The 72,089-nt window shown below is 46.2% G+C and overlaps 3 protein-coding genes across 8 annotated transcripts in view; all 3 read right to left on the bottom strand.

Annotated features, from left to right (window-relative positions):
- The window catches only part of stxbp6 (syntaxin binding protein 6 (amisyn)), a 44,748-nt gene extending 35,067 nt beyond the window's left edge, over window positions 1–9,681 (bottom strand). For both annotated transcript variants that reach the window (XM_076978259.1, XM_076978258.1), the window contains exons 1-2: window positions 9,422–9,681; window positions 3,185–3,380 (exon numbers count right to left, since the gene is read on the bottom strand). In XM_076978259.1, coding sequence (XP_076834374.1) covers window positions 3,185–3,338 — 154 coding nt within the window. In that variant the 5' untranslated portion in view covers window positions 3,339–3,380; window positions 9,422–9,681. The remainder of the gene's footprint in view (window positions 1–3,184; window positions 3,381–9,421) is intronic.
- A 5,413-nt stretch (window positions 9,682–15,094) lies between these two features.
- fermt2 (FERM domain containing kindlin 2) lies at window positions 15,095–45,300 on the bottom strand. Of its 5 annotated transcripts, XM_076977633.1 has the most exons (18): window positions 45,097–45,300; window positions 43,353–43,510; window positions 33,807–34,040; window positions 28,540–28,708; window positions 28,135–28,457; window positions 26,041–26,073; window positions 23,690–23,915; window positions 23,510–23,612; window positions 22,932–23,039; window positions 21,325–21,459; window positions 21,101–21,150; window positions 20,534–20,658; window positions 20,345–20,451; window positions 19,511–19,729; window positions 17,078–17,098; window positions 16,391–16,515; window positions 16,093–16,234; window positions 15,095–15,795 (listed from the first exon to the last, which is right to left on the bottom strand). In XM_076977633.1, exons 2-18 carry the CDS (start codon window positions 43,507–43,509, stop codon window positions 15,622–15,624), a joined length of 2,451 nt encoding a protein of 816 aa, XP_076833748.1. In that variant the 5' UTR covers window position 43,510; window positions 45,097–45,300; the 3' UTR covers window positions 15,095–15,621. The 5 variants fall into 5 exon arrangements, with proteins under 5 accessions (XP_076833748.1, XP_076833749.1, XP_076833750.1 ...); XM_076977634.1 differs by lacking the exon at window positions 26,041–26,073 and having other exon boundaries at window positions 45,097–45,299; XM_076977635.1 differs by lacking the exon at window positions 28,135–28,457 and having other exon boundaries at window positions 28,580–28,708; window positions 45,097–45,297.
- A 2,848-nt stretch (window positions 45,301–48,148) lies between these two features.
- Window positions 48,149–69,728, bottom strand: ddhd1a (DDHD domain containing 1a). The gene is made up of 13 exons (XM_076977803.1): window positions 68,486–69,728; window positions 67,678–67,854; window positions 57,742–57,870; window positions 57,260–57,407; window positions 55,286–55,395; window positions 55,085–55,191; window positions 54,602–54,861; window positions 54,395–54,470; window positions 53,914–54,063; window positions 53,765–53,829; window positions 53,446–53,618; window positions 52,449–52,625; window positions 48,149–52,333 (listed from the first exon to the last, which is right to left on the bottom strand). The coding sequence occupies exons 1-13, from the start codon at window positions 69,258–69,260 to the stop codon at window positions 52,149–52,151; spliced, it is 2,532 nt and encodes an 843-aa protein (XP_076833918.1). The 5' UTR covers window positions 69,261–69,728; the 3' UTR covers window positions 48,149–52,148.
- Between the last annotated feature and the right edge of the window lie 2,361 nt (window positions 69,729–72,089).

The raw sequence follows: 72,089 nt of genomic DNA, 5'->3' as shown, positions 1-72,089 counted from the left end.
AGCAGACCGACGTGAGAGCAGAGGCCGTGATCCTCCAGCGTGTCTTGCACAGAGGCGCACAGCCTGCAGGAAGCCTTCGGTCCTCAACCCTTCGGCGTGCCTTTAAGGAAAATCACTTTACCTGATGATTTCACGCTCATCCCCCCGGCTGGCATGCTCCAGCATAACAAGTGAGCGTCTCTGAATTCTAAACAGATGCACTGAAACACAAACTGCACTTACAGGAACAGGCCGTCTCCATGCGTTACCGTGACAAATGCACTACCCATCACCCAGCACACAAGCCTCGCTGTAGACAAGATCACAGTGGCCTCCAGCACAGCTATGGTAGGCTTATTGGAACAAATGATGGAAAAAGTGAGCTCTACAGGCAGTGGAAACAATTGGGCACTGCCAGCACTGTATCCGTGTTCGAGCACACCCAGGACACCGGGGCTGTCCAGCAGATGGGTCGCACAACGCACACCCTTTATCATCTCCACAGGGGTGGAGGCCGAGCTGGTAAACACCACCCAGAGAGGGTCGTGGGGCTGCTTCAAAACTACACCAGCAAGCCCCGGGAACTCTTCACATGCTCATTGGGCCCTGCCAACTTCAGCCAGAGGGTGGCGCAACGCTCCTCATCCGAGTCACTGGGCAGAGCTCATCCCAGCCCTCAGCCAATAGTGGGTCTCGTTTTGGACAATGAGCCATAGCAAAGTACTCAGAGCCTCCAGACACTCCATCAACCACAGCACTGGGAGAAACAAGTCTGCAGCTGTAGCATTCTTGTGGCTTTGAAAGTGTAGCTACTCACTTTAGGAGTTGTCCATTAAACCAGAAGGTCAAGGTAATCCAGCACTGATACAATGGAGCCTGAAGTGTAGCGTGTGCAGACTGCACTGCTCCAGCTGCATTTCTCCACAGATATGGTCATGGTTACCTTTGAAGTATCTCAGAAGTGCCTGCTTTTAATTAGTGGCATTTTACATTGGTGTGCATGGGCTGGGCCAGTGTAGCAGCTCATTATGACCAGGGGATTATAAAGGTGGTCATTAGGACCCAGGGGATTATAAAGATGTACATTAGGACCCAGGGGATTATAAAGGTGGTCATTAGGACCCAGGGGATTATAAAGATGGACACTCATCACGTCTAGCAGAATGCAGCTGTACCAATGACCACACTTATGAACCAATGAACACACAATATGGTACAATGTTTTTCTAGAATACTAATATCTTATTTATTTTTTTATTTGCCAATTGATTTGTTCATGACATAGATGGCAAAAAGTGTCTTCCTCCCTTCTAGGTAACCATCAATGAGCAAGTCATTTTCAGACCTTGTGTTACAGCAACTGAGGTGTATTTCTTCTGTAGCAATGCTGGGGTGAATAAAGAAGTCTCCGCCGACACTGGCTTAATTGTCAATATTAAGTTTATTGCAAAAAGAACAGCATCTAATCAAGCACCGGGTCTTGAGAGAGGTGAAGCTTCCTCTCTCGAACCCCACCTCTCCACACCTTTATATGAGAGTTGTTCATGAAGATTACCGCCCCCATATATTTGCAATGTGTCATACATACTGATAAAGAAAGATGTGTAAGAGAGAAAGGGAGCCTCAATATTTAGTCTAAACAGAGACAGGAAAAGGGCCCGCCAGACCTTTGACCCCTGGACTAGGGCTCATTTAAATCAGAACCATATGAAACCCACATAATTCACACCTCTTTGTCTAGCTCACTCATAAGGAAAGCACTACATGGGCTTAGACACTGCACAACATTTGTTAAGGACAGCCTTTACATAAGTTCTCCACATGAATCATCAACATTATTTCATTCCAATAAGGCAAAGATCACACCAGATTAAACACTACCCTGGCACACAGAGCTGTCAGCCAGGACTCTCTGATCACACCTTTGTACTGCTGCTGGTCCCCACACACCACCCAGTGCTGAAATGGGGGGAAAACTGTCATAAAACCCATGGGTGTGGCCAGAAGGGGGCGGTAGAGGGGGCGGTGAGTGGAGCATGTGTAAGGACCGTGCCTCTCACTCTCTGCTAGACAGGAAAGCACTGCAGTGAGTGGTGAAGACTTGCCAGAACATTACTGAGTCAGGTTTTCCCCATCAAGGACATTTCCACGGAACAGTGCTTAAGGAATGTCGGACCCATCAGGAAGAACCTTAAACTGTCCGTTTAGGACACTCCCAGCAGGACACGTGCTACATGTATGCCAGGTCCTCTAGCGTTACAGTTTCCTCTCCAGATCTGCGGACACTCACATGCTCAAACTACAATTCCCTCTTCAGACGTGTACTCATGTCTCTGTGCATGACCCAATACACACCAGTCACGCTACACTTGAAAATGTGACTTTACTCTGTACATACTGTCTGCTCTGTATAATGTATGTAAAATAGAAATGCACCCACTTCATTACCTGATGCCTACTGTGTAGATTACTGTCCTGTCCTATGTCTACTGTTTGTGTAATCTACTGTATAAAGACCTGTATGCTGCAACAGAACAGGCTATGTATTTATTGTATTTACACTGTAGCTCTACTGTTGCCTGCATTTATCATATTTGCACACTCCGGCCGTTGTCTGCTACTGTTTCCAGGGGAAATGTAGCAGAGACAATATTTACTTCCTCACTTCATATGTCTGTTATGAAAAGGAATGGCAAGAAAGTTGACTTGCACTTTATAAACAGCTTCACTGTTTCCCTTAAATTCAGCACCTGATCAATGGCTAGTGGGCTGGAAAGACAGACACGTTAAATCATTATGAGCACTGGGTGGAGTTGTGTAGCACACACACACACACACACACACACACACACACACACACACACACACACACACACACACAGAGGCCAAGCCCGTGTTTCAACAAGCCCCCAGAACATTGAAAAGATATAAAATGCATCACAGGCTATTGCACAACAGCCCAGCTGACAAACATCCTCACTTTCACTCTATCCCCACTTATAGACAGGCAATACTGGATCACATTCAGGTTCAGATGTGATGAGCACCCTTCACCCATGCGTTGAGGACGTATTGTGCAGCATTCATTCAAGGCCACCATGAGCAGTGCCGTGCCGAATTCTGCGCCATTTTGTTCACTGAAGGCCCCCAGCTAGTCCAGTCAGAGCACTGGCTGATGCTTCAGCAGCTCGGAGACGCAGGTTACCTGATAGGCAGATGAAGGTGGAGTATTCGCCCTGGCCTCCTGTCGCCAGGAAGGGGAGCTTCTTCTTCGTCCTCCTCTTCACCTGCACGGCCGCCAGCATCCTCTCATCTTGCGGGGTGAAGATCTCTTTGTTGATGGCCGCTTTGGCGTTCATCGTGGCCTGTGGGACTGAGGATGAAGTTTCGAACTCTTCGCCCTGGCAGGAGAGAGTAAACGAGTTGATGTTTACCCAAGCCCTGGTGTTACAGGTCAAGGGGACATGCAGAAATCTCCATTGGCTTGTGGCAGCCTGGGGGGGGGGGGGGGGGGGGGGGGGCCTCTGGGAGAGGATCTGACTGACAGAGAGACTGTTGCCAGGTGTTTGGGGCAGATTCCTGCACTCATTAACATCGTCTCTACCAACCCGTACCAGTGAGTAAACATCAACATTACAGACTGTGTGTGTGTAGAGGGTATGAGTGTCAGTTATGGAGAGGACATGTCCCCCCCCACTTCCTGAAAGGGCTGATCGTGTCCCCACCACTTTGTGAAAATTATATTTAAGAAATCAAGTCCAGGAATCAGCACTAAGACAAAGGTAGATGTTCACAAAATGGTTTTATGGCTGCATCTGTAAAACATGTTGGTGTTTTTGATTAAAAAAAATTCCACAAAATACAGTTGTTGTAAGTTTATTATCTTGGAATATGATCAAAGTTAAGCATTAATATTTTCAGATTCTGTCATTTTCACAGACTGTTTGAATAAGTGTCTGCACCAAGCTGTTAAAGAGAACGTGATTTGAACGTGTGCTGGTCCACATTCTTCTCCACAACACTTCTCAAAGCAGAAGTTACACCCACTGTGGAGGCCACTGCTGAAAGAACATCCCCAGTTTTATCATCACTCTCCATTACATTATAATCAAACACTAGTAAACAAACTGAAAACTGTAATTAATCATGTTTGTCCAAAGATTCATAAACAGACATTAAGGGTGTCATTTTTCATCCACGCAGAAATTATAATGACTAACATGAACTTTGACTGATTTACATATTTATCATTAACATTTTAAGGCCAGACAATATAATCAAAGTCCTACAAAATACAAAAACCTTCAAATAATTCTACTGTGATACAACATGCCTTAATTATATTAACCTTTCAACAGGTTGTAATATTTTAACAACAAAAAAGTCTATATGACGTGAATACCATAATTCCTAAAAACCCTGAGAATCTTCATATGGAACATTTTAGAATAATCTTTGCAAAGACAACTTTAATATATAAAGCCTTCAATATACATACTGCAATATTATTGGTTCTAACACTGAACTATTAATACCAAGGGACCAACGCAGCCCACAGACCAACATACAGCATCGGTTCATGCACTCTGTTCAAGTCTACATCACCAAGCATTGCTGCTTGTACTGAGCCAGTGCTGTTACATCAACCTGTCTCTTTAAAATGATTAGACGCTGTTCTCCTCACTCAGACCCCAGCAGGCCTTCCTGGTGTTGGGAGGGAGTAGGAGTTCTGGATGGCACCGTTCTAATCCCACAGACAGAAGCACACCACGGCCAGCTGAGCTGAGGAAGACGATGCTGTGGATGAAGGACGCTGTGTCTCATGTTGCACTGCTTACTACAAGTTCTTGAGAGGCATTAGGGAACAGCTCCAACAAAGGCAGCGGTCCAGATAACATGCTGTAATCAGCTATGAGACGACCACCAGTGAAGTCCACTGGACTCACAGAACCACTCCATCAGTTACATGGAACAGATCATTCGTTTAAGACGCAGCTGCACAGACCACAGTGGTTCCACTGGCTATGCTCTCATTGTCCAGGGGCAGATACTGTCAATCAACAACATTAATCTCAGTCAGAAAAGGCACAGGTGATCGCACAGCTCTCACACACACACACACACGAGCATGTTCTGTAATTATTGCAGACTGACAATGCTCAAACACGTCTGAACCATTAACAAGCTGCAGCATCTTTAGACGGCACTATCAGGTGGACAATGACCAACCAGAGAAAGACAAATGTGCTTTGTTAAACAGCACAATACGTCCAGCATAAGAAAACCCAGCGGTGTTTCTCATACTTCATGCTCACACATCTCTTCTCACTCTGAAAGCCAGAAACTTTTCTTACTCCTCAATCCAGAATATTTTATTCGGAATGACGAGCAGAATGCCTGAATCCCGCTCTAATGGAAAGGAGACCAAAGGGCCTTGCTTGGGGGGGGGCTAGCTTACGGCATCAAAGGTCATGTGGCGGGAGCCGTGCCGGGAGAGAGGGATGAGCGGCAGGGTCCCGCGGCAGGGTCCCGCGGCAGGGTCCCGCTCCGACTGCGTTAAGCCGGGGTACTTCCCTTCTCCCTCTGCCGTGCTCCAGTCGTGCGGGACGGCCCCTGCGTCTTTCCCCAAGCTGGTGGCGGAAGGCAGGGAGATGAGCCTGAGTGGGCGGAGCACTGAAGCATGATGTCACTCCCTGAGGAGGCGGGGTCTGTATTAGCCTGTCACGAGCCTTTCTTTGCCCTCTCCCTGTAACACCACACGAAACATGAAATGTGGAACCTCTTCAGAAAGCACTGGTATATGATTGGATGACAGAAGAGGATTACAACTCTTACAACTGCTGTATACTCCTCACTGTACTCTTCTAACCAACAAACTTCCCAGCCCAGTGACAAACGCAGCCTTTATAGAGTCAGGTACAAAGGGTCAAGAGGTTACTGTTCTATCCTCTCGGTAGCAGTGAAGTCCCCCGCCCCCGCTTACAGAGCAGATTCAAAGAGTTTCTCCTTCTCATTTTAAAATGCTCGTGAAGGTGTGAACTTGGTTCACATATTAAACACATGGTGTGAGTCTCTGGAGCAGGAGCAGGGAGGGAGAGGAAGGCTCCGGGCTAGCGCTCTGCTCCACACGTCACAGGAGACACAGGAGGCGGCAGAGGGAGGGAGGCCCCCACAGGCTGGGAGAGGAGGCGGTGAACCTCCCCTTCTCACACTCTTGAAGGTCACCTGCCATTCCCACGAGAACTCACTTCACACGCAGTCAAAGTCCGAGTCAGTCTCAAAAAGGGGGCGGGGCGCAACACCGTTTACGCTAGTTCATAATCCTAACATAAAGCTCAAAATGTCTACAAGGCTGTATTACAAATGGCATGCTTCAAAAATTGCCACTGGTGTGTACTGAACATACACGACTTCCAGACTCGAAATGTCAAAACCTTTTCCAGTCAGCCACTGCAAATCGTTGGACAAAACAAATTTGGGGAAAGATAAATGTTAAAAGAAAAATAATTGATAGAGGTGGACGCATTGTAAATGGCTTTGAGAGCAGAAGGATAAAACAGATTAAGAATGACAGTGAGCTAGAATACATGTGGAGGAACTCCAGGAACAGGGATGTGTAGGTTTACGTCCAGTTGCATGCATTCACTGCCAATACAGACAGCCTGGAGTGACTGCACTGCCAGTGAGGCCAGCCTGCAGTGACAGTGACCACTTGGGATCCGACTAGAAGCTCTTCTCCTGTTGTCCTGGTCTCAGCACAAGCTTCCCAGCCATCCACGATGGCACATCTCCTCAGATGCTCCGTTACGGTCAGACGGATATCGCAGAACACCAAACACCACAAGATCCATGCCTGGGAAAGAGGCCTCGTGAATGTCAAACTTCAGGTGTGCTCAGCGCCGCTGAAGACGCAAGCGGGTTTTCGAGTAGCATCAGACACCCTGCTGAATCCTGAACAGTCCTCGTACACCACCCACAGATGGGCACTGGTGCACCTCATGAGTAACAAACTCTGTGCAGCCAATGGCAAATGACGCCTCTTCATTATTGACGTGCAATTGTGCATAGCTGTGTAAACTCCACAGGCATCCGGTATAGTATTATGACCAGGCCCCACCCCTCAGGAGACTTTGTTGAAGAGACTGCAGGAAAAGACTCCTTGACTTGGATTCCAAGTTGCGCAATGAACGACGGCAGGCCGAAGACGACGGGCCGCGGCCCTCGGAGGAGCGCATGGAGATGAAGTGACACGCAGTGTTCGTACCTCTACCGCAACCTTTCGTAAGGGCTGCCGTGCACACCGCATTGGCAGCTTGCAGTGGGAACCTGACAAAAGTGGCCGTTTGTTTGACCAGGTGAGTCAGCGGGGGGCAGAGAGCTTCAGCAGCCACTCGTAGATCAAGCAGCATGACGTGCCCAAATTATTTTGCTTTCTGTCAGAATCCAGATCCTCGAGTACCTATGTAACCTATGTTAAAGGGACAGGGAAGAATTTCTATATGGGAAGAGAGCAAAAAGAAAGAATAGCTTTGGGGAAAGAGGAGGGATCACCTGTGCCTCACTCTGGGTTTACACGGCTGTGCTGTTCACAGTGAGCACGCATGTTCTGTTTATGTACATACACCCTAGTGGAATGACATCATTTGCACAATTCGAGCCCAGTGGAATGGACACAGTGTTTCCAAATAATAAAACATCCTTGCAAGACTGTTCCTTCTTTTCCCTTCAATTTCCTTCTTGCTTAAATTTTCCAATGTTATGAGCGACAGCGCGGACCTCAAAGCGGACCTCAGGAACAGTTTTGTTCGTCACCATAACATTACATAAAATGCCAACGGTGGCCATCAAAGGAGACCACCTCAACATAATGAGCTACCATTTTTGGCTCCACACACTTGGAGTTTGCACTGCGAGTGCTAAATAATTCAACTCTCTCTCTGTGAGAATTAGCCTAATAAAGCCAGTCCCATCTAAAAGAACCTGTCTGGGAGATAACACACCAGAGGACATTTCAGATAACACAAGTCCTAACAAAGTAGGCCATGCTTTTAGTTAAAGGAATGTTTTCTTGTCCAGTTTGTTCACCACCTAAAGTAATTCTTTTAATGAGCTCACATTGGACAGAAAAACGTCTGATGTTTATTACAAAGATGGAAAGAAATGTGGACAGACACACAAATAGTCTTGTCTGTTATCTGGTAGCAAGTACACAGTGTTCTGAGAAGTCTGTGTAACCCAGCAGGGGACAAACATGTGGTTGGCACTGTAGCTATCTCAGCAATACACAGAGGACATACACAGAAAGAAATGCAGCTTATAAAATAAGGTATAACAAACAAACCTTCTGTGATCGTCATACAAGATATGATGAAAACAGAAATAATTTCAAAATCAATAATAAAATACATATAATAAAAATGGATTCTCTTACACATACTGTTCTAATTGAAGGAGGCAGTTGGCATTTGGAACGGTTACATTCCATGACTGATTAAAACATGTTGCTATACAGGCAATCAAATAAATACAAAAGGCAATACCCTGAAATAAACTATAAAATCAGGCATAACCTTACAGTCCAAACAAGAATGAGCATAACAGAGAGCATATTAATTGATCAAAGATGAAACAGATGTGTTTGAGAGGAAGTCATGAAGACCAACATGTGATAAATCCAGCCTGTTGAGAAAATATTTTGTGCACAGCATCCCGGAGTGTTCCAAGAGTAAATGTTTTATTTGCAGGAACCTCATGTTCACAAACTGAACTGGAAATGTGGATGTGGATAAATGCACTGAAGTGGGAGCTCAGTTCAGTCCCTCATAAAGAAAGAAGCTATAACCTACATGGTCCACCCTCCTCAAACACACACAGCTAACACCACTGCAATAAACCTGAGATATTGCGGCTTTAGTTGAACACGGCCAGCTGTAACCACAGACCTGAAGGTGGTTAAAAGGTGGATATTTGGAGATACAGAGAAAAAGTTATTCTAACAGAGATTCATTATATCCAGTAACATTAGATGGAGATTCTGCTTGCAGCAGAAATGTGAAAGGCTCCTGAATAAAGCTGTTTTATAGGGAAACTAACAAAATTCATTGTCTGCTCCCTGAAAACGCACGTAGGTACACAAATTAAAATGTCTATTCCTCTGCAATATAAATTAACCCAGATCTGACAATCAAATGGTGATTGTTCTAAAAATATGAAACCACATTAGTGCAAGAGACATTCATAAAATGACCAATACACCGTAAATATTTTGCATTACTGTGTGTACACCCACCAGTTTCCTCAAAACTGTTGTGTGTACTGTCGAAGAATAAAAACAAACAAACCACCGACACTTGACAAACAAGGAAGGAAAGTGTCACACACCACGTTAACAACACGCCATTAAACTGTTACTTAGGGAGTCTCAAATAAAGACCTCACTCACCTGTTTTACTGTTCCGCCCCCACGTGTGTAGACTTCTCGTTCACAATCAGGACTTCCAGTCCGCCAACTTCCAGTATGGTGATGTTATCTCGCCGAATTAAAGACCGGCATTTCGATTCTGCGGTTCGAGTGAAGTCGCGTGAGCGCCGTGCGCGCGCCGCTGGTCTCGAGGCAAAGCCCGCAGCCTCCGCGCGCCGCTCGCGGTCTGAACAGCCTCGCGCTTCCCGCCTCGAGAGCGAAAGCGGCGAAGGGGCTCGCGAACAGTTTTGACTTCGTGGAACGGTGGTCACGTGCACTTCACGCGGCGACTACTGGAAATCTTATTGGATTCGCAAAACAACACCTATAAAACTGGAGTGCTGTGTGTGTGTGTGAGCGCGAGAAAACCCAAACACACCCTAAATGAGTGATTTCATTTTGCAATTACGTTTAAATAGATACAAATCGCCCCTATACTGTTAACAAAATAGTAGACATTGCCAATAGGTACTGTGAGTTGCTTTAGCAGCTTTGAGTTCAGTAAGTCCGAAATTTTAAAAATCGTCCATTTCCACCTCATGTAATTAAGTTTAGCGAAAGGTGTCTGGCATACTTTTAAAATGTAGCTTTAAAACTTAACTTACCCAACTCCACGTTACAGGACACGGATGTCAGCTGTATTTCAACCTCTGTGGTAGCGTTTTGAGATTTCTCTCAGACAGCTCTCCGCGGACAGGTAGACCTACAAAACCAAAACCAGGAACAGGTCTTCTCGGAGCGGCACACAATCATAGACTTACGACAGAAACACAGTTGCCATTTGGGAAATTTAGACTGTACAGACTGTGTATATAATGTATATATTAGCCTTTGTATAGACTGTATAGCCTACAGTCTTGTGCATAGACTACATGCAGTGTATAGGCTGTATACAGTCTATGTATAGACTACGCAGTATGTATAGTCTATACAGTCTATAGACTATGTAGTATGTATAGGCTGTATGTGTTTTGTATAGACGGTATACAATGTATGGATCAAACTCACATCCTGCTGCTTATGGTCACAGCAAACCAGCTAGCCTGACATTTTATCCAGAAAAAAAACAAATAAAACGAATTGTATTCATTGAATTAAACTTTGGCCTTTTTGCTATCAAAGAGCTGATCAGGCTTTAACTCCTACCCATATCACATTCCACACATTCACTGACTCATGTCATGTAAACCAAAACAATTCTTCCATATGTCCTTCAATGGGAGAAAAACATTCTTTTACTATCACCAGTCTCTGGTTCCTCATTGGAAACTAAATCTGTAGCACAGTCACCTTTCGAAATGTCTGTACTATCATTCTCTTTGAGGTGAGTACATTTGTCCCCCACAGGCAGTAGCCCACTCCATTTCATTCCTTTATTGTGTTTCTGTCACACACCCTTCACAGCTTGCTAATTTAGCCAATCAATGGTCTGTCGCCCTTGGTTATTAGTGACAATGAAGGGTCCAATTCTGTTTTCCAAAGTTCAATTGAGGCTTTATTGCAGTAAAGACCTGAAACTCATGTTTTCATTAATTTCATTCATTATTCTTAGTGAATTATCATCGTCACAGATAGAAAACATTGAGAGTGACAAAGCAAATGTGATTAGCACATCTATCTGAATGCTTCTTTCTAAAATATCACAACAAGTTATTTTTGAAGTTGTAGAAACATTGCTGGTGAATAACACAGTTAACGGACTAGATTTGCAGAAAAATCACATAAATACCACTTAGACTGAGCCTGTGCATTTACAGCACAGCCTTTACACAATTGCTTGGTAAAACGAGATTGCCGGAATTTCTCAGCTTCAGTTCCCATACTTGGTTTATGCTGATTTTTCTTATTCATTCAGTGAGTTCTTTTGTCTGCCAGCCTCAAGTAGTCAGCAGTGCCCTATGTCTAGAAGAGCCTGTGGAGAAACAGGCTCCTGGTATCAGTGACACAGTACTTCTATTTATAACATAGTCTTCATTAAAATATAAAACATCAGAAAAAAAAGTCTTCACAGCTTTTAGGGGCAATATAGACTGCAATGCAAATGCAAGCATAATCAAAAATCCCATCCAGCCTGAAACAGCTATAATTTTTCCCCCATTAAAGCTGCATAAATAAGAGGTTCATCTGAAATTTAGATTTTAGGTTACTTTCTTTGCTGTTTGTGCCTTGCCAGACTACATCCAACACAAAGTGCATCTTAGAAGCTGACACTTTAGGAAGCTGTAGGAAGACGGGTCAGGTGCATCCATCCCCTTAAACAGCACATGGAGTCATGGAGTCATGGAGTGGGCTCCTCAGCACAACGCCCACTCCCCATTTGATCTCCACTCACACAGAGAGCACTTCAAAGTCAGCAGACAGACTTTATCGGTGCAGGTCAGGTGGTAGCAGGGGGACGGTTCAATAATTAGCGACAGGGCAAAGGATAGCTGGGACTCTAATTTACACCACTGCATTTCAAAGTAATGATTCAAACTGAGGGTGGCAGCCGTGTAGGCCTGAGCTGCCGCCAAAGCCCATATATGGAGAGGTTTGGAGTCTCCTGCAAGCAAGGGAAAATATTTAACATCTCAGCACGATCCTTTATACATATATATGCACCTTTTAGTTGTTTCTTATAAGATAAATTAGTAACAAACTATTAGGGATATATATTTAATATAGTGTCCAGAGTGTTGTAATATTCCAATAGACAGCTTAGAATGAGTCATCTCTTTTTTCCTGCCAAAAACAGTTGGCCTGGAGATGCTCTCAGAAAAACACAAGCAACACACACTGAAAAGACATCAAGAACTAAACACGAGCGCTGGGGGAGTTGTTAAGATTAGTTGTGTCTTGCGTTGTCTACAACAGCAAATGTGTGAATATCCCTATGTAGACGAAGGTCATTGCCTTAGAAACACGAGGTGGAAAGAAACCTAACCAGAAAGATCTTTTTGATGACACAATCCTTTCAAACCTTACAAAAGATGTGAGGTGGTCTGTGTGTGAAGTGGATTGCTGAATAGTGCTATCTCTCTGTCTATTTATGACAGCAAACTACTGGCATAGAGGCCCCAGATCTTTAGCAGTGTGGATCATGGAGGATTTGCTTTTAATGCTAACGTCACAGCCACAGGACTGTAATACAATAAGCAATAGCACATAGGCTTAAACCTTGCCAATTTAATCAGTGCTCCTTATTTAAAACCAACTCTAAGAAACTTGTCTGTCTCTGCTTGATGTAACTGAACTCAGACCATCTTATTTCCATGTCATCAAGCTTTAACTTTTGCTTCTTTTGGTGTACACTTCCATTCAAACAGGAGAAACCTGCATGGCTTAAACACACACACACATCCAGGATGAGGAGGGAGTGGCACTGACCAAAATAGCCTTTTCACTCGACTGAATACAGGAGCCTTTTTGGATTACGACAATTTAATGGCATAACAGTACAAAGAATAATAGATCAATGAAACACAAAAAAAGAATCAGTGAATAAATCATTTGTACATGTCCATCATGGGAAATGTAGATTTATGAGCATACTTAGAAGATGCAGGAGTCATGTTTGTTGCTCACAAATACTCTCCTCTCATGCTGTACCTGCTCCAGCAGGGACACTTACCTGCAACCATCCAGGATATAGACAGCAGGTGGCCAGGAACAATCAGACAGTGTCCTCGAGATACACGGGGAGAACCAGCTATTAGTACACCTGAGCTCATCACTCTAACCATCATTCTGTTGTTTTAGTTCCAATTCATGATCCAAATTCACCTAACAAATACTTCAGTATTCATCGTAGGAGTGCCTTGCATATGTACGCCAACGTAAAGACAGTGACCCCTGCTGCTGAAAGGGGAGTAGTGCACAGAGCGCAGGAGCGCCATTATGGGAAAAACGTGCAAAGGGAAATGACATCATCCTCTTTGGATTTTAAATAAAAATCTTTTATTTTTAAAATAAATGCATTTTACAGTCTAAAAACAGCAGGCCATGCACTGCCATTCAGAACATCTGAGGCAAACAAAAACAAAACAATACAGGAGGAAGAAGATATGCTAAGCTAGATTTTCATTTTGTTTATGGCAATTTGTCTCAAACTCCAGGATGTGGACATTCTCCTTCGTGACCAAATACTTGGCCCGCAATTCGTTTGGGGCGAATAAAACCACATACTTACAATGTAATGACAATGTAGCAAAAGGCACAGAAAAGCACTGGCTGCTAGAAGACACTTCAGTTATGAGTACTAACATAAATAAAACTACAAAAAACAACAGAACAGGCTTGGCAAAAACCTCAGCAGAAGGAAATAAGCATTGATATACTGTATTTAACTTAAGGCTTTAAAGAAAGCAATCAGAAATGGGAAAGCCCTTCGGTATGGGAGTGATGAAATATGTAGTAACAAAATCAAAATGAGGTTTTCCAGATCTGAAGCTTGAGACGTGCTTTATAACATTATATATATTTATATATATTTTACTCTTAAAAACTCAGTAAGACGTTAACATCGGCAGGCACACATCATACCACGCACTGCTCAAAGATGGCTTTGTTCCTACTCTTCTGGAAAAACAGACTTCCAAAAAACGACAGGAAAAAGCAGCAACGAAACGACAGTAACTGTACAATTCTATAAAACTGTGTTTTTACATTAGTTACAAAAACTAATACTTCGTTTAGCATTCCTTCATATTCAGAAAAAAAGATTGACATTGCATGTAGTGTCTTAAAACACAGTGACCTATTGCTGGTGTGCACCAGTATATTGGTTTTGATAATACTATATGGTTTTGGATAAAGTTTGAAAGATAGACGAGCAGGCTGCACAGGACAATAGCAAACAAACTCTTCATGCTGCGTCTTGCAGCTATGAGCTCGTCTGAGGTCGTCCTCACTTCAAAATGAGCAGGAAGGCAGAGGCCGGACTCACGGACCTGCTGACCCCAGCAACGCTCAACAGGCCCTGAGCTTCAGGGTCAGACCTATGGCTGTTCACCATTTTACTTCAGAACATTTCTTTTCTAGAGAATAACCCACGTAGGACATTGTAGCGAGCAGATTATAATCCCTGGAATATTTCCTTCATGACGTTGCATTCAGTGTTAAGTTTATGCCGTGCAATGCAAAACTGCTCGCAGCAAGAATAAAATGGCAGACTAACAGTGGATGAAGCCCAAAGCTGTCTAGGAGTCGCCCACTAGTAGTGGGGACGCGGGACTGCAGGACAGTCCTGCCACAGGATATTTATACATACAAAATGCTACACAATAAACTCCAGCTTATTCATGGGGAATCTTTACTTCATTGTAGAAGTGCTTGCAATATCTTCAAATTAACAGATCAGACAGAAATCGAAACCAGTTCTTACTAGATGCAAGATTATCTTTTAGTGTTTTGGGTGTCTGATCTGGTCAGCACTAATCTTGCACCAATCTGACGCGTCATTCTGAGCAACGCTTCGTGCTAAAGGTCCTTCATTAAAACAAGCTGCTACTGCCACCCAGAGGCTGCAGGCTATGAGCCTGAGGGAGGATGAATCCCAAACGCCATGAAAGTGACGGTGTATGAGGTCAGAGTGAAGCGGCGAAGGGGACTGCAGAGGGTCAAACACAACTGAGCACCAAGAGAACCACAACACATGGCTCCCCAAATCAACACAACTGAGAGCATCAAAGTCGAGGGATGGAAAATGTTGTGGTTTTTTTTTTTTTTTTTGTTATTGTTGAGTAAATGTTGATGTCACCACGCAAGGTGAAGGGCGATGGTTATCACACTAGCTCTTGTAGGATGGAAAAAGGCACTGCATAAAGGAGCGCGAGAGGTGACGGCAGGTGCCTGTGGGGCCTAGACGTGCCGAGCACTCTGGGAGAGGCGAGCAGGAACCTCTGGGAAAGTAGCTGCACACTTCAGGAAGCATTTTGAGACACGCCTTAGCCTTGGACGTAGAACGAAAACTCCTCATCCTTGTGATTAGTGTTAAGTGAACGCCTATGCCAGCATTAACGCAAGGGCAAAAAAAAAAATACAAATAAAAAATAATAGGTGTCAGCTTTCAAACAATCTCTGTGTGGCCATATCAGACCCTTGGCATGGTTAAAAATAATACGAGAAAGAGTAAAAGAATAAAAAAAACTCAGCCACGCCCACCCCAGCAGCACCTCTCCATTCAGTGGAGTGAAGAGGGGCTCTCAGACCCAGCCACTGGTGAGCTTATAGAACATCTCCTCATCTAGAGACTCGTTCTGGTCCTTGGCGCGTGTGGACAGGAAAATGTAGCCACCGATGAACTCGTGCACCACCTTGCAGTCCACCTCGGCACAGATGAAGGAGAGGCTGGGCTCGTCCGCAAACTCTACCGTCACCTGCAGTCCAAAACAAAATGAAAAATGTGAGATGATCCTTGGGGAGAAGCCACAGAGCTCTGAAGAGACAGAGTACTAACGTAACATTGGACCTTCATGATCTCCCAGTGGGAGTACTAACAAAATCCTGGACCTTCATGATCTCCCAGTGGGAGTACTAACGAAATCCTGGACCTTCATGATCTCCCAGTGGGAGTACTAACGAAATTCTGGACCTTCTCGATCTCCCAGACGGAGTACTAATAAAACACAATAGTATATTAATCTCCCAAACAGAGTTCTAATGGATCACTGTACCATCTTAATTTCCCAGTTGACGTTCCACTGCTTCATGTTGCTGAAGCGCCAGGTCTTGATAGCGTCCCTGGTGCTGGCGTCAATACGGATCAGTCTGTTGTAGGTGATGCCGATCAGCTCCTCTCTCTTACTGCCTTGAAACCTTAGAAAGACAAAATATCCAAACAGTCAGGACAGATGAAACCAGCCTCACAGCAATGCAAGTGCCACCATAATTGATAAAATATATATTTGCAGTGACTTGGGCATTTGGAGTCTGGTGAACCTGATTAAACAAGAGTGTGGAACAAACACTCACTTGGCCAGGAAATGAGTGATCCCAAACTCTGGCAGCGACTGCCATGCCTGGATGAAGCGCATCTTGGCCTCAATCAGACTCATCTGGGCTACATTCTGATGGGCTTCCAAGATACGAGCAGAGATCTAAAAAGACACACACACACACAATTAACAATGACAATCATAAAGCCTATCAACCCCCCCACCCAACCACACACGCAGACCAACACAGAGCCCGAACTGAGGTGACAAAAATTCATGCCACTATTCAAACGTCACCAAACTAGAGGTGAATGGTGAGGCCTGGTGTCAGGGACGAAGGGCAGATATCGGTGTGTTCCCACAGGCTCCTGTCAAAAGGTCATGAGGCCACTGGTGAACTCCATTTGCTCCTAACCTCACTAATGCTCACCAGAGCTGCTACAGCCCAATAACTAATGACTTACCTCAAACACTGATGAGCTGAGAGGAGCCTCACCTACAGAACTGAGCCCACCACCACTGAATACTCGAAATACTCACATGGGTTAGTACTGCCGATATCTTTGCACGTAATTGGTTAGCCATCCAACAGCCACTAACGTAGCTTTGAGCTACACTACATTAAAACCAAAGTGGGTTAGTAGAAGCACGTCTAGCGATGAAAGTGAGCGGCAGAGTTACAACGGGCACCACTGCAAGCAACCGGCAAAGCAGTTTCACTTACCATATCCCTGATATAGCCAGGCTGGAGGGGGGCGTGGTCAGGAGGAGCGAGGGAAGAGAGAAAGAACCAGAATGAAATAAAACAAAACAAACAAGCAAACGAAGCAAGGGAGAAGAGCGGCAAACAGGCAGGCAGGGTCGAAACAACAAACGAGGGAAATGGAGCTTCAAAACAAGGGGTCACGTGAAGGGAGGCGGGCGGGGCAGGAGGAGTCCATGCAGCAGCCACCGGCTGAGGAGGTGAGAGTAGGAGGAGGAGGAGGAGCGGGCCACCTCGCCTAGCTGCCGCTGAGCAGAAGCACAATTTCTGGATCACACAAATCAACGCCCAACATAAAACAAAAGGTCCAGTCCTGTGTCTAGGGGACTGTCTCGCCCCACATCTGCGGGACACACGACTCCGGGTCCGTGGCAGTCCTGCTCTCCGTTCTAACGCTTCTGCCTGGATATTTAGGTAATGAGTAGAGCGATTTGTGGTAGATTAACAAACTGAACGTGGAACTAAACTGACCACAGAAGGTGTAGGTCAGTGTGAACTTCAAGACTGCTGCTAGCAAACGTGCTCCAGCTCAGCTATTGAAATCAAACAGCAAGTTCAAAAACATACAGGGTAGCAACTTGCTACAAAGTTACGTTAAGAAAAAACATTTTATATCTACAAATTTTCAAATTTCTGTAATACAGGGAACGAACATTGATTTATATTTTAAATCAGCAATTAGGACCAACTGTGCTTTGTTCTTCTGAGAAAATACATATGTACTTCTTTACCATCCTCAACATAGATATATTTCTGTTCTGTTAGCCATGTCCACCAGGGGGCACTGCAAATTAATACAGAAGCAATTCAGGTCACCCTTCCATTTGGCCTTGGCTGTCTTTGATGTGCATGTGAAGTTTACTCTGTCTAATCAGGTTAGTTCTCAGAGTTGTTCTAATTGAATATCCTCTGTGATAAAACTATATAAATGATGCGGTGTTTTAAGAGGGGGATGAGGAGAGTGGATAAGCTCATTAGTGGGGAAAGTGAAGAACAGGAAAGGGGCTGCAAAAATAAATAAATAAATTAAAAAAAACAACAGGAGGGAGGAAAACCCCCCACGCCCGTCATCTTCGGAGCGTCAGCAGAGCAGCTGCGAGGCCGTCTCAGGACGCCTTCCCACTCGGCATTCACAAGCCTCTCGTTTCCTGGCCTTTTCCCGCCCGACTGTGGAGCCCCGCCCCCGTACCGCCCTGTGCCGAGTACTCGGGCCCAGGGGACCCGGCGCCTTGGCGGGCTTTCATGTAGCGACGACGGGGTGGGGAGCAGCTGCGGAGAGGGGGGGTGGACGCTACCAGCCAACACCCCTCCACATACTTCAGACTCTGGACTGCAGCCAGGGCCACTGCCCCTGGAGTCTCACACACACGCGCAGTCTCACACACATGCCTTTAGTTTACTCACACTCTCCCCCTCACACACGCCCTGCGTCCCTCCGCTTCTGAACGGAGTGGAAAAACTAAATAAAAAATTTAAAAAACCCCAAAAATCAACATGACGGACTGATAAGATAACACGCTCGAAACCGTTCAAAGTTGTCGAGCTCGGTCAGCGCACTGTGAAAGTGCTGTAGAGGCGTTTGAGTGCCGCAGTGGTGGACCCCCCCCCACATAAAGAGGCATTTCCTGCCATTTCCTCCGCTGGTATTTTACAGCCTTCTCAGCAGTATGCGGTGATGCCAGGCGTGCGGACCACGTGCCACCCCAGGACTCTCCCACATCACCTTGACTCATCACTTCCAGCAACCGCTCCCACTCTGGAGAACAAACCCCTCCCACCCACACCGTCATCTAATCACTCACACACTGGGTGCATTCCAGCAGGGCCACAGCGTCACTCACAACACCAGCATGTGCTCTGATGGATATAACCGCTTCCACACGCACACGGTCCTGTTCTCTGCACCTCCGCCTGAACTAGTGCTGGGGTCCAGCAAACACGCCTCCTCCGAGACCTCCCAGGACTCCTTGTGCCAAAATGAGCGATATGGATTTCAGTAGACTGCTGAGACGGTAACAGGAGCAGCTCACTCCTCTTTCTACTGATCTTTGGCCTTCGGTCTCGTTCACCCTCTCACTCTCATCCTGCTACTCAGGGTTTCTCAATCTCTTTTGCACTCTGGGTTTGTCTGCCCTTCCTCTGGTCCTCGTTCAGCTGCTACATGGTTCTTCTCATCGGTGACCTCGGCTCCAAGATGTGTGTGTGGGGGGAGCGCCGATTGCATCCGACGCGTCATTTCTTTTCACAGCACACACACACAAGGCTTATTAACGTCAGCGGAATGGGGATTAATGCGCTGAGAGTTGAAGATCTCCGTGCTACCGAACGCCTTCTGCACATGGACCCGCGAGCAGCCGTAGGTTCTGACCTGCTCTTCTCCACACGTTCATTTACCTGTTTGTTCTTGTATTTCTTCAGGTACCGGGGCGACACCAGACACTCGGGGTTGATATCGGTGGTGATGGGTTCGATGATTTGGGGGTCAGGGTTCATGTGCTGCATCTTCAGGAAGGAGAGAATGTTCTGGACCTCAAGGTTGTAGGAGCTGTCTGCCATCGTCTTCCCTTTGGAGGCCAGACGACAGGCAGCCATCCACTGTGCATACTGCTTCTCCTGAACACCAGAATGAGGGAACAGGTGTGAGCGAGAAGACCATGCTCACCTAGAATACTCTCATCTTAATTTATCAACAAATAGTCATATTACAGTTTAACAAAGTGATCTCTAACGGTGGGATTCTCTTTAGGAAGGGAAGAATTTGGGTGTGGAAAAACTAGCAACATTAAATCTAAGCAAAGGGTTTCAGCAATCCTAAAACAGAACATCAAACATGTGGCATGTGTATGCAGGAGGATGGTTGCCAACTGTGTTGCAAGGGTGACGTTGATGGTTGCTAGCTACGTGTTTAATGTCTCCAAGTGTTCAGGGTGTGCGGAGGTCTACGCATGGATCAAATTATTTGTATTTTTTAGCTGGTGTGAGTTAGCAACATTATTTGGCATCTTAGGAAAATGTAGTCATCAGACATTTCTATGGATCTCTGTTATTCATCACAGCTGAAAATTAAGAAATCATATTATATTTGAAGCATTTTTACAGAATACCTCTTAACATCAACCTCAACATCAGTGTAAGATCCTAAACCCTGGCCATCACGCAGCCTTTAGGAAGACGTGGAATGCGTGTGCGGCTGTTAACGGCATGTGTGGAGCGGAGGGCCTCTCTCACCGTGTCACATCGCAGCCAGATCTCATTCATGCCGTCGGCCACTGGGATCAACAGCTTAATGTTGAATTTCTGACCAGAAATATTGACATCCGGGGTCACCTCACAGCCTATAAAGAGGAACCAGAGATATCCATGACTCTCCGCCCGGCAGTGAGGAGTGGGAGAGACACTGTAAAGCAGTGTGCCTGCCTCTCAGGTTCATCTGGTGGGCGGGAATGCCGTGGGCCTCCTCTCGGCTCTTGTAGCAGGAGATGGTGATGTCCTTGAACGTGCACCAGTACTGCTTGGGCCCTTTCAGAGTCAGCTTCTTGGGCCTGACAGAGACACGGCTGAGATGAGTCAAACCACAAGAGCAAAAGACCTGCCTATGCACAAGGGTTTCCATGATGATGGTGTGTGTGATATATATATATATATATATATATAAACTACTACTACTCGGACAGGAAGAGATCATACATAAATCATGTACAATGCTGCACACATGCAATGTACAAAGTGTTTTCTCAGTAGTTTGTTTGTTTATCTTTAATCTATTTTCCATGGAACTGTCCAGTGGGAGAACTGCTTGGATCGAGTTCATAGGGTTTATATGGAGATATAGAGCTGAAAACAGTTCCCAAGCTTATTCAGCAAATAATTTACTTAATGTATACACAAAGCAGGAAACCAGCTCAAAAATAAACATCAAGAAGAAAATGGTAGCAAGGACAGAGCGTCCTTACAAGTCCAACAACCCTGCTGTGGTCTACTCACTTGAAGACTTTCACATAGTCAGCCAGCTCAGGAATTGATGTAATATCACCCTGGGAACACAAATAGTTGAAGGGTTATATTTACATTTAATGACCCAGTAAACAAAAACAAAACCAATGTATTCAGTGTATTCAAATTATATTCCGATATGTGCAAGGAAGGGCATGCCGTAGACACCCGAGATGGCATCTAACTGGATGGGTGTGAAGGAAGTGGTGGACTACCAGCGTGTTGGAGGTCTTCCCTCCCTCCAGGGTGATCTCCAGGTCTGACAGGGCAGCATCCACTTCATCCACCTCGTTCTCGCTGTTCTTCAGGTGGTTGTCCGAAGACATGATAGACAGCTTGTTGATGTGATACTGAGGATTCAATAGCAATTTGAAATGAGACCGTTTGGCATCCAGCATTTCCAGTATTTGTAATGGATAAACACTATGTGACTACTAATTAAGGCATGATGATCCAATTTCTCCACAGTGACAAATTTTCCAGAGTCTCTCCACGCAGCTGATGACTGAATATATTACGTGAGAAGGCCTTTTTGTGATCTGCAGCTGTTCAAATCCAGCTTTTTTTTATGTCGCGTCAAACATTTCACTGTATAGAGAAATGACAATGGAGTTGTCAGACTCATCCCTAAATACAACTTGTTGACAAATGGTATTTACACAGTCACATGACTCTCACTCCCTCCTGTGTGTGAATGAGCAGATGGTCTGAGAGGCCGTGCGTATTTTAAGGCCCTGGTTCACACTACCCACCTATAGTCAGCTCTGGTTTCAACATGGAAGTCAAAGATATCTTTACATCCCCATCAGCACTCTCCCCAATCATCACTGCAGACTTCAGCCTATTCACACCACCATACTTAGCTGATGTGATGATTCCGGATGGGAATCTCCGATGAGTGTCTACCCAGAGACCAGGGCCCAAGCAGCCTGAAACCCATCAACCAGCTTAACTGCCCCCCCCAGGCGCCTCTGTTCAACAAAACATGCTAAGGACTCATGTGGTAAGGCTGGCCAAACTAATTAAAACTCCCCTCTGTAGCTGGCGACTCGGGGGCAAAGAAACCTTAGAGCCCAGATACACCTTGACAAATCCCATGCTGCCTAGCGAACACCTCTTCACCACAGCTGCTGTAGGGAGGGGGGGGAGGTTTGGGCTGGGTGGTCCAGGCCCGGCCTGCCTGCTGCCCATGAGACACCCTCTCTATATATACACGGGACTGAAGACGGGGTGGCGTCCTTGGGTCTTGACACTTGGCTTTCAAGACGGTCTGAAATAGCAGGACCCTACGAGGCTGAAGGAGGCAGTGAGGGTCAGATCACCTCAAGGGCCAGACATTCCCAACCCTGAGCATCCTGCACCAAACTCATACCGAACCTTAAAAGTTCTGACAAACCTCATCTGGGTGGTACCAACCGCAACCCAAAACAATGACTTGAATTTGCAAAAACAGGCCTTAATTAACCCACAAATAAACTGTCAAACCAAAGAATAATTCAACACACACAGCCAGTCCTGAGCAGCAGACACAGAGCCTTTTCAGTTTATTAACAATGCGAAAGGGCAGGGAGCCCAATGTAAACACTGCAAGCTCCCTCATCACTGGCTTACTAAGCAATCCCGACAGCCTAATACGGCTTTGGAGACACACCTTCCACCATTTGGAATACACACACACACACACACACACACACACACACACACACACACACACACACACACACACACACACACACACACACACACACACACACACACACACACACACACACACACACACACACACACACACACACACACACACACAGCATTCGTACTTTACCTGGAGTGCAGCAAACATCATCATCTCTTCCTCGGTGCACTCGATCTCCTCCAGCAGGATGGCCCATTTGGCTTGCTCGTACAGCTGGTTTACCCGGATGGCATCATACTGTTTGGGTTGGGGAAAGGCAGCGTTAACCCCCAGAGCTCCGCATGGTCCTCCCAGCTGAGCAAACAGGGCCGCTCCGAAAACCACTTCCTCCGTCCTGTGGCCTCTGGAGCCTCTAGTAGCTGCAGCCGTCCTCTGACTGAGGCTCGGTTTAATACGTTACTGCATTTGAGCTCGATGACAACGCGGGCGGCTTAAGTTTGTCCTGTTTGATGGTTTCCACTAACCTGGTAATTCACTGACAAATTTAATGTAAAAAAAATTGACGGAAATCGGCCACCCAGGACAAACATGACACCCTGTTTAACACCTCAAAACTGTCCAAAAACTACTTTGTGATTCTTAGCATACCTTTTTGACTGCATCACTAGCAATTAACACACATACTTCAAAGTACATAATCCAAACATTCAAGACAGCAGTTAACTTGGTGGTTTGTACAAACCAGTAAACGTAAAAGAATCAGTAACCTTAGGGTTGAGGTCGAAGAAGCTGTGGTACTTGAACCGCAACAGCAGGACCTCATTCTCCTTAACATCCTGTTCCATCAGAGACCTGGAGGAGTCCAGCCACCTTCAGAACACACAGAGGACAGTTCAACCATAGCCCAACTCACCAGATTTCAGAGCCTTCAGATGTTAAAAACTTACCCCTGATTAATTTTGGCCTTATCCAGAAGAGATGGTGGTTTGTAGAGCTTAACCAGTATGTCGGGGGAGGAGATGGGCTGACTGACGGCGAGGATGCTGGGATTGCCCTCAGACAAGGGGCTGTCTCCAAACCAGGCTGAGGTGGGGGACAGTGGGCTGCCATCTCGAGAATCGTAAGTGGGAGTCATGGTCTTACTGTAGAGGCCAGGGCTGGAGTAGATGCTTCCTGAAATGGAATGTGTGCATTAGCATTTTGCTTTCAGCTTATGTAGCTCTTCACGGTATTACAGCGAGGATTTGACCATGGACGCCAAATCACATGTTGGTGTGGACTAATCCTTAGTCCTGGATTAAAAGGTGATTCCCACCTGAGGGATTCTATAAATACTGAATTTTAGCCCAGGACTATGTTTAATTTACATTCAAGTCAGGATGCTATAGTAATCCCATATAAAAGCAGTGAGGTAGAATTAAATACAGTGGCAGCTGATCATTAAACAAAATAAATAATAAATAATCACACGCGCACACACACTCTTGCTGCTCACACAAAAACCACCATGACTGCAACCAAAGGCATCACAATTTTAAGCAGCACAACTGTAGCAGAGAAAACATGCACACTTCAACCTCGGGTGCACACAGCAAACATCTGCAGCTCGGCCGGCAGCAGGGGCGTGTCCTGCAGCTCGGCCGGCAGCAGGGGCGTGTCCTGCAGCTCGGCCGGCAGCAGGGGCGTGTCCTGCAGCTCGGCCGGCAGCAGGGGCGTGTCCTGCAGCTCGGCCGGCAGCAGGGCACACCAGGGAGGAGACCCACAGACCAGAGCCCAAACGTAGAAGTGCTTGGATGTTCTTCCAAGAATCTTTACATTTATGTGACATTTCCAGTACACAAAGGCTTTTGGAGAAAGTCTGTATAACTTTCAACCTGGCAATTTTCCTCAAACATTAATACATAAACTTTTTCAGAAAATGATGAATGTTAACCAAAAAGAGGAACTCTGTGGTTAATGAATACACATGCCACAACAAAGCCTTTTGTTTTGGCAGAGTTTTCAAGTTCCTCCTTAAACTTTATAGCCGTATGCATAGAAAAACACTGATTATTTTAGCTTATTATGTGTGTAAAAATGGTCAAAGGGTGGCACAAACACCATATTCTGATTCCAGAGAGAAAAATAATGGGATGTGTGATGTATGAAGGAATCTTCACCACTAAATATGAAGATATATGCGAGTTTATCCTGTGAGGTTTCCTAGGAAATGAACAAGCATAGAACATGGTATATCTGAATGCAGATGGGACAGACTCAAGCTATTGTTACCAGCCCCCCAAAATGACCTCCTATCCTCCCTGCTGTTAGGGTCAGAGGAAAACATGCAGTCATCTCCCTGCTGAATCACACGCCTTAAAGTGACATTCCACTAGCGTGTGGAGGAACAGAAACCATTTATGCATGGCATAGAGGACACAGATGCCATATTATGGGACTGACAATAAGAATGACGTGCATGTTAAACATGGTCAATGTCATCCACCATTATGCAGCCCCACAGGTTAAAATATTATAAACTACAATTATGTGCTGTATTCACTTTAAAATGTTTTTGGTCATGGCCAGGCAAGGGGTTCTGTGCTGTTCTGTGCTGGTGGGAGCAGCCCAGCCCAGCCAGGGTGGCAGTGTGAAGCCACAGTGACCTCCATGGCAGGAAGTGGCTGGTGGAATTGTGGAGGTCATGAGAAGCGAGAGTGGGCCCCTGAGGACACGCTCCCCAGGCCGTCAGAGAGGATCTAAACTCCACCAAAGGTCACGCAGGGGTTTCTGCTCCCCAAAGGAATGCTAGGCTTGCACAGAAAGCTGATGATGAGCGCGGCCCTGCTGGAGAGAGGAACGGGTCGGGGTGTCGGTTCTGCCCAGTTTACTGTGTGGACACTGTCAGTGATGTCCGACTCATTGACCGCGAGCATCTAATCAGAAGCACCACGTGCCTCTCCCAGTCTGCATACTAGCACATTCCTGCAAAACATCCTGAGCAGTAGTGCAAGAAATAAAGGAAATGACTAAATCCAGTTTTCGTCACATGGCCCGACAGCTTCATGTCCGTCAGAGAGGTGAATGTCTCCGTAACATTAGTATTTTGGAAAACACGTGAAAAGCAAAACAAAAACAACCGTGAGCGGAACTCATCCGTGTCACACATAGGCATGTTGGGTCGCATGACCTCCATCGGCAGGATGGACCCTCCCCCGGATCCACCTCTGCTCGTTAGCGGCCAGGTGAGCAGGTGCGGCCAGGTGAGGGGACGTGAAGGAAGCAGCGCAGAGGAGCACAGAGAAGCAGGAAGTCTTACCTTTCACAGGTCCGATGTATATAACCTCAGACGCTGGAGGAGAGAAAAAGGGGGAAAAGCAGGAGGAAAAGGAACAAAAAAAGAGGACAGATTAAAGAGATTAACAGGCAGGAGAAAAGGGAAAAGTTAAAGATCATGAGAAAGAACTGGACATCCCAATGAAGGAAACCGATCCGAGGTCTCAGCGGGTGACTCAGTTTGCCCAAGTCAGTGCTGGCCAGCACACTGAGAATGCATGAAACCTGCCGCCAGGCACCCACTAGCGTCTATGATTCAGTCAGTGGACTAAATTAGCCACAGCGGGGAGGCCAAGCTATCCGAGCCCCAAGTCTCCATCAGGTCTGGTTGTTCGGAGCAGCACAGTCAGCGGCAGGGCTGGGAATCCCATGATCCTTTGCCTCACCCGAGAGGAATGGCGCAGGACGGGAGCCGATTCTCCCCGTGCAGGACGAGGAGACGGGCGGGCCGCCTACAAAAGCATGCCTGCCCCTCTCATTCACAACTCTGAGGAGCTGCTATGCGTGGGGAGAGGTGCAGTCGGCAGAGAGCGCGTCCCCCTGATGATGGGTGGAGGAGAGCCCCCCACTCCTCCTGGGCCACTGCAAGGCTGGGATTCTTATCGGCCCAGCCAAGCCCTTCCCGACTGAGAGTAAACAGTAGCGCTCGAACTCGCTTCCTGTTGAGAGGGAACGGCCCATGGCGGTTTGTGTACGAGAAGCTCCGATTACAGCCCCTGTGTCTACCCCACCCCCCCCCCCCCCCCCCCCCCCCCCCCACAACACACCCCAACCCCACAGTCCCCCATTAACAAGAGCCTTTGTGGAGGAAAACATGGAAATCTCTTATAGCCTTGAAGCACCATGCAGGACCCCTGCTCTATTCTAATAGGGGTCGCGCCGAGGTTAAATGCCAATAGTGGAGGAACAAGAGCCAGATTGACGGTGAAGACCCGAGCCCAGAAACGGTGCCGCTGCGCAGACGCCCCTTCTGCTTGGGCCCTGGGGCCTGTAGGCCGGGCCTGCGTGTGGGATGCCTGCTCGGGGGCCCCAGGGCGGGGCATGTGTGGGACAATGAGCTCCATTCACAGAGCTTGGCTGCAACTCTGCCTGAGATAGTGGCTCACCCTGGTGCTTCTGAAAGTGAGCTTGCTTCATCACCGTGGGGTGTAGCATGATGGCTGCCTGCTCCGTTTCAAAATGGCAGCATGACCAAATATGTGCGGAATCTAAACCATTCGGTCCCCACAGCTAAAGACTAGTACGACTGCAAATCAGACGCTAGTTCCAATCCCACAGGGTCTTACTGGAGCGGTCTCTTGGAGGATAACAAACGAGATTTAGTTATTCTAAGTCAACCACACAAACCATTACAGAGAGACGTTACCAAGTGATTTTCACCATATACGTCTCCACCGACATCACATCCAAGGCTCAAATGGTCTTTCTATCCTGCTGAAGGAACATATACATCCTTTCCTTGAAGTTTGTGTCCAACCCAGGGGTGAGTACAGGTAGAGGGGGACGTATGTACCTGACCCAGGGGTGAGTACAGGTAGAGGGGGGCGTATGTACCTGACCCAGGAGTGAGTAGAGGTAGAGGGGGCGTATGTACCTGACCCAGGAGTGAGTAGAGGTAGAGGGGGCATATGTACCTGACCCAGGAGTGAGTAGAGGTAGAGGGGGCGTATGTACCTGACCCAGGGGTGAGTACAGGTAGAGGGGGGCGTATGTACCTGACCCAGGGGTGAGTACAGGTAGAGGGGGGCGTATGTACCTGACCCAGGAGTGAGTAGAGGTAGAGGGGGCGTATGTACCTGACCCAGGAGTGAGTAGAGGTAGAGGGGGCGTATGCACCTGACCCAGGGGTGAGTACAGGTAGAGGGGGCGTATGTACCTGACCCAGGAGTGAGTAGAGGTAGAGGGGGCGTATGTACCTGACCCAGGGGTGAGTACAGGTAGAGGGGGGCGTATGTACCTGACCCAGGGGTGAGTACAGGTAGAGGGGGCGTATGTACCTGACCCAGGAGTGAGTAGAGGTAGAGGGGGCGTATGTACCTGACCCAGGAGTGAGTAGAGGTAGAGGGGGCGTATGTACCTGACCCAGGGGTGAGTAGAGGTAGAGGGGGCGTATGTACCTGACCCAGGGGTGAGTACAGGTAGAGGGGGCGTATGTACCTGACCCAGGAGTGAGTAGAGGTAGAGGGGGCGTATGTACCTGACCCAGGGGTGAGTACAGGTAGAGGGGGGCGTATGTACCTGACCCAGGGGTGAGTACAGGTAGAGGGGGGCGTATGTACCTGACCCAGGGGTGAGTACAGGTAGAGGGGGCGTATGTACCTGACCCAGGGGTGAGTACAGGTAGAGGGGGGCGTATGTACCTGACCCAGGGGTGAGTACAGGTAGAGGGGGCGTATGTACCTGACCCAGGGGTGAGTAGAGGTAGAGGGGGGCGTATGTACCTGACCCAGGGGTGAGTAGAGGTAGAGGGGGGCGTATGTACCTGACCCAGGGGTGAGTACAGGTAGAGGGGGCGTATGTACCTGACCCAGGGGTGAGTAGAGGCCCTTCCAGTTCCAGGGCCTCCTCCTCTGCTTCTTCCAGCTTTTTCTTCTTCTTCTTGGGGTCCCGCGGCTTGCGCAGCAGAGACAGCTCCTCGGGATGGCGGATATCTGCAAGACAAAGAGGATTACTGTGGGGACAGTTGTGGAGAGCGGGCCACAGTCAGGCAGCTGCGCACCACGCGGGCCTGCAGAACCCCACGCAGTTAGCCAGACTCCTGTGCAAAGAGAACACTTAGAGATGGGTTAAATGCAGACTCACGAAAAACCTCAGCATTCTGGGAGGTAAAGAATGAGCGGAGAAGAAAATCTCAAGGAGGCCACAGCAGAAGAACAAACACTGGTGCAAAGGTAATGAAAACAACAAGAAAGGCATCTTTCAAAACCACACCATCACACTTTCTCCCAAATAAGAGAAAGGGTGTTAGGACTGCTGCTTACACACACACACACACACAGTTGACAGAAATGATCAACACAATAAACTGTAATGGCGATTACTTGAGCAGAGATAAAACAGGCGACTGTTGTGAATATCCGAGATTCATTAGGACTGACAGTTGGACCGGCTAACTGCTCAGTGTGCTGATAACTACTGAAATGTTTGTAAACTGTCAAACAATAAGACATGGTGGGTTCTGATGATGCTGCTACTGGGTGGAAAGGAATAATGATGACATTTTCAACATTAATCAGCGAAGTTCAAATGTTCGTTTCTGGATGAATGCGACCTCTGGAGTGACCCTGCCAGAGCATCTTCTACTCTTGCACTTTGCAAAGACAACTGGGAGGAGAGAGAGTAGTTTAGCTCCCAGCCTGCGGTGTCATACACCCTAAATGGAAGACCACAGTTATGAGAACACAAACACAATGAAAACAAAGTGGTCTGAGTAGCCCATAAAACAGCTGCCTTTTAAAAATATGTCAAGATATACTCTACAAGAAGGCATGAGAATCAACAAACCCTTGTATACAGCTTTACACGAACTGTGCCACCTGGAAATGATGTAGGTTGGCCCCAATATGATATTCTGATAGCACTGCTGTTGAAAACAAATGAATCTCCTCAAAATCTAATTCACAGACAGGCATTGATTGTACCACCCACTACAGGACTGCTGGGTTTAAAGACGGGAGGATGTGTAGCCCTACAGGGTGGTACTGGGAGCTTGCAGCCTACTGGGTGAGTGAGATTGGTCAAGGCTCTCCAGCGTCCTCCCAGTACTCCCAGTGCTGGGGGGGGATGAGGAGCGGGTCGGGGGAGGAGCGTTCCTCAGACTGTGATGGCGAGAGCAGACCCACTCTTCACCCCCATCTCTGCTGCCTGGACCCAGAACAGCTATCAATCAACATTGATAATGAATTCTGACATTTAAGAATGCGTTTCATGTAGAGGAAGATGCAGCCAGCAGACATTTCCATTGGATAAATATCCAGCCGTTGTAGGCCCACTTGACACACTGTCTGGACATATTGGTCTACGCAGAAACGTTTGGATGAAGCTGGCTACTGCTAGAGCAGTCTTATCGACTGCTGCCTGGTGTCTTGAGAAGAGCTCATTAGTCTTTATTAAGGCCTCGTTCAGGACAGCCTGAACCAAACTGCTTTTCCACTGGGGGGTGTGTGTGATGAGGGGGTGGGAGGGAATTTCTTGGCTTAGCGAGAATTGCTTGTTTAGTTTGTTACTACAGCAAAAGCATTCCAGAGGTTTTAAGAACTACCAGATGGTAGTGTTCTCTCTCTCCCTCCCTCCCTCTCTCTCTCTCTCTCTCTCCCTCTCTCTCTCTCTCTCTCCTGCCCCACCCCCTCCTCCCTTATACAGCCATATGCAAGCAGACAAACAGCAGATCTCTGCTGTCCCCAGCTGAATGAGTAATAGTACGAAACACAAAGCTTTATGTTTGTAAACCGAAGGACAAAATCCCAGTTCCAGAAAATGAAGCATAATGCAGCCTTAGGTGCACCGACCTCTAGTGCCAGTGCAGAGTGCAGGGGAGTCACCTGTTAAACCAGCAGCTAGTCTGATGGGTCCAGTCATGACTACGTCACTGGCAGAACCCTTGTACCATTAGAGATTATCTAGCAACAAGGTATCGAAAGTAAGGGAAGTGTTTTAAAGGGATGTGTAATGAGACCCAAGACAGACATGAAATCCTGGTCATTCGCATTGACCCACTTCTGCCTAGACTGTCTACTAAATTATTATTCAGGAAGCTAGATCAATTTTTAAACTAATTAGTTCATTTAATTAGTCAATAATACATTGATGAACCTTTCTGTTAAATGATATTAATGTAAATGTGTCAATTACATTTTCAATTTGGAGTCCCTAATGGAGCTTTAATGGGAGTACCCGTTAATTTAAGCCTCAGTTCCTTCTGCCTTTTAAAACAGTTCACCCCTAGTTGCTAGTTATTCACCGTTCTACGCATTACAGAAGTATTATAACTGATAATTTGCAATTCACAAGGCGACATGATTTTAGAGAATGCAAGGCTTGAAAAAACACAAAGATTTGCTGTTTGGACAATATGAGCCTGTGAAGAAACTTTTGACATTAAGGCTGAATATCTTCCCAGCTCAGCCACTGGATGCTCGGCTCCAGTTCAAGGTTTGACACCCTCAGCCCCATCTGTCCGAGTCCTGGACGGCCAACGAGGCCACAGGTGGGCTGTTCGATTGGCTGTGAGGAGCAGCCACACCCCCAGCACCACAGAAACACCAGGACCCAATCAAATGGAAGTACATCTAGCCACAATTAATTAGTGCTCTCTCTTTAGTATTAGGAAGACTGGGTCCAACTGTGGAGAAAAGGTTAGTATATAAACCTTTTAGAAACACTCAAAATGGAGGCACATTGCAGCCCTGAAGTGTGCTACCCAGGCTCAGAAGGAGAGGTGTAATTTTTCATAGCTAGATTCCATATATTAATAAAATATTGAACTCAATTTCTACACATTTAGACAGAACAAGTATTTACTGTAGAGATTTAAAAGAAATAATGGCTTAATATGTGCACAACATAATTGACTACATGGGGCATTTTAACAGCCATTGGTCCTGCTGTTTGCTCCTGGTAGAGGTTCATGTGCCTTTCATTCTCACAGAAGGTGTATATACATGTTTGCATGATTCCTACATCAACATTCAAGATATGCATTTAGTATTTATATTTAACATTTACATTTTGCATTAATATTCATATTTACCAGTACTATATGTTTGACATGTATAGGTAATTTTTCAAAATTTTTGGTAAAAATTTCCAGTGAGTGCCAACACTTTTGCCTGTCTAATATGTTTAGTGGTTTAAATGATTTAAAAAAATATATAATAGGTTGTCTATAAGTTGTAACAGTTGTTTACATATGGCAGCCCATAATATTCTACCAGTTTTATCTTGTGTGTGTGACTATAGTGAATCTGAACCATGACAAAAATGCCTGTTCCTAAGGCCCAAGTAGATCTGTGGTCTTTCTGTGGCATTTTACACAAGGGGCCATTTGTTGGGTGAGTAGGACAGAAGAAGCAGAAAGTTAAACAGACTGCCCTTATAGCCAGCACTCACTGGGGCTTAGCTGTGAACGCTGTCGAGGTTACAAGAATGTACTTAAAGGTAAAGTTAATCACTACCTAATGGCTGTTTTGCATGTGCCTGACTCAATGTTGCTTAAAGCTATGAACACTCGCTTCCTTCAGCCAAACAGAGTATGGACATTTGAAAACGAATCGTTACAGCGTAGCGAATAATTAGTGGATAACTGGCAGCTAGCATTCATTTGCCCTTCTGCACACCCACAATTCAAAGGTACAAATCTATCCGTTTATAGTAACTCAGACCAATATGGAGTTTGACAGATACAAGCAGGAAGATCCAGGCTGAGATTATGGTACATTGTGGCAGCACATCCAGACTGGGCCAGGCTGGTTTCCAAAAGTGCACCCCCCTCCCACCCACCCCCAACGCAGCCCATTAGCCACGCCAGTGGGGTAGCGAACTCCGCAATACCCAGAGCACTGGGAACCTGCTACTGCATAACCAACTGATTTAAGGAATGTTCTGTTTCTCAGACGCGTCCATCACTGGGTCAGGCCGGCGTGTGAGAGCAGTCTCACGCACAGCTGCACGGAGAATCCAGCACTCAGTCTGTCTGCAGCTGAGGCCGTTGGCTGGCTGTAAACTTCCTGTCCCATCCAGATCGGCGACGGGCAATAGGATCAAGTCTAGGAACTTGCCAAACCAAGAGTCACGCCGAGCTCATGGAAAAAGGCCTTTCAGGCAGAGAATAATGGAGCACAAGCGTTTCTGTCAATCTCAAAAAGCAGGATCCACAAAACTGATGCCTCTTAGGAATCTTGCCTTTCATTTCTCTTCTCACCTAATTTGCCTAATACTTTTAAAAAGAAGAGTGCAGCCATCCAAATGACCCTCCCCAGCCACCGTAAGTTACCATACGTCACTCAGGCATGCGCAAAGTCAGCCAAGAGCGATACGACCTGAATCACTCAAGGGCGAAAATAGATTTATTATGGCAGAGGCAGAAGCATGCCAAACTTGGAGAAGGGCAGAGGCGTTTTTCCTGGCACACTTTTGTCTAGTAACAAACAGAAAAGTCCACCGTATTGTATCAGAAGTTTACCACCCATGATTGTTATTCTCCTTTATAATAAAGAGGTCTACAAACTACACAAACAAACATAGATAGCCAAAAAAAAATTTAATAACAAAAATAACTATAGTTATAATAACTATATTTATAAACTAAATCTATATAATCTGCTAGACTACACTGAAACAACACTGAAATGAATAAAGCAATGTTTGACCAGCAATACCAGCTCAGCATGAGCAGATCATTGATTTAGTCAGATACTCACAGAGTGACTAGCTTCTAAATTCCGGGCTCAGAAGCTCATTTGAGCTAAATATGGACATGGTATAAGAAACTCTTATCTGCTGTATTACTAAGCAAGTACTGTTGTGAAATAGGATTTGGAGCTGTTTTTAGCCGTCCCCCAAGGGCATGGATACTATTTGAGGCAAGAAACCACTGAAAAACCACAAAGTAACATAGTCCATGACGGCCTCAAGAGTGTCAGAAAACAAACAAAACAGGAAAGTTATAAGAACAGAAAGGAAATAAACAGCACTGTACACAGACTCAAGCGAACACCATTTCTGCCTGTGACGATAGAAAGGGGCACTTACTGAAGGTTTTGCAGATGTCGGACACTGCCTTGAAGACGCGGTCGGAGAAGTTCACCTTGACCTTCATGTGTTTCATGTTGGGCAGCTGCAGACGCAGCAGTTTGTGCTGGGGCGTGAAGAGCAGGCGGGCGTCTGCCTGGATGCCGTACTTATCCAGCGTCCAGTGAGTCTTCAGCAACCATGTCTTCTTCTTCTCCCACCACAGTGCATGGTCTGACCAGTCCTTCTTCACATCTACACAACACACACACACACGACGGAGAGTCAGACAGGTACCCATCAGAGAAGCCTACCAAAGACTAGGAAAAGGAAATGGTCAAACAGGACCACAGCTAAGAAACTACACAGCTAAGAAACAGAGTGGCGAATTCAGACTGAAGAGGTCTAGAAGAGGTAAACAATGATAATGAGTGAGTGAAAACACCACTTGGATAGCCCAGATCCATAGCTTTAACTAGGGTGATGGTGCCTGCTGGTTCTTGGGCAGTATCTCTACTGAGTCTAGGCAGGAACAGCATTTACAGGCAGGCTGAATCAGAGACGCCACAGCACAGAGGCCTAAGCACACACGAGGAGGGTTGGCCCGGGGGAACGCTGCAGCAGAACAGTGCTGCTTGCGTGACACGGCGAGGAGATCAGGTTCAAGCCTTCGCCTTTGTTCCCGAGGCCGATTGTGGAGTCTGTAAGTGGAGACCTTGCACCCAAAACCTGTTTGTCTCCTTGATGTTGTAGGCTGACAATAGCAGAGCAGAGCTGCGATCGCAAGTCGCAGAAGAACCGCTGCCCGCCCTCCAAGGAAAGTCCAAGTCCACAGGGATTAAGGGCTGTTGGAGACAGCTGGCTTCCCCGCTCTGTGTAGGCGGGGCTAAAGTCTGGACGTGTCCGTCACACCGCGTTGACTTCAGGAGGAGGAGTCAGTCACTTCCCTACAGACCTCTAAGCGAATGAGTAATGGAGTAGTTTGTGGGCGGATAATACAAATGTTCAGTGTAATGAGCCCAACCCTCTCGCGTTTATTAAAACGAACAAATGGAGAACTACACAGACTGATTCAAACATCAAGCCGGATAGCGTACAGACATCTGGAAGTGAACGGGCCAAATGAATCACTAAACTGAATCACCATTCAGAATGAGCCAACAGAACCGTCTGGCGGGGAGGTGAACCCGATACGCACCCACGTCACTGACTAGAGGGAGGGAGGAGCACGTATTCCCGCTCCAGCGCTGATGTCAGCGCTCCGGCACGACTGCAGGCAGGCGGAGGGACGCACAGCGACCTCGGCGCGCCCCTGTACGCCTGCGTCTCCCTCCGCCTGCGTCGACCCGCACTTCTTTCAAGAAGCTACTGACTCAGAGTTTCTCCACCACAGCGCTGGCACTGCCACGTTCGGACACGGGCCTCGCTAAACCACACCGTTTCCATTTAGTTACAGCCTCGTCCGCTCCGTACGGTCTGTGGCGGCACAAACTGCTCACATCTCTAAAACCTCATACTGTGGGAATATATGGCGATTACAGAATATAGCTGAGTCTGTAGGAAAAATCAATGAAGGGTTAATTCAACTTCACCTCTGAAACAAACTGGAAAATGAGGATATCTATAGAATACACGGCTGGTGACGGCAGTAGGAGAAACGAACAGCTCATGTCACCACACACATGCAGAGAGGGACGGGCCCGTGTTCTCTGTGAACTTTGGAGGCTCAGACCAGCAGCTTAGGTGCCGTGACTCTGTCTCCATTGGCCAATTCAGATGCATGGTGGTATAGATATAAGGGTGGAGCACAGGGGTGAAGCACCATCCATCCTTGGTATAGTCACCCTCTAAAAGTGACTACTGCTCATGTCAGTCATACCATACAGAAGCACTGGGAGAAAAATCCTCCACCCTGCAGAAGAGCAACGGACTTTGCCTAGCCAGCGTGAAATCTTACGGTTCATTTTCAGCTTATGCAATAAAAGACTACAGGGTTCCTGTAGTGTTGTTTGACAGTAGCTGAATGTGGTCTATAAGGTGGGTGTAAACACCATGAACACCTGTACCGGTAGTACAGACATCAGGTCCTAACAGCCGCCCAAATCATACCTACTCAATGTCTCTGACTCCAGTACCCAGAATACACAGCACGCTTCCATGATGGGAACTTTGTACTCTTGTATTGTGAGCAGAGCGTGTCCCTAGCCAACATCTTCAGTTTAACAAAACAGATACGCGCCATTTGTTTAATGCAGCTTCAAGACTTCAAAGGCTTTCACTATCAAATAAAATCAAATCTCCCATTACTCTGGTAATGGCACCTTTAAAGAAAAACAAAGCCCTAAGCATCATTGCTCCTGCTTGTGTGTGCTGCAGGGAGCCTGGGTGTGTTTGGGTGGAGCTGGTTCATTTCTGCTCAGCATCAAAGTGCACCACAAAGTGATCTACCATGCAGTGATCCACTGTGATCTACCATAAAGCGATCTACTGCCGCATGTTCTCTGCATAAAGGGTTAAGGGTTGAGTTAAAGGGGAGAAATGCATGCAAGAAGAAAACAAGAAAGAAAGCACTAGACACATCATCAGACGCACTTGGTAGCATCATTTAAATTCTAGTCTTAATCAGTGTGCTCAGCTATATTGCACGAATATCCGTGCGCGCGCACACGCACAAGTGCTACAGCCCCTAGCATACTCCCCATGGGTCTCCACTTCCAGTTCCTACCCCAACAGCACTATGATGGGCGTGGAGGGAGGCTGATCCAACAGTCATCCATCAACCAGCCTGGAGAAAACCTGGTAATTCGATCTGTTGCTGGCCAATGGTGAGTCCCAGCTAAAAATACAAGCAGCCAGGGTATGACGTAATGCTGTAGATAAATGAAAGCAGGGCTAAGTAATTGGGTGTGTAGAATGCAGGGCTGGCGCTTGATATTTTATGACCTCTGCAGGAAACACGGGCAAACTGGCCCATCTGCCTCTGCACTAGTGACTCATCTGTGTTTGACGGTCAAGCACAACACAGTCACCTATTGCAGGTCTTACACATTTAACTCAACTAAAAGCAACAGTTTAAATGCACACACGATGTGGCTTTCCACGTTCGCAGACGGCTATAAAATCACTTTGCACACATTACAGATCGTTGGCGAGACCTGAAGCAGAAGACGAAGCATCTAGATGCTGCTGATCCCCATTATGAGTGTAATGTTGTGAAAATGTCATTCCCAAAATGTCCGAACAGGAACAAACGTCATGAATGAAGCCAAGCTGCGGGGGAGGGGGAGAAACAGCACACGCGTCCTGCTCCATCACGGCGCACGCGCACCGCTCCCCAACGCCGACGCTGGCCTGAAAGACCGCTTTGTGCAGCAGACCGTTTCAAGAGTCCCGTCCATGCACAGAGCACAGCTAAGTGTTTGATGTATTGAGGAGCGCAGGCAAAAATCTCTCAAACAGCAGGTACAAAATCAGCGACAAACACCGATTATTGATCGACCACGTGGGGATCGATTGAAAGCGCCGCTGATGCACTTTAGTACTGACAGGTTCCCAAACGCGTGCCGTTTCGCCTGGGACGGGTATAGATCCGAGCTGGTTATAAAGGCAGATTAATGGCGAACACGTCGAGCAGCCTTGGATCAAAGCGGACGTTTACGGGAGGGATGTTTACATTTACTCTTCGTCCACCTCCATCACCCTGCGATGGTCCCTATTCGCTCAGTCATTACTGTTCTATTACACATTCAGATCTAATGGAATCATACAGCAGGCACACGCGCAAAGCAGGAGGGGCTAACGGATAGCATTAGCTGATGAAATCCATAGAGGTTGGTCACCTTAAGCACTTTGTGTTGCCGAGGCAACTGCCCAGACACTCCAGTGCTGTGTGTGTCATGTTGTGATGGAAGACAAAGACCAGCGCATTCTGAAGAGATAGCGTCCCCCGTCTCTCTGAACGAGAGGACGAGATGTGATGCAGGCCTTATCTCGTTGGGACAAGGGTCAGGTAAACATCAACAGACAAGGTGGCGATGCGCTTTGTGCAGTCAGATGATTAGTTATGCATGAAGTGGAGCAGATGAGGAATCAGGACGCTGTCAAACACCAGGCTGGTATTGTGTCATGCAACAGGTCCTACTGAGAGATGACATCAATGGCGATGCATCACGCACAGGCAAGGAAAAGAACTCTACTGAGCATGAAATATGGGCTTTATATTACATAATCAAAGAAAAATATGCGAGAGTGGAGGGTGTTATTTAAATGCAAATTGACTTATGGTACCACACCAATTAAGACATTAGTCAAGTATTTGTCACGACATCATCACTTTCAGGGCTGTGACATCATAAATGTAGAATAAAGCTTGCCAGGTACCACTTAAGATGTTACTACAGTTTCATTCTGTGGCTTATTATTTTCACAGTAGCAATATGAATTTCACCAGGCCAATGCTTTTCCTCCAAAGAAATGGAAGAAAAGTTCAATACTTACATATTTACATATATGGCATTTGGCAGACGCCCTTATCCAGAGCGACTTACATTTCCATCTCATTTTTATACAAGTGAGCAATTGAGGGTTAAGGGCCTTGCTCAGGGGCATCTCAGGCATGGCCTCAGGTCTGGGGATCGAACCCACGACCCTCCGGTCACAAGACCAGTTCCCTAACCACCAGGCCATGATTGCCCCAATATGTGCCAGGGACTCTGACAGAAACCTCTTGATAGATTTTAAACTCTCAGCTCACCAGCAGTAGCCAGTTTCACTTAAATCAATGTAAACTGCATCTTTACATTAACCTTTCGTGATCCAGAAGATGCCAAATCAATCAAATGCTAATCTTCAGAGCACCCAGTCACCTTCACAGTGCTTCAGTCTGAGAAGATCAGGACTGTGACTATCAAATGAGCCCGAGTCTCACTCTTCTTCAGGACTTCCTCATGATCATGTGATGTAGGAGCCAGTGAGGGTCATGGTCACCCTGAGAGTAGCCCTGATCAATAACTGTCCCTGTAATATAATTTCCAGACACTCAAACCTCCCTGAGGACACATGCAGAGATCCCCTTAACCAGATCAGGAGGGGGAGGATGACAGACAACACACACCAGAGAGAAATTCACCATCTTTTCAAAGAAGCTCAAAGCTCCTCTGTGACACTACACCCCATGGCCCGAGCTTACACTCTGTAGCCTGGGGATTAAAAGGAGAGACAGCTGGATACAGGAGGACCCACCATCCCAAAACCAGTTGAGACGGACTGGCTTTCCCCAAATACCAGTCAGCAGCTGGTTGGGGAGTGATGACGAAGACAGGAACAAAACAGGTCAGCTTTCAGTTTGAAGCTTTGAAGCTACACAACCAAAGCTTGGTTGGCCTTCAACTATGTGAAATGTATAACTCACAACAAGAACGTCCACTGCAGAATCTCCGTCAGTCAGAAATGGGTTAGTGGCTGATGCAATAAGGTTGCTTTTTTCTTAAGAACACCATTTACATCCATTTGTATTAAGGCCCAAAACAGTACAAGTACCCCCTGTTTTCCAGATTTATACAATTTTCTGCTAGAGTTGAAGTCTTCTAATCGTATTACCCAGCATCTCATGGACATTAACCAACGCCAGAGAAGTCCCACGGGACTGAAATGCAGAACAAATGAGGTTCACCAAGCACATCGTCACCAGACTCCCCAATCAGCGTGACAGTTATGATTTATCAGGAAACGTCCCATGTCAAGACATCAGAGATCGGCTTGCCTTGGTCAGTTAAAAAAGAGAGGCAGATGGATTTATTCTGGGTGGACACTTCCAACAGGAAAGTCCAGCAGTTGTCTCGATGGAGACTCTGATAGGACATGCGCTGTTAGTTGCATGCTTTGATTGGTCATTACCATGCTACACTAGACTGACATACACCAGACTAAAATCCCTGCGAGATAGTTGAGATTCCTCCAACTCTTGTAGATGCTATTTTCTTGGAAGGAAATTTTGTTTTCCTCCATATCCAGCAGATTTAGTGTGTTGTATATTCCAGCCCCACCTTAAAACTGGGAGAGGCAGAAAAGCACCTTCACTCTGATCACGTATAATGACGGTGCTTAATCAGAGAAGGGGGCTTCAAGTCCAAGAACTCTCGGATATTTTAGGAATCCAAAGCTCTTAAACACATCAGCTCATGAATCGTCAACCAGACCAACACAATAACATGCACAAAGGGGAGCCATGTTATAGGGGTCAGCCCAAATGAAACAAGACAGACAGACCGGAAGACAAAAAACAAAAATCACGGCTGGATTTGATCAGGGCAACAGGAAGGCGATGCACAGGGAAGGGCTGCCACTTAACCTAACTACTTCCTCTGGAATAGATTAGAGAGTTCTGGGGACAGTACACCCCAGCCACACACATCAGCTTACAGGAGCAGAACGGTAGCAGCACGGACATGAAGAAGGAAATGTGTGGCCTGAGTATCAATTAAGAAAATTAATCAATGCAGAACAAAGAAGCATATGATGAGCATGTGCATCTGGCAAAACAAAAAACAAAATAAAACCCCAAAAAACCAGAAATATCTCTTATAACATTCTTTTTTACTAGCAGAACACATATATAATGAATTCTGGGAAAGCACACAGGCTTGAAAAACCCCCCAATACATGGATATCACACACACACACACACACACACACACAACACCGGAACTCTTGCATCCTGTGTTAAATGGCGTCCGCTTCCTTGGAAGCCCCTGTTCCATTGTGGTCGATGGGCTACCTTCACCTCTCCAACACTTCAGGGGGGAAGCAAGATGAGCTGCTTACACAAATGGAGCCCAACACACTGAGCCCCAGCTCGTCAACAGACAAAGGGCCTTCAGAAATCACTGGTTTTCCTTTGTGCAAGAGTCTGGTCTTCAGGTAGCTGTGTTTACTCATAAGACCAGATGATTCCTCTTCAGATGTTTAAGGGAAACAATGACATAATGTGCAAAATATAGCAACTCTGGTCTAAAAAAGGAATAATTCTCGGTAAGCCCAACGCAGGAGAGAACTGGAGAGCTAAAGCAGGCAGCAGAAAATACCGTGATGACGGCAGTGACCAGGGAACATGCCAAACCCTGGAAGTCATTTCCTGCTCAGCAGAAGACTTTTATGGAATTCTGTTAGAGCATCTCACGTCACACAGTTGGGGCCCAGCACACATGACCCCACTCTCCTCAAACCCCTTTCCCCAACAATTTTCTCCATAGTCCAACACAGCACAAATAGCAGGCTAATGGATTAACCTAGCACAACTGCCTTCATTTTATTGTCTTTACTGCTGATGAAAGCTTGGCAAACATTTGGAGCAAATGGCACTGACCCAATAGCAAATGTCTTGTAAAGCACACCCCAACAAATGCCTCCTGTGCCCACCCACTGACGTGATCTCTATTAGAGAGCGACATTTCCTTTTCTCATTCTAATCAGTCCTAAAGGGAACAATTCCCCTACACTATCTGCATCTCTGATGTCTATATATTCTTATGTACCGTCTGTGGTGGCAGCATCTGCTCAGCGACAGAGACGAGATTTAAAGACGCACTGCAGATTCAGACAGGGTTGTTCATTCAAGCCGAGTACACACAGATCCTTTAGAAAATGTCCATTTGGAGATGCCATCAGAAAAACGGGGAGTTCAACGGCCAATCAAGAGACATTGCTACATTAAAAGAAAAGTTATTAAAGATAAGCCGTGAAATACACTGCATCTTAAAACATATCTGACTGCTTGCAGTTAATACATCAAAACCGAGTCTGGTCCATTTCAACCACACGTGGTACGCCACGTGATTGCCATTCCTGATCAATAAATCTTAAATAATGCTCTACTGAAAAGATCTGGCGGAAACAACCACCCTAATCAATAAGCCACTTTGCTGACAGTCACGTTTTAATCAATTAAACCTTCCAGAAACATGGCCAGGGGTCCTAATACTGAATCTGAGGAATCGCATCAATTCAGAGAAACACATGCACATGTTCTTTTATAAACTACATACACACGACTGCAGCAGGGAAATAGTGTGACCTAGCAATGCCCTTCAGTGACTGGAAGGACAAGCTTAGCATGTCAGTGGGACAGGACACACCGCAACGGGCAGAGAACTCACAGGCCACAGGCATGTGCATCTATATGTGTCTCTTCAAAGACCAAAAGGCTGGACGAACCTCTTAAATTAGTCCCACTAGAGCACAAGCAAGCCATGACAAAAGAGAATCATCTGACCGGAGTCATGTGTCTTCTGTGTACCCAATCACAGTGCCCACAAGAACATGTGACAGTGTTCGCATGAGGACAACTCAAAGGTGTTGGAGCTCGTACAGGTGACATTGTCAGTGAGGGTGAAGGCAGAGATTAGAACAAGGCCAGCGGTAGGAAGCTCTGAAACCACAAAACTAGCCTATCAGATCAAAAGAGCTCGGGAACAATAAATCCTTTTATGCAAAATCATACTGTCCTTTCTGATATTTTTCATTTCCGCAGTGACACTGCAGGAACTTGTCCAACGTGTGCATTTGTAAAAACACGTATAACACTAATTGCTACATTTTCACAAATAGGTATACGGTTGTGCGTGTATGTGTGTGTAGGGCTTTATCCCAAATCCTCCACTTACGAACTCACTTTCCATGCGTGTTAACTGGGTACCCACATCCACAGCTGAGATACAACACAAGGAACGCATCACGACTTGGCATCGAATACGTCACGGCAACAGAGTGACGACCTGGTGACCACAGTCTCTCCACACTTCTTTGTTTAATTTAAAAAACTGGTTTGACGCCGGGTAGCCGTGGAGCTTGTAGAGCGAGCACCGTTACGGCTGCACACGGGGCACACAAGGTCCTGCTGCTAGGGGTTAATCATTGCCATGGGTTCTCTGGGCAAATTCAGAAAGGAATTAAACTCAGTTTCAAGGTTCACATTTGCTTAAACAATCAGAGAGGGGACAGACAGAGGTCAGAGGGGAAAACCTGACAGGCCACAGTGCTTTTAAAAAAAACACGTAATCACATCATCACAGAAAATGCAAATATTAAGTATTTGCCCAAAACATTCTCAAACACTAATATTCTCAAACTCGGATATTCCATTGCTACAGAAAAATGTAGGTCATGTTTGGTTCTTTGTTTCTTTTTTGCCTTTCTTTCTTACAGTGACTTATAAACTGGTAAGACAGGATTACCAAAACAAGGACCGTATCAATATTACAATGCAGGTATGGTTCTATGGGCCCAAACGTTCTCCCAACACAGACCTCACTAGAAGACTATAAGTAACAAACCCTTAAATCATCCTTAGTTTAATTCACAATGACAACACACAGGCCTACAAGCCACCATGCAGAACTTCACAGAAGCTTTATATACACTTATTTGTGTGTCTCCATTCACCACTGAACTGTAAATTAACTATCGTAATTTCACAAGTCATTGGACAAGTCCCTGAAGAATGACCTTTAGTGGACTCAGACCGATAGGGACAGTTGACCGAGAGTTATTTGAGGGGACAGAAGCACTTACCAAGTTTTTCAACAAGCTTCAACATTACTCCACCGATGTGAATTTCGCCGGTAACTCTCAAAGAAACGTCCCTGTTGAGGTCAGTCACATGCATCTTCAGCTCCCAGGTCCCATCGGCGTAGCAGCCATCGGGCATCCGGATACCGTCCAGCGCCATTCTGTAAAAACACCGCTGTGAGAAACATCCCCGCCACGATGTTGAATGAAAGGTCTGACCTACCGTCCCCCCTGTATGCAATGTAGAGGGAGACCAGGTATGGTTGTAACACTTTTTGCTTCAGCACCTGTAACTCACTGATTTTTTGAGCTAGAGTTCTCAAACTTTTATGGAAAGTAAACACATTTGTTTACTACAAATGACACCTCATTTCAAATATTACAGCCTTCGTGAGTTGATGTCAAATACATGGTGTTCCATGCTGGGGTAAGTTAGAACAAACTTATTTAACAATATGTATGCTTAATGAACACTAATACAATGTACCTGTGTAAAGAACATGTAGGTCAAATAATAAACAATGTCAGTGTGTGTGTGTGTTACATGGCAGATACCATGTGACTTTGCAACTGATCTGACGGACTTGTCCTTCTTTGTGACCCCATCAGATGCTTTTTTAAAAACATTTGCAGGAGAACCTGTCAGTCTCTCTTTTTCACTGACTAGGCATTCTTTAAAATTATTAAAGAAAGTTTTCTTAGTTGTATGTAAGGTGATGGTTGTAACACTTTTTAAAGCTGTTACAACCCACCCCACCCCTGTCAGCCCTTGTTTAACTAGCTGTATTAGCAAGGTGATTTGAAATTAACAGGGGGAATATGCATCACAATTTACCCGACAAACTACAGTTTAATGTAATATTATTCATATGGTTTTATCTGCAATAGTATAAGTAATAAACAAAATATAGTCTTGATTCAGAAACTTTCTCACCTCAAAATCTGTTGTTTTTTCTCTCTATGCAATCTGCATGTACCTGTTTCCAGCCTTGATATTCACCATGTGGGATCAGGGAGGAATTGTGTAACTACTGAAATGATCATATCACTCCCATCTTATCCGTGATGGGTGGAACTGATGGTGTTACAACTCTCCCCATGTTACAACTACACCCGGTCTCCCCTACCTAGCAGTGTTAACAGGTAACCCACAAGCTGTTACATTTCTGAGTACCAATGAAAAAAACGTTCGGGAAAGATTTAAATACGACTTACTATTCTGAGGTTTCACTTTGTAACTATTGAAAAAAATAATAGTATGGAAAGTTCAAGACGAATCAATGTAAAACATTTTTGGACGCGAACGGAAGCCACCAGTGTAGGATTAACTGGGCTTTTGTGAGACTACGATGTCGACCGAGTATAACTGTGATTAATACATAAAATGACAAAGGACGGGCCAAAAAAAGACGTGTTTAACGGACCTGTTCACCTGCGAGGCCTCCTCACTACAGGCCCTATAGTGTCTAACGGTACCGGGAGTGAGAAATAGACTACGGCCCATTATGTAAGCAGCCCTGCTTCACGTACAACTCGGGCTGAAAACTATCGGCTCAGCTGCTAGAGAACATTTGTGTCCCGTCTTGTACCCAAACAAAGGCAAACATTTATATGTAACAAACATCTAATGAAAAGTGAAGCGATATACAGAACCAAAGCAAAACAAATACATCTGGAGTCCAAACTGCGCGGAGCTTGAAGGACTCTGCGCTTTGAGGACGACGAAATCCTACTAACACTCACTCACCTTCAACAGTAAACTAACACGGGTCCAAACGTGGCTCTTCAACTTCCAACGTTGCAGTAACCGAACAACTTTATTTCTTTTTTTATTAAATCATGTATTTAATTCGAACATAGAGAAAAATTTCCAAAGAACTGGTCCAAGTCCGCAAACTACCTCCTCGGGGTTTGGCTTGGCTAATGGAGTCGAGCGTCCGCCTCTTTCTCCCTCCCTCTCACTCTCCCTCTCTCTCTCTCCCTCTCTCTCTCCCCCTGACTCTCTCTTTCTCTCTCCCTCCCTCTCTCCCTCAGTGCTCCAATCCCACTTTTCCTTTCCAGCGGTCCGGTTCACTTCAGCCTGCCCACTTCCCCTCAGCCACTATGCCGTTATCTTCATGTGTCTGCCACTCTGTCTAAATTCAGAAATATATTTACTCATGAAGTATGAGTGAGACTGTCGTTTATACTCCACCCTACGACCCTACACATATTTAAACCTCTGAGTTCTTAAGTTTCAGACTTCTGAATTAACTCGATTACGCAAATCACGTCAAATGAAAAAATACATCGTCATACTTAATTTATTTATCATTTTGTATCATATCAATGATAAAAGCTTGGTAACAGGTCAAACATCCACAGTTAAACGGTATTTCACTATAGACGCTCGTTTATTGACCGCTATGACTTCCTTTTAAGGACATAATGCTGGCGGCGCAGTGGCACGTGCGGGAAACATTTGGAGGATTCATGTTGGAGTTAAGCACAAGTAATGATCCCAAAACTCCATGTGATGTATTTATATTATATATATTATATATTGTAGTGCAGGGTAGGGGTGTAAACCCAACTTTCTTTAATTATTATGTTCAATAAAACATAGACTATTGTCTTAAAACCAAAATTAGACTCAGAGGTTATGTTATTCTGTAGTGATTATAATTCCACAGTCCAACTTTCAGGGTAAAGCAACTCGATATTTGCACTTATAAATATCTCAAACGAAATCGGACCATTATTAATTTTAACTAAAGTCATCTAAAACTGAATACTATTACAAATACATTGATGTTACCAATGAAAAGCAAAAATTATTGCTATAAAAGTATATATAAAAGTGTCAAATTATTGCAAAGAAATGTATATAAACAAAAGAAGAGAAGATTCTTGCAAATAAGAACCATATGGGGTGATTTCTTTGCTCCATGAGTTGCTCTCCCTGCTATGTGGTGTGCAAGCAGGTCTGGTGAGACGGGCCGGTGTTGCATGAATCATCAGGACTGCTGTCTGCCCCAGCGGAGGACCTGCATCAGCCCAAGAATGTGCAACAGTTTGGACCGCAACAAAGCGATTTATAACCCCCCCTCCCGCTGCTCAAACCCCCACCGTGGTGTCTGGCAACGGGGACTTTGCCTTTTATAGGCTGTGTTTTAATTACGGTGTAAACAGTGGGTGAGACGGAGTGCAGGAGAGTTAAAGGGGGTGACAGAGGGGGTGGATGGGTGGGTGGGGGTGTTGGGTGAGCCAGCAGGAGAAACTCTCACTGTGAGTCACGTGGAGGGCCGATGATGTCACCGGTGATGCCGCGTGGAGTCGGACGCTTCTGCAGTGGTCTCAACCTCTTTTTAGAAAGAAAACAAACAAACTATAATTTAAATACTAATTGAATTAGTGATTGTTTCTGTGGCCTCCTGTTTACCCTACAGCTGAGCTGTTCACAGAGTGTGACTCCAGCAGTGAGGCATTAGCATTTGAAGGTTTTTTTATATTTTTTATCACAGTCCACTTCCAACTGACTGATATACAAGGGAACAGACTGAGGGCACGAGAGACTGATAAAGTTTACACTTGGGGCTGGGGTGATGGCAAGTTCAGTACTGGTATCCAGAAATACCACAGGAAACCTAACTCTGCCATCTGGTGGTGTGAGCAGGGCGGTACTCCACTCTGTGCTCAGTGACCCAATGGTGTGGTCCTGTGGGTCTGTGCTTCGTGCTTGTGATGTCCTCATGATAAGCAACACTAATGCGAGTTCAGCAGGCGACTTCCTCTTTCTCCATTTCATCTGCTGGCACCATGAGTTTTTGCTCTTTGTCACAAGAATTATTAAGGAAGTGAATGAAGACTCTGGTGGGTGTGCTCGTCATGTGACAGCTGTCCCTGTGAAACACCCTGTAAACACACTATTAACAAACAGCTGTTTACAAGATACAAAATGTTTTTTTTCCATTAAACAATTCACGAGTCAGTATGCGCATGGCAAAAACCAGGCTCGGACTTAACATGGTTTCAGAAACGGGTCAGCCGGCACAGCCAGGACAAAGGGAGGAGCCTGATACGACCTCCTTCCCACAGAGCAGCAGGTCAGCGCAGGCAGGAAAAACATTGGACAGTTCTCCAACATCCTGTTTGAAGGGCTGCCACGGTAGTGTCTTTTCTTGGCCTATGAAGATGATATTGTGACATGATACTGCAGTTCAGCTGGATAAACAGATAAACCATCAACTAGAACTATTGTTTCATTTGATTCATGTTCAAATATGGCTTTTGGCAGGATGTTGCAAGACCATCACATGCAGCATGTAAGTGTGATGATGCAGTTTTTCGTTTGGACCACTGTGGAGTTTGGGGCGGAGAGGTGGCAGATTCCCACCCTTCTCACGTCTTCCAGAGTTTCTTCCAGGCTTCTCTAATGTATAGTTTGCATGCTTGATATAAAAAAAAGTTCAGGAGGGCCTTTTATGACTTTAGTGTATAATCTAACACAGAATAAAGTGTACAGTAAACAAAAGGACTCTGCCTCACATGGCAAATTTCAAGCAGGCGAAGTGTTTCATTCATTGGGTTTTCTCATCATGAGAGTAGCACACCATGCCTCCCTGAGTAGGTAATCCATGGAATCTAGTGAATATTTAGAAAACATTTCTTCACTTCGTTATCTGCTCATCCCACACACATTTCAACACCGCTATCTTATACTGTTAAGACTTTATTCTATGTTTAATCACCAATGATATCTTTAAAAAGAGATTCAAGTAAAGGACAATGTTGTAGCTTATACAGAGAAAAGAGAACAGTGCCACAAAACATAATGCTTTAATTAAATCAAACACAATGTTATTTGAATGGCAGTCTGATTCCATTACAGGCAAACGTTATTGGACAACTCGCCTCTTCATCTCAGTGTCCCAATTACATTTAAGTAACAGTCGTTTGGGATCATTTCCATGTTTCTGGTTAATCAATAACCAGTTGTGGACAATGCTGGCTAGAATTGTACAAGACCCTCTGGAAAACGGGGTATATTATTACACCACACCAACTAGCCATGAATTTCACCAGTGACAAAAGATAATGACACAGTTCTAGGTAAAAACAAGGAAAATGTAATTTAAGACCGTGAGATGCCCTGCTAAAAGATAAATAAAAAGGATCAAGGTACAATATGTAACCTAGTTAGCATTTATATCAGCATGTAACCCAGTTTTCAAGAATAACCTCAAACAAAACATGCATCAGAGCAAAGGTCCCATCTTTAAGTACTGGTGAGTTGCACATGAACTAGAACCTGCTACCTTGTTACTACATATGAAAGTGAATATATTAACTCATCATGCCCATGACAGCTTTGAGCTGTCCATGTTAATGTTTTAATGCCTGGAATGAGAGATCTAGAAAAAAAGCATCATCATTTATGCAGAAAAATCAGTACTGATTGTACAAAGAAATCCCAAATTAATTGTTCTGAATGATTCCATTAGCCCATTGGTGAGAGTGGTGCATGCAGAAAGTCGGAAGCAAGCTCAGAAATGGTAGAAAAACAGCCAAGGCAACAAACTGCCCATAAGGCCGTCAAGCTCTGACATTTGTGCACTGGCATTTAATGTTTAATTTGAAATGTAACCACAATGCAATCGACTCAGCAAAAATGTATTATTTTTTTGTCAAACACAATATATGAACTAGGATAAAACAGATACGCATATCTAGGGGTTCCTTAAATCAGTTTTGTGCAATTTATAGCCAAATGGTATATGCCAGGTCTGGTTCTTCATTAATTTGTGTGTCCTGTTGCCAACATCAGGAGGAGTCATAAATAGCCTGGTCCATCCTCCAGTGCAACAGAAAAGCCATGTCAGACTCCCAGAAGAGACCTGGGCTCTTCAGACAGTCTGGCTTCTTCAAAACGTGCAAGGAGACACACTAATGTACCTTTGCTTTCTTTTCTCACGCACACACACACGCACACACACACACACATGCACACACACACAAGCAATTACTAGAGCAAAATGGGCTCTGTGCGTAACAGCAGCAGGCGCAGCAGAGAGAAGCTTCTCAGTCAGTCATGATGAACTTGAGGAACAGGGCTCAGTCCTCTAGCACTTCAGTTCAGGTTCACTCTCCCGCTAATCTGAAATCACAAAATCTTTTTCTCTATGAATATCTTACATTAACCTCTCAAAGATGCGTTAAGACAAAAGATGAGGAGCTCTGATGTGAACCGTCTTCCTCTAGAAGGTTGACAGATGGTGGAGACATTTGGCCTAGCAGTGAAACATCACCACGATAGACGAACATCACACACAAAACACATGGCCAAAGGTCCGTGGACACGCTTAATTATTGCATTCAGATATTTCAGCTCATAGCCATGCAACAAACACTGGCTGTACAGTGTACGGTACTGCAGAGTGCAGTGCCTTTAAACATGCCAGTGTCAAAGGCTGGCACTTCTGTCACACGTTTGGTTTGAGGTGTCGCCTGCTAAATCTGGCCCGCTTGACTGCAGGTGTGACTGCAGTAAAACCACCGCACCTGGGAGCGACAGCAGCGGACCAGGCAAACTCATGCAACCTCGCGGAACAGTGCCACCCAGTGCTGGAGCGTGGAGCACGTTCAGTAGCACCAGTCAAGCTGCTTCTGGAAACCTCGGCACAGGAACAGTGCCTGGGGGCCTTCATGGAACCGCTTTCCATGGCCAAGCAGCTGCACGCAAGCCTAAGATCACTATGTACGATGCATGCAGAGTGTTGACGGGAGAGGTGTGAAGGAGGGACTCCAGACCAATGGAAGCATGTTGTCTGGGGAAAAGACCCACACTTCACTACATGGCAGTCTGGTGGGCAACTTTGGGTTTGGTGGATGTCAAGAGAACTCAACCTACCAGAGTGCATAGTGCCAACAGGACAGTTTGGTGGAGGAGCCTGGGGGGGGGGGGGGGGGGGGGGGGGGGTTCAGGGTTTGGGCCACTATAGTAGATACTATAAGCCACTTAGTTCCAGTGAAGGGTAATGTCATTATTACGGCATGCAAGGACATCTTGGACAATTACACGATTCCCACATTTTGGCAACAGTTTGGAGAAAGCCCTTATTTCAGCATGACTATGCAGAAAGTAGAAAGTGAGGTCCACGTGGACATGGTTTGGTATAGAGCACGGCTGGGTCTGCTGCTGTCCTGAGCTCAATCTCCCTCAACACTCGGGGTGAAGTGGAATATGGACCGGGAGCCAGGCCTTCCTGTCCCGACCTCACAGATGCTCTTTTGACTGAGTGGAAACAAATTCCCACAGTCACATGCCAAATCTTGTGGAAAGTCTTCCCAGAAGAATAAAGGATGTTACAGTTGCAAAGAGCAGCAGCAACTCCATAGTAATGCCCATAGGTTTGAAATGGGATGTCCAGTAAGGTCAGATAGGTGCTATGGGGTCACTCCCACTTTTGCCAGTATACATACATACATGTGTATGTATGTGCGGCTGTAAAAATAAATGCTTAAATTTATATATAAATATATTTATATACTATGGATGTTTGTGTAAACAGAGCCTGCTTATCACACTTATATGAGGGGAAAGGACATATGAAAGCACTGAAACTAAACCCAGTCATTCCCTACCATCCTGACTCAGGCCCCATCAGCGCCCCCATCTGGAGCACACCTGTAGCACACCTGTAGGTCTGATCCTTCACCCGACTCTGGATTTGGCTCGAGTTAAAATCATTATGTACAATGATGAGGGGCAGATCTATTAGAGCTACACAGTAGTTGTACACCCCCCCCAACTATGTACCTGCACAGGTAATTTACCAGCACATGGTCTGACATCACACACTGTAGGCAGGACGGTAGGAGTTAGTTTGGCTACAAAATCAGGACAGCAGCAATTTCAAAGTCAATGTCCATGCAAAGCAGATTTATGCATGTGCCTCAGAATTTGTTTCACAACAGCACCAACTGCTTGCAAAACTAAGGGAAGAGGAACATCGCTGAATGTTAGTGATATCCTTATAGAAAAAGGAAACTGCTATTCATTAACATTTCATACAGAGGCAAGTTTACATATGGCCTCAGAGTTAGTCAGCAAAGAGGTCCAGCCTTCTTCAGCAATATTAAAGTAAAAATGATCATTTTAGTCTTCATATACCTTTTCCAAAAAAAATAGCATAAAAGACTGTGCAAAAAAGTACTTTTCCTAGATATATTACTATATCAATAAATAAATACATCTATATCTCATTCTGAATGTTGCATTGAATATTTGCTTAGTGTGCATCGTTCTGTGTGGATACATTTATTTCTGCTCCTTCACCGTCTGTGATCTGAAGCGTCAAAATGAGTGCAGGTGGAGACGAGCAGCCGCCAGGCGGAGATGGGGACGGGGTGTCTGGGGCACGGACCCCGGTTCTGCTCCTCCTGCTGCAGCGTAGGCTGTGGGGCTGGAGCAGGTGGAGCAGGTGGAGCAAGGGCCGCGGGTGGATGGAGGCACCTCGCCACCACTTCATAAGAGTCCACGCCCAGGCCTGGACTGTACCGACATAAAGCACCACCACAACGCTCCAATCTAGAGGAGCGCCCTAGAGGAGGTGGGTCTCCCAAACGTTTGGGGTGGGGGGCGGGGTTAGTTCATGGTTAGTGGGAGTGGTTGCCAACCAAGTTAAAAGGTGACATGGCAATCGGTCTTTGTATGACAAAGAAACAGATGCTTCAGAGCCAGAGGGAGTGCAGGAATGAGCACAAACGCTTCTCCGCATGGACACGCTCAGCCGTCTGCACGGGGCCCAGATCCACACGTCACTCCGGGTCTGGTTGGTTCTGGCCCCCCTGAGCGTGGCTCTGGGCTTTGTATATGAAGGTGAGCAGGAAGAGGGCCACGTCGTGGGAGGTCCAGTACGCGGTGTGCGAGGTGACCGCTGACCAGTAGCGACTCTCCACCAGGCCCTCACGCAGCTCAAAGTCCATGCGGTGCTCCAGCTCCACTGTAAGGACAGAAACACACGTGGTCAGCCCAGTACAGCGGCGCCAGGCGGAGGGACCGGACGAGAGGGTGCGTGACGGAAGCATGGGGGTGGGTGAGCGAGGGAGTTGACGGACCTGCGGTGTCCATGACTGTAGAGGTGGAGTGAGACATGGTGGACAGGCCGTACGCCGACTGGCTCTTCTCCTCGCTCTCCACCGTGGCTGCCGAGTCCACGCCCGACGGCTGGCTGCTGGAGCGGGAGAACCGGGAGAAGAGAATCCCTCCGATACCTTTACCGATGCTGGCTGCACCTGCACACACAACGGCCCACAGACAAACCACAGACCTCAGCATTATAACGCACTATATGTTCTCACCTAAGTAAAATTTCTTACTTATGCTCGCTGACCTAAAACCGGAACGTTATATGTTTTGATAAGATCATTTAGTACTGCAAGATTATTGGACTCCTATATGATCGCATGACGTGGAGACAATACTGTCACATTCCTGCTTTCATGTTTTCCATTTGCGGACACACTGTACACTGTGACTACTGTATTTAATCCCTGAGAGCCATTCCTAAAGACTTTGTTCTGAAGCAGTGAAGGTTCTACGGGCCCTGGCCTGTTGTCAGCAACAACAAAGTCCAACATTACTGCACAGTCAGGAGGAAGAGCTTTGAGAAAGCTCATTTTACAAAACTGCAAAATCAATTAGAACTTTTACATCTAAATTGCAAAATAAGTAATTTTCCAACCTTTACCACAAGATGGCACCGTTTTTATTAGTGTAGTTTCACTGTAGCTCTGACTTTAAGTCGAATAATCCAATGTTCTAACATTTACCACAAGATGGCAGCTTAAGAAACACTGACTCTCAACACATCAAGGAAAATATTACATAAAAATACCAATTAGACATAAACCAAAAGATGTTCCTGTTAGCAGAGAGAGTTTGAGATTTTATTACATGTTTCTGATGAGACATGAACGAATGGGCAAATAACCTGATCTCCAGTCTAGTATAATACAGTCACTGACAACAACAAAAAACATCAGCACTCATTTATCAAGTGGCTTTAGTTTAAACTGCAGTACTGTGTCGTTGGTATGCATGCTGTGGTCATACCCAGTAAGCTGGCTTTGCCCAGGTTGGTGATGGACTCTCCGTAGTGTCTGCGGGCCATGACGGGCGAGGTGCAGGGGCTAGGCAGACTCTCCGTGTCTGACGCCGGGTCCTTCACAGGGTTCAGGAAGGTGGGCCTCATCTCATCGTACGGAGTGGGATTGGTGGTGTTACACCTGTAGACACGATTCACCAACATCTGAATCAGTTCATCTGAATCTTTCATAAGAGTCTTCTACCCAACAAGTCTTGCAAATAAAGAAGTGAAAAATTTGATTCTAAATGACGCCTCTTTCTGCCTCTGCACACTGACAACACTCACCAGTGTATCTGGACGGGGGCGACGTTGCTGTAGTGCTTCAGGACGAGAGGCTCCAGGCGATAGGCCTACAGGAACACAACAGATCAATATGAACACGCACCATCACCCATCCCATCACCATGACCGCACGGCCCGGACGGCGCTCTCACCACTGGGTCTGTGGGGTGGAAGACGTTGAAAAGGCGCTGGCAGATGGATTTGGGCATGATGTGGTCCTGCTGTCCAGTGTTACCGGGCCGGATGCCTCGTAAGGCCAGGAACACGGCCAGAGGAGAGCCCATGCAGAAGTAGTTCTCCACCTGCGGGGTGGAGATGGAGCAGTGCTGTATGCTGAGCGCTGGAGAATGTTTTATTTTACTGGGCAGTTTCTGGAGATGAAGACACCAACCGCATGTGTCTAACACTGCTCTGGGGGATCATTACTACCGGGGAAGAAACTATTTATATTGTCATATTTAGCATTTACAAATATGTGTACTCATATACAAAATCCAAAAAGATATTTCAATTAATAGCTATTGGAAGATTGAAAAATACTGGCAGATAAAACAAGGAGGTGACACGTTGTTGATTCTGTGTATATGGTCACTAGATATCTGAAGCTCCTCTTTCAGTTGTGTCATTACACACCTTAAACTTCAGTGGAGGAAAGGCTGAAGTTCTGGTGGCTTCCAGGCCCAGAAGCTGATCCTCTAGCTCTCGCAACCTAACACACACACACACACACACACACACACACACACACACACACACACACACACACACACAACCTTTATTTTACAGACGTGACACAGCGAGGGGACAGGGAGCACACACACAACGTGGCCGCGCCGGCACCTGTGACGGGTGAGCAGAACTTGCTCCAGCAGGTGGCGCTCTTCATAGCTCATCCAGGGCAGCACCTCCTCGTCTTGCTCCTGCTGCTCCTGCACGCGGAAGCGCATGGGGTCCCAGCCCGTCATGATGTCGTAGGCGATCACGCAGCCCAGCGAGTGTGAGATGATGGACACTTTGCCGCCCATCTCCTCAAACTCGGGGTTGCGTGAGCAGAACAGTGAGTAGAGGCGGTTCAGCTCCTGGGTCAGGCCTTTAGTGATCTACGCAGGCAGGGACAGAACGCAAGCACAGGGGTCAGGCCTTTGGGTCTCGTAGGCACTCTAGTAAAAGTGCCTCGTCCCATCTGAAACTTGACCAACATCTATCTGACACTGACATGATTTGTTTTGAGGAAAGGTTGGAATGTACGCAGACACAAAGAGGCAGCAGAAAGGGCGGGTGAGCTGTGTTGTGTGAATGTGGACCTGTGACAGTGTGATTCACCTCATCTCTGTACAGAGGGCTGGTGTAGTACATGATGTCCATGGCACTGCTGTTCAGCAGGTCCCTCAAGCCTCGCACCTTATCAGGGGTGATGGAGTCCACCGTATCTGCAGGAACAGTAGCGGCATGTCCTACAAACACTCACAGACTCACACACACTTACACCCTCCCTCACGGCTGCGTGGAGCGGCACCCCCGTACCTCCGTCTAGGCTCAGCTTGGAGCGCCACTCCACCGGCAGGAACTCCACATGCTCCTCTGGGTGCTCCGCAAAGTGCTTCTCCTCCATCTTCCTCACAGCTTCTCGCAGCCTGAATACACAAACGCACATGCACACACGTGAACACGCACACGCATCAACACACATCAACACGCACACGCACCAACACGCACGCACAGGCCAACCAGCTGGTGTCAGCCGGTAAAAGCAAACACACTGATGTTGAAAGCTTGTTCCTGGTCTTTAGTTGGATGATAATGCATTTAGCACACACACTCACACCTGTACACACATACACACACACACACACACACACACACACACGATTTACTAGACAGAGAGGGGTTGTGTAAGGTGAAAGCAGCTAGAATCAGGCCCAGTACACAGGCACTGAGCCCAGTACAGGCTCACATGCTGAGAGACCCACTGCCTCTGCTAGACTCCCACCTTTCTCCTGCAGGGCAGTGAGCCAGGGAGAACAACACTGAGAGTCCAGCTCTGAACGGACGGAACAGAACACACACACACACACACACACACACACACACACACACACACACACACACACACACACACACACACACACACAAACACACACAGACACAAACACACACACACTGTTGCAGCTGTGATGGCACACACTAGCCAATCGCAATGCACAAAGATGGAAGATGGAGAGGCCAGGAGAGCCAGGACTGATACTGGTGGCTGCTGGCGGGGAGTGAGTAATCCCCCTGCAGGGAGGAGGCTCACAGCCACCATGAGCCTGCTTCTCCCTCTCAGCACCCCAAGCTCCAGAGCAGAGGGCAGCTGCCAAAATGAACTTACGAGCAAACGTCAGTCTCTGGCTAGATCCATGAGAGGCTCACAGAGCAGGGAGCGGCAGACTGGACACGGCCCCGGGGTCTACGCTGAGCCTGTGCTAGTAACATGTGGCAGAGCAGCTCCTGTTCACACATAGACTCAACACGGGCCGACCAGCTGGGTGACGTCCAGAGTAAACGTTCATCCAGATTCTTACATTACATTCAAACTCCCATGACCCTCTATTCTATGTCAACTACGTCCCCGTTTTAATAGCGTGCCTATTAACCCGTGCTTGATGTAGCTAAATGCATCTAAGAAAACACATTTCCTCTTGTTCATCGACCATGACATCTCAGAGAAAAGAACTTACGGTAAACAAACCGATTCTAAAGGGGGCGGGGCCACAGAACCGAGGGGCGGGGCCACAGAGCGTCATTGAAATACGTTCCATGTGGGTCGTACACCCCAGACCAGGCAGACATAGCGAGGGTGCAGGAGATGCGCTCCTGCGCTCACGCTTGTGTCCTGCGGGCCGTCCTAGTGAAGGGCGCTTCTCAGCCATGCTGACACACACACACACACACACACACACACACACACACACACACACACACACACACACACACACACACACACACACACACACACACACACACACACACACACAGCCCAACTGCAGCAGCTCCCACCCCCACCACCACCTGGAGAGCCAACCTGACAGACTGGTTGTGCTTATTTTACAACACGAAGCGTGACGGGCAAGGTGATCATGATTCAGAGTTAATGGCCCACGTGGGAATATTTAATGCCAGCGCTAACTCCTACAGAGTGTAGAAATAGAGCATTGATTTAACAGAAATATTCAGACAATACTGCAATACGGCCCAGACATTGAATAAGCATAAAAATGGCCAATCTGGGGCACTTCAACCCTCAAAGACACTAAAATAAAGATAAAATGTTGAAATTTGATTTTAGAGATGCGCCTGATTTTGCCCTGACTGAAAGCGTACTGTGTGCGTTTACCATAGCTCTGTACCTGCCTGACCTTGTTTGCGTGGGGTCGTGAGAGGACATTTAAAGCTCAGAAGCAGTGTTGTATAAACACAGACTACACACGTCTCCCGGGACAGGTCAGGGTCACTCACATGCCCGTGTTCTTGATGATGCGGTCTTTGTCCATCTTCTGCCCGATGCCGTGCACCACGAAGACGATGTGGGTGGTGTGTGGAGGTTTGTCCTCCAGGGACGCCTCCTCCACGTAGCCGCGGTGAAGCCTGGTGCCGCTGCTGGACGCTACAGCCCACACCGCCCCGGGGAAGACCACCATCAGCATTCCACTCTTTACTTCACACAGTGTAAACCACCCATGTGTCCAGAGAGACATAACTCTTACGGCCTTCAGTATGTAGGCTCTATTCTCACTCAAGGTTTGGGGTAAGTAATGTGCACTAAATGGGGTCAAAAATAGATTTGGCTGTCATCTGGGGACAGTGTGTTCGTGTGTGTCAGTAGCAGAGACTCTATACTAACAGATGGCGGATCACTGAAGGAGCAGCAGGGGGCAGTAGGGAGCCATGTGCACTTGGGTAGAGGGCCACACTTGGCCAGAGAGGGCGTAGGAGCTGACCTTTGGAGAAGCCCAGCTTCTGGGTGACGGTTCGGGCGATCTTGGAGGTGGTGGCATCACTGTAGAGGTAGACCTCGTCCACGCTGTGCCAGTCGACGTGGCTCCGACTTAGCTTCAAGCTATGAATGGCTGACACGTGGTGCATGGGGCGGGCGGGGGGAGGGGTTAAACACAGGGCGGGGCAGGCAGGGAGCGAGAGCAGGACAGGTGGACAGTGACGAAGAGAAACATAAAGAAGGACAGATTCTCTTAATTCATACATGTGTGGCTATAATAGATCATTTAGGTTCAACAGTACAGGAACGTCAGAGCAATGGAACAGAATCATCAGCTATTCTACTCCATGCCAATATTTCAGTTCATACTTGCAGTGCGCAGAAAAGATGCACTCCCTGCATTCTGTTACTTAAGAGCAGCAAAGCATTGTGGGTCTCTGACCCAAGTCCAGCCTCAGGAACAGGTTCCCAGAGCTCGCCCTACACAAGCAGCTAGTGAAATATTTATTTCTGCTGTGTGCAGCACTAGGCAACATTTAACAGATGCGACAAATCTCTTCTAATACATTTCTTACAAAGAATAATGGATATTAATGGATTCATTTAGACTTTCACTGGTATATTAGTTTAGACTTTCACTGGAGGTTTCATTATGTATTTGTCATTGACTTTCACTGGTATATCCGTTTCTTTCTGAGATCCAGCAATGCAGGCAGACTGGCTGCATTGTCCAGTAGGTTATGGTAATGCCCTGATTTAGCAGGCAGGGTCCGCTGTGCTCGGGTTACAACCAACTAGTTGTGCACTTGGAAGCCATAATGGACATTAATCCATGTCTCCGTCTAGACTCAAAAGGAAACCTGGAGCTTTTTATATGAGGGTTTTTTTTTCAGCTCAGCAAACACATCTCTCTCTCTCTCTCTCTCTCTCTCAGTGGTTCATGTATTCAGGTGATATTGTGTTGCCTGGAGCTAGTGGGAACCTGACTGGGTGAGACGTCAGCTGCAGGGCGTCCACATGCAGGTGGTGGGAGTAGAACTGAAACAGGGCCGCTCTCTCACAGAACACATGACACATGAGTAGTGAATACCACATGAGTAGTGACATGACTCATGACACATGAGTAGTGCAAACCACGCCACTGCAACTCTGGAGAAACGTGAAGGTGATTGGGCCCACAGCTCAGCAACACATGACAACGGTTGCAGTTTGGTCAATGGAATATGAATAGTCAAGCACTGACCGTAGACTATGACTAGGCTAATAAGAACTCTTGAAGAGGACAACCTAATTTTGTGTTCTCACAACCTTATACATCAGCATTTATAACAAACGTGTTGTTCTAGTTGTGTGTTCTTTATCGCAGGTGAGTCAAGAATGCCAAGATAATGAGTGTGTGTGTGTGTGTGTGTTCTGTTCAGGGCTGGACTCTCCATGTTGTTCTCCCTGGCTCACTGCCCTGCAGGAGGCAGTGGGTCTCTCAGCATGTGAGCCTGTCCTGGGCTCAGTGCCTGTGTACTGGGCCTGATTCTAGCTGCCTTCACTTTACACCACCCCTCTCTATTTCGATAGCGATATTAAATCTAGAGTTTCACATATCATCTGGCATTTCTTATTACAATCAATGATCAATCATGAGTTTATCACCTTCACAAACACAGAATGCCCATCCCAAACAATTAAATCATGCTTCACCACAAATAAAAGTACAATTTTCAAACTCAATAACAATCTCCATGTATGTCAAAGCAAAGAGGAGATATACAGGAGACTGAAGGAAAACTCCCCACACATTTTAGAAATGTTCTGTAAAACAGGATGTTCCTGAGATATTATGAGGCCCAAACTGCTACGCATCCATTAGCGGCCTGGTTGCCAACTAGGAATGTATGTAACAATACACACAAATATGAACTGAGAACCAATCCCATTTTACAGCACAATAGGAGGACACACCAAAGTCAAACATGTGACTGCTAATCCACGACAATCATCAGAACACAGTTTAAGAGAATCTGCTTCATCAGGTTCATGGACATGTACAGACATTGGGATCTCCTGGATTCTTAAAGGCATGTTTGACTCCAGGCAGTGTCGGATAGTGAGGAGGTGGACTAGTCTACAGGGAATGAACCAAAGCACACGGGAGCTGCAGAAGTGAACAAGAGAGGCCAGAGTCTTAGCGGGTATCTGCCCAGTAAGGCCGGCCAGAGCAGGGAAGGAGAGGTCTGAGAGTGGCTCTGATGAGAGTATTACCTCCCTAAACCAGGACAAAGCTCCTCTGCACCAATCAACACTGCATGCAGAGCAGAACAGGCTATTGTTTAATCCTCTGAGCTATGCTGGGTTCATGGGAAATTCACCTCCACGGGGCATGTACATTAATCTTAGCTGTTTAAGCCAAAGACGTAGCCCATGGAGAGATCAAAAAAAGAATGTTTCTGTAAGGCAGTGGTTCCCAAAGTGGGGGGCGCGCCCCCTAGGTGGGGCGCGGAGCTATTGCAGGGGGGGCGCGGAGCTTGAAAGTAAAACGTGCACATGTGTTAATATTAGGGATGCACCGATTCCGATATTAATATCTGAAAAAATTCTAGATCGGGTATCGGGGACAATGTGACCGATCCATAAAAACAGATCTATTCAGTCTAATTCTATGCTTGTATTGCTTGCTTTTCGGAGTTAGTTCAACCTTAATACTCGCGCTGGTGGTAATACTCCACTTAGTCCGTTTATTTGCTGGTTGACCAAAATAAACCTGGGCTCCAGCAATACTTCACTGTTCATACATGAACTGGTGAGTTGTCCAAAGCTCATTTAATGCGTTACTTACAGAAATAAATTAAAGAGCAGTGGTCTGAGTCTGTCTACGGCAGAAAGCTAAAAAAAACAATATTCCATACGCGCGCTCTACTCGCTCCCTTAAAGAGACAGTACACATATTTCTGGCCATTACATGCTTTGTGCTCTGCGTGATGTCTGTGCTTGCAAACTAGCCGCATATGTATTGCTGTTTCTCTTATTTCATCTCCTTATTTATTTTAAATTATATGTAGAATTATTGAACCATTTAAAAGGTTTCTTGCTGTTTATTTTTTTCATGTTTGACCAAAGTTGTGAACCTATTGTTTTTGTAAGTTTTAAACACATTCCTAGTCAATATGGGGGGGGTGTAGGGGGGGCCGCAAAAATATTCTCATCTACTAAAGGGGGGCACGGCAGAAAAAGTTTGGGAACCACTGCTGTAAGGAGAGTCTCAGAGTGAGTTCTATGAATGGGTATGTACCTTCCATGATCAGCACTGTGCTATGGGTGGGTGCCAGATTCATTTGACAGGGCAATCACTCCATTTAACCTGATGCTACCATGTTTTGTTCCTGGTTTAGGAAGCACGAATCTCCTTTATGATGTGATGTAAGCAGAGCATAAAGGCTTCTTCATCACCCCAAGAGAACAGCCACAACACGCACAGTGGCACGCTGGCATCACTGGGGTTACGAAGCCTACAGCATTAACAATGTCTCGCCATCAGGCCTACAACTAGGCCAAATCTTTAAAAGAAATACAACCAATAGTTCTTTAACTTGTTTACCAGAACATCTAGGATTAGAAAGTGCTTGGTCCTGAACACTTAACATAGGATCTCTAAGCACTAGGGCTTTCTCGAGTTGAAAATGAGTTTAAGGCCTCGTTCTAGAGCTAGCAGGGCTCGCCTAAAGGGCAAGGGTGAAAGGTCAGTCACAAGGAAAGAACCAAGGGGTGAGCAGAGACACTGGGGTTACGGTACCTTGGCAACGTTTACGCTTTTTAGCGCTCCTCTGATTTCCAGTCCATTGGAACAGAAAGGGGAGGTAGAAAGGGCGCAAGTGGGAGAGAGCTAACAAGCCAGAAACAGTAAGTGGTCATGGCAGTAACGAGTGTCACCTCAGTAACACACAATGCTTCCTCTTAGGTCTCTGTAGCCTGGTACAACCAGAATATATCTCTCCTAGGGTGACGTTAGTGATGCAAGAACACAATGTCTCTGTTCTTATCAATAAAAGAAATGTAAAATCTAGGATAATCCGCTCTTTTAGTGTATGGTGATGATGCATCAGGATGGTTCCCTGGAGAAACATGAGGTTTCATTTTTTTCCATGATCATTGTAGTGAATGTCCCTTTGATGGAGCCACGGCTCACAGTGCAGCGCTCCCCAGAGCAGGACGGGTCTTTGTAGTATACTGTTCTTCTGGATGACTTATTAAGACAATACTGGTACAATGGCACAAAAAACAACCAAAACCCTACAAAAATACAGTTGTGTAATATACTTTATCTTGAAATATTTCTATTTAATACTTTATACATAGAAATAAAATGCTGTTACACCTAACGCAGATAAAATATCCCTACAGATGTTTTGAAGCAGTTTTAATAATTTTTTAATTTGCATTTTCTACTTTACCTTGAAATATTTCTATAGAAATAAAATGCTGTTACACCTAACACAGATCAAATATCCCTACAGATGTTTTGAAGCAGTTTTAATAACTTTTTAATCTGCATTTTCTGGTGAAGCATGGCTTTAAGAGAGCAATACCCTGCTGTGTGGTTATTATACCAGTTATCTCTCTCACACACACACGCGCACACACGCACGCACGCACGCACGCACGCACACACACACACACACACACACACACACACACACACACACACACACACACACACACACACACACACACACACACACACACACACACACACACACACACACACACACACACACACACACACACCTCTCTCCCCATTCAGGCTTATACTATAGTTCTAATATAACTATAAAGATCAGAATAATCAGGCTTTGATATGCAATCGTCATAATAATCTGTATCCTGACCCTGAATAGGGTGAGTAAAGGCAGTAGAAGCCCTGGGCTGCCCCATCACAGGTCACCCCTGCCACATGGGCTTAGATCACACCAGCCTTCCGGCCCCTGCACTGACGGCAGCACCTATTTGCCACTGTGGTGAGTCAGTTGCTACACTATATGCAATGCTACAGTGTATTAGTGTTAGCAACTAATAACCTATGTAATAGATGAAACGGCTAAAGAAATGCACTTCACAATGGGACATTTTAGAATCGGTGAAAACATCAGTTTTACTTTGCTGGTTTAAACTGCTTAATTTAAAAGGCCAGTGAGCACAAATGCCCTCATTCCACCTCAAACCAGCAGATGGCATCTCCATCATTGGGAGAGGACCACGCCTAACCTACATCTCTGACGGGCTGCTATTACTCTCCACTAGGACCCAGAGATGTGTGGCCACCCGGCTGGCAAACCACAGCTTCCCTCAGCAGAGTGGAGGAGTGGGGCGGGGCGTGGGGCGGTGTGGGGGCGGGGCTTCAGCGCTGCATGACAATGACCGCTCTGAGCAGCTGAGCTACCCATCAGGAACATTCAGTATCACAGTTGCCCAACACAAGGAAACACTTTGTTAGGCTGAGAGGTCGGCAGCATGGACCATGAGCCTCAGTTAACAGAATGGAGCACATTGTCTTTCACATGTCCTGGTAATGATTCATTAGCATTGTTTTAGAAGACCAGCCTGGAAATACTGGAAATACTACATTACTGTCCACTAACATCCAATCAATTTCCTTGCCCAAAATATGAGATTTTGCCTACATTTCCTACTTAATAAAAGTTTTTTTTTATTTTACATTCTATTAGTCTAGGTATTGGTTAAATAAATGGCAAATATCAATAAATGTGTTAAGACACAGTAGCCTATAGATGTTTTCACTTCCCTGCTAAATACACCAGCCAGCTCAATAAGAAAGTGGTGCTAATCCATGCAAATATTCCACATGTATGTAGATGTAGTGCCTGGTGAACTGTGGATATAAAATACAGCCAAGTCCATAAACCCCTGACATCACACGAGCACCCCAACATGCTCTGCTACTACAGGTCACCAACCAGCAAACCTGCACAGAGATGCTTTCTGTTCAACCTAGATACACTGTGGAGAACAGCAGGTGGTTCAGTTGCATCTAGGCTACAATTAGATGAAAATAGTTACATGGGCTGCACTTGGAATTCTTTCCTTATTTCACAGCTAAAGTATTTCAGGAGTATTATTACTACAGATGAGATTAGAAACACTCCGCTCCATCACGCCTCTTCTGTGTCTACGGAGAAACTGAAGAGTACAGACAGGAAATGCTGCAATTCTGGAGTCATGAGATTTTAATTACGGAAGTAACAGAGGCATCTGATTGACAACATTTGCCAGGTGCTAAATGTTCGCTGCACTCCTTCAATAACGTCTCTTTTAGGACCTTGCGCGGGTGGCCATGTGACGGTTTGTGACTGAAGCCTTCATTTAAATAGAAGGCTGTCTTGGCCCACTTGAGCTCCAGGTCCGCATGACCAAATTCTTCTGCATAAACCATTTGAGTGCTTCACACCTGATATGACACCAAAAGGTTTGCATTTAGCTCTGCGGTTAACCCAACGACTTCCCCAAGCTCATATTCCAAGGCAGGCCCGAGTCTGGCAGGGTGGAACAGACCAACGCCACCATAGTGGACCGTTTGGGGCAGGGCCAAACATGGGGCCGGGCCTCCAAAACAGAGACGGATGAGGCGACACGGGAAGCCCCCCACCCCACCCCAACAAGAGGGCCAGTCAGCCTCACTCACCCCATCTTGAGATTAAGCTTGCTGACATCAAAAGCAATTACTGCTCTGGAACTGGGTGAGTGAAATTTAACAGCGGAGGTCCCCTGGTGCGTTCAGGCCCTGTTCAAATAAATGAATCATGTGATACTCTGTGTGTGTGCACGTGTGTGAGAGACACACACAAAAGTATTTACATTGCACGCACACAGTGCCATACTTCCCATGAGCCTTATTTCCCTTCACAGAAGAAAAAAAGGAGAAGATGAAAGAGTTTGTTTGGTTTCAGAGAACACTAGTTTAAAATAGCCAAGCTGGACAGTGACTACAATAGAAGAGGGATGCCCATGTTTCAGCCCTCTCAAAGGGCGTCGGCTTAAATAACATCCATTTAGCCACGCACAGCCAAGGCAATCCATTTCCTGTCTAGACGGGAAGGTTAAGCTACATAGGGGAGACTTGGACTGCATTACTGTATAATTCAGAGTGTATGACGACTCTTTTGTAACCATATGCACCTACACAGAGTGTGTGATCAGCTGAGGCACAGGGCCTGCTCCCTGGGCCGACCCCAGCACGCACACTGCAGCGCGGATGCACCAGACCTGCAGCAGTGCCCTGCTCACAGATGGTGAGTCATTGCTCTCTGATGCGGAAGTGACCATAGGTGTCCGGATGCACTTCCATGCTACACAGCACCAAATGCTGTGGGATAGTTGTATGACATTAGCCATTTCACTCTTCAATTTTGACTAACGGTGTTCAGTCCCATTGGTGTGCTTCATCACAAAGCCAATGTTGACCGTGAGCCTGTGTCTAAGAAGACCAAAAGGGGCTTTGGATGGATTAAAATGTGATTAACGTCATTTGACATTCTTTGAGTAGAGTGGAACTATGACAAAAAAATGTGTATAAGATAGGGCTGCACGATTAATCGTATTTTTATCGTTATCGCGATGTGAAGTTTCACGATAAACACATCGAAAGAGCCACGATAACTCCTTGAATAACAGCAAACTCAAATTGCGTTATCCTCGTCCAGCAATAGAGGGAGCTATTCACGCTGCAGACTATGATCACGTGACGTAAGTAGGCAAGAGGCAGAGTGAGGCAGAGTTGCCATGTTTTCACGCCAAATTGGGCTTGTTTGAAAATCCAGCCGCGGGTAAAAATTCTGGGGCCGCGGGGTGCGGTTTTTGGGCTACTTTTGAGTTGGGCTACTGCGGAAGTTACAAGTCAACACTAAGAATCGATCGCGATATAATACATAATTTGTCTCCATTTCACACTCGCCACACACAGCCCCCCCCCCCCCCCCCCCCCCTCCGCCGACAACTTACACTCGCAGATTTTGTGCGGAAAACTTTTGTAGGACCTGGCAACCCTGGAGTGAGGTGAACACGCTCATCAGACACGCGATTTGGTTTAAGCCTGGTTTACACTTGATGCGGCGCGAGGGTCCGGGAGACGAAAATAACGTAATCGCGGTGGCTTCGCCCGTGTGCAATTGCCTCGCGCGCTGTCGATTCACGAGGTCGTGCACCTCTCGAATTTTGTAAGTTCGCGCGCGCCGCGTCTCGGTGCAATGAGAACAGTCATGTTTGCAGGGTTCATACACCTATACAAGGTGGAATTCAAGCACTTGTATGTCACTTTCAAGGTCCATTTCAATAATTCCCAGCACGTTATTGAATTAAATATTTATACATATACTCTAAATGATTCGAAATAATTCGCTTTTTTATCACATTATTTAATGTTATTATTTATTTAAAGTTCGCGCGCGCCGCGTCTCGGCGCAATGAGAACAGTCATGTTTGCAGGGTTCATACACCTATACAAGGTAGAATTCAAGCACTTGTACGTCACTTTCAAGGTCCATTTCAATAATTCCCAGCACGTTATTGAATTAAATATTTGTACATATACTCTAAATGATTCGAAATAATTCGCTTTTTTATCACATTATTTAATGGATATTTATTTTCAAAACGCCCAATCTTAACGTCTTCACGTTCTCATGTTTCGTCCTGGAATTACAAGAGGCTCGTATTTGTTAACGTAATACAAGAGAATTGTTCAGTCAGACAGATATTTGTTGTGAAACGAAGTAGTTACAATTTCAAGCCTTTTCAAATACTTTAGCCTAAATTCCAGCACTTTTCAAACCTGAAACACAAAGCAACATTAAAATTGGTCAGGTAAAAGTTCATTCCCCTGTATTTGAGGGGTGTTTTTTTTATACTACTAGGCCTACATATCGTTTCGGACAACACTGCAAAGAATGTGACACGGCAAAATTAAACGCTTCCGCCGTTCGCGGAGGTTAACGAGGTGTGCGGAGTCGCTCACTCGTGAAAGTATAAACCTAGATTGAATCTATTGTTGAATAAACCTGCAAAATATTTGGAATTATTCTGGATTCATTACACAGTAAAAAACAAAACAAATTAACGTGCTGCTGTTCAGAGAGACACTACATTTCTGTATTTTAATCTTAATTTATCGTGGTTCACATCGATATCGGGATATCCAACAATGTTATCGCACATCGCAATTCTAGTCCATATCGTGCACCCCTAGTATAAGAGGAGCAGGTGAATTTCTACAATAGTCTCAGCAATACATAAATAAAAACATGTTGGGACAAAAACTCATGTCCAAAACTCATTCTATTCCTTCATTCATGCAAGGAACTCCTAAGATAATCATCATTTTCTTCAATTACATACATCTGAACGACAGTAATTGACTGCAGCTTTAGATCAGAACTGTAATGGAGTGTGACTGGTGCGACATCGTCAGACCCCGTACTCAAACTTGTCCTCAAAGCATTCAGCTCTCTTCCCTGCGGCAAAATATCATGAGCTATAAAACTCAGACTCTGTAACCAGCTGAAAGATCAAACAGCTGAAATGCACAGGAATTTCACCCCAACATCAGACTCTCAATGGGGGCCATAACTAATCCAGACAGTATTTATCCAAATCTCCAATGCTGCTGCCAGCCCATCACACTGTAATGGATGTCACCTATGGAGCATCCAGCTTAAAATAAAATCATGTGTGTGGTTATGAAATGGGGAAGAAATGGGGAGAGGGAATTTTCTCTCTCCAACAGACATACACACACACACAGACACACATGCACAGGCACACACACAGACTCAGAACAGAATGCTCTCTTTCTGCTACCATCAATCACCTGAAAACTATGACCAGAACTTCATTCACCTCATCAGTCATCTAATACCCCATGAACTATGCATTTTCTTACCATCTTTGCTGTCCACTGGCTTGGCCACCACGTCATTCTCAAATGTGTCCTGCATCTGTTGACCGCGGAAGCAGGTCAGATGTTCTTTCTCGATGACGTCACTCTCCTCCTCCTCCATGGGCATCCAGGTGCCGTCTATGAACCACTGGCCTCTCATCACCGGGATGCTGTCTTGCTCTGCAGACACACAGGACATCCATCCTACCTCATCCAGCAGATGGTTGCTAGGTGAAAGTGTGTTTAGAAAAAGTCTCCACGGAGCACAGGTGGTGCTGAGATCATCTTTTTGCTGCCCTATTTACTCACTACAGCACTAGCAAAAATACTTACCCAGCTCACGACCTTTCAAGAGCAAGAACAGTACCTCAAGAACAGTACCTCAAGTCTCCAATCATTTGCAAGATTCCAAAATACTATGGCAAAGGCCTGCTGGCCAATCTTTAGAGTAGGACAGCATGTTATTTCAACATAAGCTTCAAATATTACAGACATGAAGATATGACGACTAATGCACATCTAGGGTTCGGGGTTGCCCCTTAAATTTGATCCTGAAATAGCCCACTAAGCTCAGTAGTCAATACGTCAGTTGAATCAATATCCACAAACCCATGAATCCACAAATTATAGACAACATACAACATCTGTCTTCTTGAGTGGTAGAGCATATAGTTTTAACACAAGTGCAAATCATACACCTTTTCTAAAAGTCTTTACATACAAAACATCTATAACCTCCTGCAAAAAAAAAAAACCCAAAATCCTTGGAGCATTTCATTACTCCAGCTGATGGCCGATCAGCAACACTTACGGTTCCAGTACACAGGAGAACACTCCTTCTCTTTGACATACACCTCGTACAGTCCTCCTCGCACACACACCGCTTCCGCGTTCAAGCCCATCTCGAAATCTCGCTCCTCGACAGACTCTGATCTCTCCTCCCGGGTTCGGGGGTTCGGCACAGCCGGCGCTGGTCTAGACGTGTCCGTCACGATCGGCACCGGGGAGTGGGTCGTCTCTTGCTGCGCGTTGCCCCCATCACCAACAGTCGTGTGTGTGTTCACCTGGTCGAGGATGCCAGGACTCAGTTCACCGACTTTGCGGTACATGAGCTCAATTTTGAGGGAATCGTGCCCAACAAACGGCTTCCACGTTTTTTTGTCCTCCTTATAAAACCACCGCACTTCCTCCGGGCCGAGTTCTGTAACCTCAAACCGGTGCCTGGAGGTGGCCGAGCGATTTCTTTTCCTGTTTTCCAGCGGACTGACGTTCCCGTCGTTTTCGTTGTAGTCCAAATCACTGGCATCGAGGTACCCGCCCGCGGAACCTTGAACGGGACACCCGGGATACGCCTCGTCCAGGCCCAACATCATACCGTCGTGCGCGGCGCGGTGCCGGCTGCGGAGGAGCGGCAGGTGCCTCTCCAGCCCCGGCTGCACCGTGTGCTTCCCCCCGCCGACGGACTCATCACAACAGCAGGCGTACACATCCCCGCCCAGACCCCAGTCACCGGGCCCAACAGAACCGCCGCTGTTGACAGGACTCTGCGGCGGGCTAATGAAAGGCGCCTTATTCGTAAAACTCATTACTAGCTACCCAAGCAGCAGGCCCTTTTCAAGGAGTGTTAAATTACGTAGCCATAAGCGCGAACAGGCGAAACGGCGATATTGTCACACACACACACCTATACCGGCAGCTAGCTGGCTAGCCACGTAACGCCGCCGCTACACTCGCCCCCTCAGCGTCACACATGCTAACAGGCTAACCGCTCGAGCGCGCGACGCGACCGTTGAATTTCTACCACACGGAATAAAATCTTCTGTTCCTCAGTAAACACCTCCATCTACAACACTGACATTTCAGTCTTCTAATATGGAGAGATGGCATCCAGAACTTTCTCTGGGGGGGTTTTGTTTTGTTTGTTTTCTCTTTCCAAACTGTTTAAATCCTCACCGAAGGCTCGTTGTCGGAGTGAACGGAACCCCACCACATATTCATTCGTTTGCAAACAACTCGCCGGCTTTCACCGGCGACCAGTGCGTAATGCACGCACGTACGTGACCGCACACGCAGACTAGGCTTTTGCGACGGGAGCGCGCACGTTTTCGTGACCTAGGCGGTGACGGCACGGCATGATTACATTTACATTTACATTTATGGCATTTAGCCGACGCTCTTATCCATAGATTATTGATACGTATGATTATTTATAGGCACTGAGTTTAAACAAAATAACCATATTTACAATTGTGCTTTTCAAACATTAAATATTATGAGATTATCATAGTTTATAAAAAACTATGAATTAAGCATTTTGATGTGGATGTTTTAGCTCACGGAGAGTGATTTTAGTGCCGGACTTTAGTGTCTGAAAAGACAGGCTCCTCTCATTGCGTTGTAGAACTGAAAGATTCAAGAAATCTTTTATCCCTACGGCTATACGGGTGTACAACACCACGCATTAACAACTATGGACATTTGGGTGGTGGGTTGGTGTTGTGTGGCATTTGTGTGTTTTTTGTAATTGATGTGTGTTGCTGGACAAGTGAATTTCCCCTTGGGGATTAATAAAGTATCATCTAATCTAATCTAATCTAATTAGGTATCAATGTTCAAGAAAACATCTTGCTTCTACGTTATTTACTTTTTCTCGTCCAATATATATTTCCTTTTATTGCACTTACATAGAATCGTCGCATGATGGCACAGTTGACCTTGTTTTGATAATAGGACTCAGCGACTTTGGTCTCAAGTCATATTATGGAATGACAAACAAAACTGAAATAAAGATAATAAGAATAGATTGCACTTGTTATTACCCACACAAGCTGAAATTCATGTCATGTGTTCTATAAAGTGGTCTTTAGGATGTTTTCTGGAAACTGAACATGAGTTTGTTCTCATACATATCCATTTGTATCTTTCTTTGAATTTGTATATACTGCCCATTGATAAAGGTTTTCAGAGCATAAATATCTTAGCATCATAAATAAAAGTTAGGGGTTCAAATGAGCTAGATCATCTTTTAATGCTGTTGAGTTGGGCTGGCTGTGTGAGACACATGCCCATACTGTGGGGTTGGGGAGTTGGGCTGGCTGTGTGAGGCACATGCCCATACTGTGGGGTTGGGGAGTTGGGCTGGCTGTGTGAGGCATGTCCCCCTGCTGTGGGGATGTGGAGTTGGGTTGGCTGTGTGAGGCATGTCCCCCTGTGTGAGGCATGTCCCCCTGCAGTGGGGATGTGAAGTTGGGCTGGCTGTGTGAGGCATGTCCCCCTGTGTGAGGCATGTCCCCCTGCTGTGGGGATGTGGAGTTGGGCTGGCTGTGTGAGGCATGTCCCCCTGTGTGAGGCATGTCCCCCTGTGTGAGGCATGTCCCCCTGCTGTGGGGATGTGGAGTTGGGCTGGCTGTGTGAGGCATGTCCCCCTGCTGTGGGGGCGAGAGCGTTGAGCATTAACAGGCGCCCTGTCCCACGTCCCGTTTGCGTAAACAGGCCCATAGTCGGCGCCCTCTCGCCAGCATCTGGGAGGCCACGCGACGTGTCCCCCACACCCAGCACACCCACCTCCAGCACCCGGCCGCCCCTTGGCTCCTTTTCCCAGGCAGCGAAGGGATTCTGTCCAAGAGAAATTTGGAAAGTAGGTTTTAACATTGAACATTTTTTTTTCAGTTTTAATGCACTGAACACACACGCAGACATACACAACTCCTTTTGGAACAATTCTGGGTTCTTGTGGGTTGCATGTGGAGAAGCAAACGGACGTGCCTGGTTAGATTGTTTATACGATCTGAAGGCTCGGACCGTGCGGAAGAGGCCACGCATCCAAACTGCAACTCCTCTCCACATGCAGAACCAGACCACCAGAACCTCTACACCCATCCATCACTCCCACAGTGGGCCGACTTTCAGTGTTTAGTTCATAGGGTACTGCAATAAGGTTAATCAGCGGCAGATACAGTAGTAAATGTCACAAACAACCAGTATGCAAAAGATCTGCAGTGATTTATTGACGCCTCACAGCCGAGGCTTTGATACAAGTGTAAAATCACGCTGTGTTCTGACTTAACAGGCCCTGTGTAGATTTGAATGTATGTACATCTAAGAGCATGTTTAGTGTCTCTGTACTTTTAATGGCTAAGTCCTCTTAACCAGATCTGTATGTACATGATATATAACTGTGTGTGTGTGTCGGGGGAGGGGGGTCTTTGTTGTGTGCTGGGACATATGATCTCTTGCTCACCCGCACACCACACTAGCTTGCAGGTGGTCTGTCTGCACCAGCACCAGATTTCATTTTTCGTAGGAATGCAGCACACCCTGGGCGCCATCATTGAGTCCACACGGCCAGCCGGAAAGCTCTTCTGTGAACAGTTGGCTGAAATATGCTGCCCCACGCCCCTCCCCGTCTGCCCAAC

This window comes from Brachyhypopomus gauderio, chromosome 17 (genome assembly GCF_052324685.1).
Source record: "Brachyhypopomus gauderio isolate BG-103 chromosome 17, BGAUD_0.2, whole genome shotgun sequence".
NCBI lineage: Eukaryota > Metazoa > Chordata > Actinopteri > Gymnotiformes > Hypopomidae > Brachyhypopomus > Brachyhypopomus gauderio.
This window is presented reverse-complemented; position numbering and strand designations above follow the sequence as displayed.

Bases quoted from the DNA above. Each gene is read 5' to 3' on its own strand.
- fermt2 (XM_076977633.1), bottom strand. From the start codon at position 43,509: ATGGCGCTGGACGGTATCCGGATGCCCGATGGCTGCTACGCCGATGGG. The intron at 21,151-21,324 runs GTAGTCCACCAC...TTGTGTTCCCAG, and splicing joins GGAAGACCTCCAACACGCTG to GGTGATATTACATCAATTCC. The intron at 20,452-20,533 runs GCAGGCACACTG...TCCTCTTTATAG, and splicing joins CCACCAGATGAACCTGAGAG to GCTGTGAGGTGACCCCGGAT.
- ddhd1a (XM_076977803.1), bottom strand. From the start codon at position 69,260: ATGAGTTTTACGAATAAGGCGCCTTTCATTAGCCCGCCGCAGAGTCCT. The intron at 57,408-57,741 runs GTCAGCTCCTAC...TGTGGGCTGTAG, and splicing joins GAAGCTGGGCTTCTCCAAAG to CGTCCAGCAGCGGCACCAGG. The intron at 55,192-55,285 runs GTACGGGGGTGC...CTGTTCCTGCAG, and splicing joins CAAGCTGAGCCTAGACGGAG to ATACGGTGGACTCCATCACC.